Raw genomic sequence first — 72089 nt, forward strand, 5'->3', positions numbered from 1 at the left:
CGTCATGCCACGGTGCCGCTTCCATATACCTCAATTTTTCCATTGCAGGGGGTATGATATGCAAATCTTCCATATTAATAACCCTCGTTGTACCATCGACGATCTCCGTCAGCCATGCTTTCTTCTCCGCCCCTTTGACGTATACGTAACACGCATTTCCAACCATTTTTCTCACAATCTTCGTCACATCCTCGTGAGATTTGTTGCCCGCATTCCATGATATTCCGTGGTGATTGTGTGTCAACCATACATTGATGGCTCTACATTCAAGTGGTGAGCTTGCCAAATCATAGGGCGGCTTGAAAATGATGTAATCCAGACCCGACCCGTTTACATTCATGACTGCGACTTCCATGGGTACAGACTTCATGTTATGACCGATAAAACATTGCACGTCTAGGATCATCGCCATGTTGAGGAGTGGAAATGTTGCACTCGATTATATACTGACGGATCGTATGTGGAAGACTGACTATTCCATCTCCAGCACACCCGCTTTTATCCCCTCGTGGATGAATTTTGTGGAAGTAGAGGGGGATCGTATGGTTAATTTGTGGCACATAACTGCATGAAAATTCGAACTTGTTGAATTCTCCACCAAGGTATTTCATAGATTATTCACGTCAAAATACGTAAGATACGGGCGCCAAGCAAGTCTCGACAGGAATTATTTAGTGTGTGTGTGTGCGTGTGTGTGTGTGCGTGTGTGTGTGTGTGTGTGTGTTTGTGTGCGCGCGCGCGCGTGTGTGTGTGTGTGTGTCAAATTCTATGAAAATAGCCATCTTGCGGCAAACCGCGAAAATGATCAACGGGGCGGCGGGGGGTCACCGCCACGGATTGGGGGCTGGGGGGGGTAGCGTGAGAGAGAGAGAGAGAGAGAGAGAGAGAGAGAGAGAGAGAGAGAGAGAGAGAGAGAGAGAGAGAGAGAGAGAGAGAGAGAGAGAGAGAGAGAGAGAGAGAGAGAGAGAGAGAGAGAGAGAGAGAGAGAGAGAGAGAGAGAGAGAGAGAGAGAGAGAGAGAGAGAGAGAGAGAGAGAGAGAAGAGAGAGAGAGAGAGAGAGAGAGAGAGAGAGAGAGAGAGAGAGAGAGAGAGAGAGCGAGCGTCGTGAGTCGAGGGGGGAGCTAGGGAGGAGCGATCCAGAACTGTCATATATACACTACTTCCAATGACTCGTTTGAAGTAAAATTTGACCGATTTTACTCCGGCTTCCCATTTTCCACCGAAATACGGCGCGCAGGGAGGATTAAACCACCACTGGGTTTCGTGTGATGCAAGGATGTTCGCGATTTCTGAGAACTCCTTTGAGGATGCAGCGAGAAGACGGCGATGTTCTGAGTCTGCGCTGACGAGATTCATTCCACAATCGCTTCTGATCGAGGCGCAAATTCCTCGTCGAGATGTGAAGCGTTTGTACTCCGCGATGAATGCCTCCGTCGTGTAGTCCGAAACTAGCTCGAGATGCACAGCAGAGGTCGTGAAGCAGATGAAGGTAACGATATATCCCTTGCATGATTTCGCTCCTCTTCCGCGGGAGGCTCGAATCGAGAGTGGACCAGCGTATTAAACGCCAGAGAGGCGAAACGGCCTTGATTGCGTGACTCGAGACTGAGGGACTTGGCCCATCTGTTGGCTGCTGAGAGTGGCGCGATGACGCGCACACGGAACGTAACGATGTATGAATATGTGGATCGGTACTTTTCCTCCCAGGATCCAGTACCGCTGTCGAATTGTAGCGAGAGTGAGTCGCGGACCTCCGTGGAGCGTCAACCGATCATGATGATCGATGATCAATGTGGAAAACGATCATTCGCGAGGCAAGAGGAACGGGTACTTTTCGTCATACGAAAGCGATGAGTGATTCAGTCGACCACCAACTCTGACGAATCCGTTCGAATCGATCAACGGCGTGAGTCGCGATAGTGGATGACTTCGAGTGAGACTTGAGCTTGTCTCGATTTGGGGAATTTCTTCCGCGAAATACGCCTGCTGAGTCACCTTGGTCCAATACAATTGAGCGTCATTCAATTCCCGAGTCGAGATTGGTCCAGAATTGATAGAAGACGTGGGTGTTTGTTTGATGATTTCCGCTTCGCGAGGAAATGATGTGCAACACGCTTACACAACGCGGCGACCTTGAGGAGAGTCGATAGTTTTCAGTAGCGATCGACGAGATCCCAGATTTGTAGCAACTTAGCTGTTGCGATATACGTCGACAGCCCTTTTCTTCCCTCAAGATGAATGTCTTCCTCTGGTCGCAGAAATAAGGATGGCCAATTGACTGAAGGCTTCGAGAACCAGGATGGTCCGAAGGTCCAAAGTTCCGAATTTTGGAGTTGTTCCGGAGATGCACCACGAGACGCAAGATCAGCGGGGTTTTCGGAATCTGAGATGTGATATCAACAAGCGCGCGTGAACTCTTGGATTTCCGTTACGCGATGACGAACGAATTCTTTCCACCGCGATGGGTGGCTTTTGATCCACGCGAGCGCAACTGTCGAATCTGTCCACAGATAAACCAGGGTGTTTCCGAGATTTAGAGTCTTTTTCACGTGACACATCAACCAGACGAGAAGATTCGCAGAGCAGAGTTCGAGACGAGGAATTGTCACCTTGTTCAGCGGCGCTACTTTAGTTTTCGCGCACACTAGTAAAACGCGCACTTCGTAAGTGTCGATGTATGTTTGCGAGTAGATCACTGCGCCCCATGCACTTTGAGAGGCGTCCGCGAAACCGTGGATCTCTATCCAGAGAGATGCTGAACGTAACCCGATCCATCGTGGGATGGTGATAGCGGAGATGCCTTGAAGATCTTGCAGAAACTCGATCCATCGCAAGGACAATGAATCTGAGAGCGGCTCGTCCCAGTCGAGACCGAGTGCCTACAATTTCTGCATAAAGATTTTGGCTCTGATCATAATAGGCGAGAGCTATCCGAGAGGATCAAAGAGCTGCGCGGTTTGCGAGAGGACTTTTCGTTTCGTGAAATTGTCCTGAGTTTGATGAGCTTGTGGAGAGAACGCGAACGCGTCAATGTCTCCACGCAAGACTGAGAGCTCGAAAGAATGGACTTTGATCGAGATTCAGATGCATCGCGAACTCTTGATGGTTTTGAGAAATGTCAACAAGAGTTTTGGTGGCTTGAAGTCCACTTTTGAAGTTCAAAGCCGCCCGCTTTGAGCAATTGATTGAGTTCGTTGATTTTCTCGCGATCTTGATCAACGTCCTTTGCTCATGAGAGGATGTCGTTGACGTACGTGTTCTCGAGAATGACGAGGCTCGCAATTGGATACTGCTCACTTCCTTCCTAAACCAGTTGATGAAGAACACGGATCGCGAGATACGGAGCGCTTGCAAGACCATACGTTAACTAAGTCAGCTGATATTCCTCGATCGGTAGCTCCGGTTCTTCCCTCCAGAGGATGTGCTGAAAATCGTGGTCATCCTTGTCGACCAAAATTTGCCGGTACATTTTGACGATGTCTGATGAGAATGCGACTGGATATTGTCACCAGCGTGAGAGAACGTCTGTGAGTTCGGTTTGCACTTTTGGACCAACAAAAAGATTGTCATTGAAAGAGGTTTCTTGAGACCCGTTGAACACGACATGCAACTTTGTTGTGGAACTGCTGTCGCGAACTACACCGTGATGCGGAAGATAAAACACGCCCGAATTGTCTTCATGTGCATTGATAGCGCGACGCATGTGCCCGAGTTCACGATATTCACGAAGAAAGCTCGAGTAAGCCTCTTTGAGTTTCGCGTCGCTACCGAACCGTTTCTCCAAACGAAGCAGGATTTGATGCGCGGGATTCCGCAAGTTGCCGAGCTCTACCGAATTGTCCGTGAGCGGCAGCCGAACTACGTAACGACTGGACGCAGTTCGAGAAACCGTTTCGCGAAAGTGTTGCTCACAACTCTTTTTCGGAAGTTAGTGCCAAAGGTTTCGACACTTTTCCCTGCTTCCAAAACTGCTGCATGAGATCGAGCAGTTCGTGATCGAAGGAGCATTGGAAGCCTTGGACTGCGCCATACGAGGGGCTTGCTGCTTCCGCTGAAACGCAGCCGAAAAGAACCTAGCCGAACTGAGTTTCTTGCGCGATAGGAGTTCCTGGTGCTCCTCTTCGAACTCCTCGAGCAATGATGTTGCTGTAGATGTCAGGTCCGAGAATTACGTCGATCTGACTGGAATGTGCAAAGCTTGGATCCACGAGGTCGAATCCTCGTAGATAAGGCCAGTCTTCGACGAGAAGTCGAAATGAGGGTAGATACGAGGTGAGTCGCGGAAGCACGAGCGCCTCCACCTGACACGAGAACGAGGTGTGAGCACGAGATTGGAGTTGCAGTGTTGCGATGCCTCGAGTCACTGCCGATTGATGAGCTCCGACGCCAATGATCGGTATTGTCATGCAAATATTGCGCAACGATTATATATGTATTTATACGTTTATTAAAACAGAGAATTGAGTGATAATTGATAACAACAAATGGTAAGAGGAAGCGTTAACGTTATATTATATTTAATTAGACGTGCGTTACGCCTGGAAGCAGTATTGAGACTGCTTACACGGCCTCTCGCCGGGCTCGGCGACAGTGCATATGAAGTGCATAATCGCGTAATTTGAGCACTGCTGCCGATAAGAAAGCCAAGCGCATAAGGCGGGCTACGCTGCATGATAAATTTTGCACTTATCTAAATGATCCCCGGCATGTTCCTACGAAAGGATATAAAACTGTGACATTTCATTAGAAATGTTCCAGCTCCATCACATCCCCCGACGAAGACAAAGGCGCGTCTCTGCGGCTTCTGATTTCTCATAGGATTCTTTCGTCACGTTTAGCCTGTGTCTCAATCCTGCGTTTTAATTTTCTTCGTTCTACTACTTCCAAAGCAGAGGGATTCCTTTGGTAACAATATTCGGTGAACGCCGAAATATAGGTGGGTATATTAAATTTCCACAGCAAGAGTAGAATAGACAAGACGGATATCGCTCCAGAAACGGCAGCTATTGATGGGATCCCTATACCTTTGAAGTTAGCCCATGTATTGTTGACACGAAGGGTCGCTTCGTTATTCGCGAGGACACTCTCAAGGTCTAAAATGGCTTGTCCTTGATCCTTGAGGGTATCCGAGTTAATCACGTGATGCAATACAATTTCCCGGCCTGTTACAAATTTGCTTAGCGGGGAAATGGTAACTGCATGTATTTCTGTTAACTGAGAAGTCATATGTTCTACGATTAATTTGACTCGCGTTTTCAAAGTTTGAAGTTCGCAGCTCTGATTCGTGGTTATCAGGGATGGCTTGGTGATTTGAATAATAAAAGTCGGCATTGAAGCGCATGTTATGGTTACCTCAATTGGCTTCGAAGGTAAGATTATTTGCGATCCCTGCGTTCTTATGTAAGCAATATCTGTGACGAGAAAACGACTCAGAGTGCATCCTCGTGGTATGGGATCAGTTATTTTCTCACAAAGTTCAATAGTATCGTTGCGATGTCCCACATCGCGGTAATCACCAATGAAATAATCGGTTATCTGTTTCAGTTGAGAAAATGTGACTTCTCTTATAAAATTCTTACGTACTAATTTCAAAGCATTTGTTGAGTTAAGCGTTACATAAGTGTGATTTATTCTTACGGGTACTGGGGTATTCTGAATTATTACCCAAGGTTCCTTTTCTAAGTAAGGCACTGTGAGCATATAGATAAGTTTGCCTTTATCTGTGGTTATAGTTAAATCACTTATTTTAATAAACTTCTCGTAATTTTCCTCCTTAATAGGTATTAGTGTCTTTTTGTCATTGGCGTCGAAAGCTTGAAGAGCTGTTATAAGCTCCTTTGGAGTAAAAAGGGTGTTATCGATGATACCGTGCCTTCCTAATTGCACGGCAGTCATTACCAGGTCGATTAGTCGTTGCAGTTCCTTAATTTCAAATAAACTTAGAGTTATAGCTTCCATGTATTCCTGATAAGCAAGCGTTTCGTTACCTTTTATTTCTAATGATTCTAATTGTCCCCATACAGTTTCCAAAGACTGTTTAAGTTTGAGCTGATTTGTATTCAAGATATTAATTTGGACTTGATTGATGTGCAAGGACTTGGTTACAACAAGATTTAGAGTGTCCGTTACATTTTTTAGTGAGGCTAGATTCCCATTAATTATTTCCAAATCATCCGCATCAGCAGTTCCATAGATTGATTTTTGAATTGTTCCTAAAAAGTTAAACATTCCTCTTTTCGGTCTGATGTTTGGCGTGAGATAAGATTTCCTTAGGGGATACATTTCATTTGCCAGGCCCGTCAGAAGGACATGTTTTCCAAATACCGCCTCGGCTTCGCGCGAGGCTTCGTAAGTAACATCGCTCGACGCGAGCGCTTTTGGAGTACTTGTTTTGGTTCCGTGGGATTGAGATTTCCTTAATTTAGAGGGGTGGCGCGTCATTTGAAGAATAGGCGCACCCAAGTCTAAAATGACTTCCAAAATATTCTAGTGTGACGAGGCACGGGCAAATTCCAAATCTAAAGCGTCCAGGGCAGACTGGGCGAGGGATCGCTGACCAGGGTTCCAATGGTCCAGATAGGTATCCCGTATCGTCTGGAGGCCTCCGAGTTTGTCGTGAATGTCAAGTAATGGTTTGGTAAACCCACATGCGTCAATGGATTGGAATATCTTCCATCTTTCCTGGTACATGTATACTTTGCCCACTTCCTCCTGGAGTAAAGTCCCATTGATAACTGAGACATCGAAGTAGGCTAGGGACAGACTGCCACACCTATAACAAAAGAAACTAACAAGGGGAGTGTCAAACTTGGGAATCACAGATTTCCATCACTTTGATATATATTGTAGGGCAGGGTCCTCTCAATAAATATATAAAGCGGCAAGACGCCATTCGTTTTTATTATTGAGAAATTTCAACTCAAAGTTCTATATGTAACTTAAGTAGAAGGAACCTTTTTTACCGGTTGCAGCAATAGTTCCGTGGCGTAGCGGTAACGCTCTTGCTTACTGAGCGACTTTATTTTTGATAATATTGACTACTTTGTTATTATAATTATTACAAATCCTATTTTTATAATTTTTTGTATTTTTTCCTAACTTAAAAATAAAAAAATAATTTATAGAAATATTAATTATTGATTATTTATTTTTGTATTAAATAATTTATAAAAAAAAAGTAACTCTAACGGAACTTGAACAGCCGTTCGGTCCCTCAGTAAGCAAGAGCGTTACCGCTACGCCACGGAACTATTGCTGCAACCGGTAAAAAGGTTCCTTCTACTTAAGTTACATATAGAACTTTGAGTTGAAATTTCTCAATAATAAAACGAATGGCGTGTTGCCGCTTTATATATTTATTGAGGGGACCCTGCCCTACAATATATATAAAAGTGATGGAAATCCGTGATTCCCAAGTTTGACACTCCCTTTGTAAGACTCTATTCCGTGGAGATCCAATCGTTACCCTGAACCCGTTTTAGTTTAATTCTAGGTGTTCAGTGCCTGAGCGTCGTTTTGTGCCCGTGTCATTGCGATCTCCGTGCGAGCCGCGCTCGAACGATTCGTCTCCGCAGGGATGCCAAATCTCGCGTAGATGAGGAGGCGAGCGCGCATCACGCATTTTTTGAAACAGTCGAGTTACGTCGTCCGTCTAGTGACGATCGTGAGTGACGCTGTGCGTTCTCTCGTACCACGACCAAAAGACGAGAGGCCCAAATATACTCTCGTATACGTTCGCTCTACGGAGTAAGGTAGATGAGTGCGGCCCGAGTGTCTCTCATTCTACACGGGACCGAGTGCCCATACACGCATACCAAGGGTCTTGCACCCTTCCATCATACAACGAGCCCGAGCGCTCTTGGTGTACTACCAACACCAATCATACTCTCATACACGTTCGCTCCTTGGAGTAAGGCAAATGCAAATCATACGAAATTCGATCGAATCGAATAAAACAAAAATCGCAATACGAAACGCACTCGAGATCGCGGTGGCATGAGCCAAACGGGCTGTAACCGGCATAAACCCATTCATATACACAATCGACACACGCTTTTATACATTTACAAATACACGTTCATACTTCGTGGGTTTTTATGCCGCAAGGCTTTTCCCACAAGAGCCAATAAACATTCATAATTCGATGGCTCAAACGCGAGAGTTTTTTTATCCAAGAAACCTCAACCTCTATCCTTCATACTAATAAATAAGGTTCAATTCAACTACGAGGCAACTTCGCCTATGAAGAGGCTTCGACTATACACTAGGGATTGGATCGTTTTCCCTTGGTCCGGTGTCGTATTCGTAGTACGGTTTGGTATTATTCAGATGGGTCTTCCAATAAGACGCTGTGGAATCATCCGCGGTTTTCTTGTAAGTGATATTTCCTTTTTGTTCGTTGATCTCGACGACGACGAATGGCCCATTCCAAATCCTTTCCAAGGCGTTCTGTCGCGTATGGTTCTTGATCATTACTTCATCTCCCACTTGATATAAAGGAGTTTGTCGTCGTGTTCCTTGGTGCACTTGTTTGTGGTTTTTCTCTCTGGATGTGTTAAGCCAGACCAGAGCTTTCTCGAACCGTTCCTCCAATTTTCGTATCCACAACATTTTCTTACTAATCACGGTTTCCAATCGGTTTTCGCGGAAACCGTCAGGATTGTTGGCTTTGTGACAGAACATGAGGTTGTGAGGCGTTTCACCTGTTGATTGACGAACGGAAGTGTTATAGGCACATGCAATTTCTACTAAAATCTTGTCCCAAGTGTGTATTCTCTCTTCGCAGGCAGTTCGAATATAGTCTTTCAAGACACTATGCATTCGTTCTATAGAGCCGTTCGACTGCGGGTGATATGCAGTTGTGGTGATATGTTTGATATTATAGTGTTCGAGAAAGGAATCGGTCAGCTCGTTACAAAACTCCTTTCCCATGTCCGTCAGGATTACTTTGGGGCACCCGAAGTTACCTATCCGGTACTCTGATAGAGCCTTGATAACTTCTGTCGCGGTTTTGTTCGTAAGTGGGGCACATTTAATGAATTTAGTTATTGAATCCTGCATCGTGAGGATATATTGGTGTTTATTCCAAGATTCGACCAGAGGTCCGACGATATCTATTGAAAATTGATCGTTAGGTTTTTCAGCAAAGGTTTCGAAAAGAATAGCGGGTGATTTCATTTGTATCCTTTCCTTTTTATTCGCTAGGTGCGTGACCCCAGCGCCACCTTACGATACAACTTACGGTGGCTCTTTTTAGATATTTTACATGTACTAAATGCTAAATCGATGTTTAAAAAATTAAACAAAGTTGAAAAAAATATTACTTATGTTAAAAATGTAAAATTTTACACAGAGCGCATATTAAATTATAAGTTTTTACCTGGATCAGCTGAAAAAAGTAAGTAAAATTAACACAATAACTAAAACAAGTCTCATGTGAATAAGGTTAAGCAGTGTTAAAATCTGTCAAGAAGTTTATTGTTAAATTAATATTGAATGAAAAATAAGTATTAATATTAAATATATAACAATCTGAAATTATATAAAAAATAAAAAATATTTCATTTTGACATAATTATATATTTACGAAAATATCTAAAATTTTTATTTTCTTTATTTAATTTTTCAGATAAAAATGGAATTTGTGTTAAAAACCGGCTTTCAATCTATTGCCCACAATATTATTTTCCAACCACAAACTTTAATAAAAGGTAAAAATTTAGTTCTGGCTGAACATGTGAGAGATGTTGAAGAACATCGAAAATTAAATCAAAGTTATTTAATTAAAGCGCGCGTCATTAGACAAGCATCGGTAAATTCAACGCCTTACACAACATCATTGAATGTAATAACACTTACATACTACAATTATCATTGTTTGGATTTTTTTTTAATTTTATTTTTATTGTTTTAATATTTCAGATTAATGAGACACGACTTGTGACAGATGTCAAGTGTGATTGTGTATACAATCAGAGCAAGAAATGTAAACACATCGCAGCATTAATTTATTTCATCAATAGTGAAAAGAGTGCAACAAAAACAAGTAATGAACAAGTATGGGGAAAACCTAGTGCCCGACAGTTTGCAAAAGATAAATATGCTAAAGGTGAACAATTTGGAGAAATGTTTCCCGCAAAAAGAGAAAAATGTTATGAGGCTCCAGAAATAGATATTTCTCAATTGTTAGAAGAATCTCCTTTACAACAGGTGATGGTAGCAAAAGCTAAAAATACAAATATACATACGGTCAAAAGAGTCATGAATTCATTACTGCTACAAGTCGAAATTAATTTAGAAAAGGAAGACTGTGAACAATGTGCAATTAATTTTCTAATTTCTTGTGATGAAAATACGCAATATAAAACAAATTTTAAGTTAGATAAGAAGTTAAAAGATTTTTACGTCGAAAAAATTGAAATGTCGGAAGAAGATATTATAAAACTATGCTGTGAAACTTTGGGACAATCTACTTGCACTGAATGGTATGCTGCTAGACAACTAAGATTGTCTGCTAGTAAAAACGTACACAGTATTAAAGTAAGAAAAATTAAAACTATTGAAAGTCTGGTGTATGAAATATTACATCCAAAAAAAATTGATTGCGCTTCTACTAAGTATGGTTTAAATAATGAATCACTTGCAAGAGAAAATTATGAAAAAGTTAATAACTGTACTGTGAAACGTGTTGGTGTCACAGTTTGCAAATTTCAACCTTGGCTTTGCGCGAGCCTTGATGGAGTAGTTGTACTAGATGGATGTATCTCCAAACTAGTCGAATTTAAATGTCCCATTTTATGTAAGGATAAACCTGTGATAAATATAACTGATAATTTGTGTAATGTTAAATATCCCAATAAACATTGCTGGTAAATAAATCGTAAGAAATTCGTCGAAAAATAACGTTGTATATAGTTGAATAATCGTTTAGCACATACGTTTTTTCTCGTGAAAAATGTCCGCCCTGATATAGGTTTTTTCGACTGCGCTCATCAACGTTTTCTGTTAGTGATTATGATCCGGATATTCCACGGTTGAAGTAAACGTCGAAATTACGGTTTTCGGAAACGTAATGAAACAAGTATGAAAGAACGTAATTTAAATGTTAACGTAGACGTTTAATATATACCTGTTATAGCCACCATTTTTCGTGGTTCAAACACGTTTAATAAGCGTGTTCATTGGAAATTTTTTTTTATAATAATACACGTACTTAATGTGTGTTGATTTAACGTAAAACGATATCCGTAAACAATTATTAAACGTTTAATTGAATACACTTAATCGAATATCACGCGGTTCCGATAAACGTGTAACAACCAACTTGAGAATATGTTTTCGGTATAATTTTTCATGTACATACTATATTAATACACAAGCTGTTAAAAGCTTCTTGTATGGTCAATATGGACTTATCTCAGGGGTTAGATGATACAGCAACGCTCACATTCTTAGCTATTTCAGTAATGGTAACTTGCACCAATTAAATGATATTAATTATTTTACATCCACACCTATGTATTCTTATGAGAAATACAGGACAACTAAATGAGATAAAGCACACACCTTTGCGAAACATGATATATATTTATTATAAGGTACTTTCATCCAAGGCAACAATGACAATAGTTACATTGCTCAAGTATCGAAATATCCGCTTTAACAATGTATCCGAAACATAACAGTAGTTTTTTATATACCAGTTTGTCTGTATCGTTGATGCGGACATTTTATTATGCCAATGATGTAACTGTGTGAATGTTGACTGGGATGTATAAATAAACATACAGTCTTTTACATATACGCATACCTCAATCGTACAGATGTACTCACAAGAGTATAGAAGTATAGCAAATAGTAAAATTAAGTAAACATGAACAAACAAAAACTTATATCCGATACAAGAGGTTTGATAACAAATAAAACATGAAACAAAATAATCATACAATGATTATACCCTAACGAGGAAAATTGTTAACTTTCATCTCGGGACTAGGTAAAAAATCACAATCCTGACAAAGTAAAATAATAAAAAGTATTGGCACATTATTTCAACACAGAACACAGATGCTATAGAGGGCGTCTTCTAGGTACGCAGTACGCAAGTTTTAACCAATATTGGACCGCAGTTGGAGTATTAACTTTCCTGATATCACTGCTAATCCGTGAAACTTGACTGGGATGTAATATATACACAGTCTTTTACAAATACCTACATTGCATAGATATACTCACAAGAGTATAGTAGCTATAGCAATTGAATAGTAAACTTGAGTATATATAAATAAACAAAAACTCGTATCCGATACAAGTAGTTTGATAACAAATGAAACATGAAACAAAATAATCATACAATGATTATACCTCAATAAGGAAAATCGTTATCTTTCATCTACTCCGGACTTGAGTATAGAAGTACAACATACAATCAACAGTACAGTAGTATTAGTAAATCTAAATACACAAAAACTTGTATAGGATACGAGTGGTTTGACAACGAATATAACACAAAACAACATAATTATACAATGGTTACACCTCAATGAGGAAAATCGTTAGCTTTCATCTCGGGACTAGGTAAAAAATCACAATCCTGACAAAGTAAAATAATAAAAAGTATTGGCACATTATTTCAAAAAAGAACACAGACGCTATAGAAAGCGTTGTCTAGGTACGCAGTACGCATAAGTTTTAATTATTATTCGACCGCAGCTGGAGCATTCACTTCCTCGATATCACTGCTAATCCGTCAAAGTTGACAGGGATGTAATATACACACAGTCTTTTACAAATACGTATACTTACATTGCATAGATATACTCACAAGAGTATAGTAGCTATAGCAAATAGTGAACTTACATAAATATAAACAAACAAAAACTTGTATCCGATACGAGTACTTTGATAACAAATAAAACATGAAACAAAATAATCATACAATGATTGTACCTCAATGAGGAAAATCGTTATCTTTCATCTACTCCGGACTTGAGTATAGAAGTACAACATACAGTAAACTTAAGTAAATCTAAACAAACAAAAACTTGTATCGGATACGAGTGGTTTGAGAACGAATGAAACATAAAACAAACTAATTATACAGTGGATACACCTCAATGAGGAAAATCGTTAGCTTTCTCTTGGGACTTGAAAAAAAATCACAATCCTGGCAGAGTGAGTTAGAAAAAGTATTGACACATTATTTCGAAAGAGAACACAGATACTATTGAAGGCGTCTTTTAGGTACGTGGGAGTATCGCGATCGAGCGAGTTTCAACCAATCTTTAACTGCAGCTGCAATATTCGCTTCCTTGATATCGCTTACTAATTCCTTACCATGGAAAGTAGCTTTAACAGCATCTGAAAAAAGGCAAAGTCACCAAAATGTGACATGAAAACTTTAACTGCAATGAATTTCAACAATACATAAATAAATATTATTAATGTATATCATTTACACTGTACGTACACTTGGTTTGTATATCAATGAAAGTTTTTGTTCTATATTTATTTGAGAGTACCCTATAAGTAAAGTCGAAATTTTTATGGAAATCAAATTATTTTTGAATTACCGTAAATAACTTGCATCACCAGTGTCTTTTCGAAAGCAATTTTATCTCTACCAGCCCAATTGAACTGCATGGCTAATTCGTTTGTTAGTAATGACTTGAGAACAGCCAATACGCATTGACGGCCACTTGTGCCTCCAATAGAGGATAGTTTTTGTGTCTACAAAGAAATTCAGTAGTTACCCATCTCAATCAAGAAGTATCTCGATATTCTGATATGACTTTTTATATGCTGAGACAGATTGCACATCAGATGTATTCTAGATTCTGGAATAATGAGCTCACTCAGACTAAATATTTGAAATAATATCCCCATTCATACTAAATTTTCATAACCGTGCATTCCATAAGCACTACTCGCCAGGTATATTCGATGCTCATTCGATTTGAGAAGTTCTTCGAGGTTCGCAAATTCTTCCATTGGTTCAATTGGAAGCGTTGGAAATACCTCTGGCCTTGTACGCTGTCCACGTTAGTTGCTTGCTGCCTCGATATGATTTTCCTCAGCATGAGTTGATTCTGGTCTACACAAGATTTTATACGTTCCAAATATTGTAGAGCTTTCTCGTCAATGGGCCTCAGTGGATTTCGGGATGCAACTACAGTTGCAGCTTCAGCTACCAAATTCGAGGTTGAGGCTAAAGTTTGTGACGTTGATAGGTCATATTCAGTTATCGACCTTGTCAAACTGTGGGCTGAAGGGCGAGCTGTCTCATTTACAGAAACGATAACAGGTGATGCATTGGATATGTTGAAATTCTGTCGTGGGTTCGAAGTGGGATGGTGTGTTGGTGGAGAATTTTCATCAACTGTTGATGTATCATCTGCAGTATCTGAAGACGTCTCACGTTGACGCTTTACCTTCTTTTTTTGTTCTTCTTGGATTTCTTTGTATGTTTACGCTTTTTGGATATATTTTCACGTACGACAGCTTCATCATTGCCCTCTTCATCTTCATCATTGCTCTGCGACTCTCTTTCATAACAATGCCCTGTGAATTTCTAATTAATGGTGTAAACTGTGCCATCTTCCTCGGATGTACCGTGTTCTATGATGTGCGTCATCGTCTTTTGTAGTGCGTCGAAGCTTTCTGTTCAGGAAATATCAGTTATGAAATACATTGGTATATATATTATTAATTAAGAAATATCATCTTAACAACACACCGCAGTGAAGAACAGTAACACCAAATGTGATACAAAAGACATGATACGAAATCGATAATTGATGGTCAATTAGAGATGAGCACGACACAAAATTGAAATGAATATCATGTTGCTCGTTTTATGTGCCTTATAAGTCATGCAACATATTGAACAAAATTAATTTAACAGCCTAAGACATGTAATTGTGTTTCATATATTCATTTTGAAAACAAATATCATGCAATTTTTGATGAATGACTCACTATATACATATATATACACGAACATAAATTATGTACTTATCAGTATTATATTAATATCACTGTGAATATGAATGAATGAATAATATCAAATCAAAGAAGTAAGGAATATGGCATCAAGGATCAGTACTAGTGAATAAGTGTAAGCAATCACCTCCAGTATGCAGAACGTTGTGAACAGGATACTTGGGCCATGTTTTCTGATATATTGCCTTTGATTTGACTAATTTCAGGAAATGCTCCTCATTCTTCGTGCGTGGCCAGTAGCAGATGGTATTATTATCCACCAGCCACAAAACTGGCACTAATGCACATTCTCGCTTCTCGCCAACCACGAATTCAACAATGGCATACATCGTTTTACTGCCCTGAATACAAGTGTTGAAAGTATAAAATTTTATGTTTGGTGTTATAATCAGCTATGATTTGTAAGTGATGAGATCCACGACCTTTCATATTAACTGATTGTTAAATTTGATTAATGTATTAGAAATGATGAATTTTTGTAGAACACGGGCTAAATCAGAAAAAGCTAACTTTTGGATTATCATTGCTTATATTCTTTCGTGTAATATCGGGATAACAGTAAAGCCATCTTTAAATGGGAAACAAATGCATTTGTAGGATATCTCACTTACAGAAAAAGACTTTGCACGATTAAAGCTTCTGACAAAAAAAATTCCCAGTTTCGAGATTTTATAGGTTTTTTGTAAAAATCCCGCTTATATTTGAAAGGAGTACCCACTATTCTGTAGTCTCCATGAATATTAACAATCGATTTTACAACGAGTATTTCTTTACCACAGACCACTATACCGGGACAATCTCTTGAAACTATACATATAACGCGCATGCGCCAAATAATTTAATCTCATTGGTCGGTGAAATCGCGCCGCGGTGATGTTTTCATCTGCTGAGCAAGGCGCCAACGTACACAAAATGAAACAAAAGCTGTAATTCTCTCGCGCGTAAAGCTGTGGATTGAGGTTATGCTGCTGTTTATTTTTACGTAGCGTGAATTGTCTAAGAAGAATAGTATCGTTCAGCAATACCGTGGTTGATTTCGGAAGATATTCAACCGACGCAATAAAGAATTTAACGAAAAAGCAAATATCAAATGATACAGAAATTGGGTGTTATTTATTGAAAGAAGAAATCTGACATTCAACGTGAAATGTCATTAACAAGTGGGAATCTGGACAGCCAGAGGTAGGTAAGTAAAAACAATGTTTATTGTGAACAGATTCTTTATTTACATAAAATTAAAAATAAATGAATGGTTGAGACCCAGTAGAAGGTATTTCCAGAGTAGATTCGTTACGGTGTAGTGCTCCAGAAGTCAGTAATTAGTGCCGATGAACATGAAATAAATAAAAGAGATGAGTAACAAGGAATAAAGAAATTATTCATCTTAAACACGAAGCTTAGGAGGACAAAGAGTAGCAATTAACAGAAAACGTACCCGACGCAATACTCACAAAAAACCTCGCCGACATCATTGATTAGTTGACAAAGTTTTTGCAGCTCCGTTGTACAACAATCAATGTTCCGTTAACAAAGAGGGTTCACCAGATATCCAAGAATAAAAAGAGAAAAAAAACAACAGTTAATATTACAGTGTAAATCATGCTATTAATGAAAAATTAGGAAACAAAACAATAACTTACAAGACAATCGTCCGATAACACTGGGAGACCAATCTCCACTCTTCTGATCACCCCTCGTCTGGCCATTGGTGGCCTTTCAAAAAGTGCTGCCGTTTCTTTTGCCTTCAAAAATACCGAAAGATCCTGTTTGATAATAATAGCTTCTAATATTTTCAGGTACGAAATAATTCATTGTCAAAGCGGGACTAAATTTGTCAGGCATGGAAGCATGTAAGTAAATTTCCAATTACGTGATCTTTGACAATGACAATATTTTAACATGGATTCAATGATAAAATTGGTTTTTTTTTCAGCAGGCTCGAAGTTTAAACTTCAATTAACACGAGGAAAATTATGCCTTACCTGATGGTCAAAACGTTTAGGTGGCAAGGATCCTGGTTTCTCGAGCGGTGCAATCATTAGAACCATCGAACCTGGTTGTTTCGTCAGACATCAGGTGCCAGAGTGAATTTTATCAGGCCATCGCCACCTTCTTAACATCAGTTGAGGCAAAATTGAAGAGCGGGATATACTACAGATCATAATGGCTGAATATCCCATCATTTTACTTTGATCGAGCCAATAGCGATAAGTTTGTTACTTAACCGTTGCTGCCAATTCATTCCACCGAGGAATCATTCTGTGCACCATTGTAATTTAAGCATTATTATTGATCAGCATTGTTTTTCAAACTTTATACCATTTGATTTGGTATCTTATTTTGAAGCTCACTTTTACTCTCTTTGGCATTGAATTCAGATAAATAGTTTTTCAAGTCCTCAATTAGATTGTAGGGTTGAATTTTGCTAGGCATACTGAATCAATCTAAATCTAGAACTGTTAAATAAGTTCAGTTAAAAATGTCTTCAAATTTAATCTTAGTTGACGGTGTCATCTGGCTAGCTAGTTGCACGATAACTTGAAACCAAATTCAATTTTACACTCTTTATAGCGTCCTACGCTAAGACTGAAAGCTTGTGAATCTCCATGTACCGCAATTATTTCTGCATTTCATGTTAGCATTATCTGGAGCAAAAAAAATCCCATTTTGAGATTGAAAATGGAACCTGAAACACAGAGTTATTCAATAGCACGAATTGAAAACCAAGAATTTTATAATGGTTTCTGCAACAAAGGGACTCTTTCCAAATATCCTTGTTAGAAGGTGATGTTCGGAGGACTACAAACAAGATATTGTATCGGATTACATTATTTGGAAAAAAATCTTCATAAACTTCGTTAAAAATTAGATATTCATTTATTTTGATGGAACAAGGGACACAATCTTTACATTACTTTAAAATTGACATTACTCTAAAACATGATTGTCCTTGAAGCTAATTGTGACATTGAGGCGCATTTTGAGAAACTTGATTTTCAACTTGTGTCACAGGATGTGATTTACGTTCCTGAGTTCTACGCTTTCGATTAAATTTTCTTTGTTTCGAACCGCACTTACATGAAATACAGAAATCATTTTAATAAATCTAATATTACTTGAATTTTCAATTTGAGTATTAGGTTCCCTTCATTTATTTAATTGAACATCATTGAAAATTTGCGAAATAAATTCTGATAATCATTCAGAAATTTTAAATAGTAGTAGCAATAATTTGTTAATCGGAAAAAATGCATTGACTATCGACTATTCGTAAATTTTGTTGAACTGTTTTCAAGAAAAAAAAGATTCACAGTTCCGTTACAGATAGTGAGATATTTAAATTTCTTGAATGTTCGGTTTAATGTCTCATTTTCGAAAGTGATAAAATTCAATATTACCGCCTGAAATCACAAAAGAGTGAGAAAGTTGCTTAGTTGCTTGAAAGTGGCGATGATCTTTGTACGTCTGACAAATTGAATGGGCAGATAACAGTGTATATCAGAGATGTAATTATTTTAGTCGTATCACCTGTTGATAGATAAAAATTCCACTGTTATTTCTAATGTACGAAATAATAAAAATGATTAAATAAAGTGTTCGCACCTACCTGCTGCGTTTCTTCCAAGCACCCAACATTTAAACAGATTTCTCATTTTAGTCGAATAAAGCCAATTTTCAAAGAGCATTAGCATCAACTTTCCGAGTCACTACCTCGACTGTTTGAGATTCTAACCTCAAAAATTCGTATGAACTACAACGCCGCCAGAAACGGTGTTTGACAGCTGAAACGCGGAGTGGCCAACCTGCCCGAGCAGCCGATAAAACTCGCGCATGCGCATTATATGTATAGTTTCAAGAGATTGTCCCGGTTTTATCCGGCTGTTTTATTGATATTTTGAATCTGCTAGTTTGCAATGACTGACATTCCTGCGAGTTGATTGGAGATTTGAATTTGGCAACATATTTTTTTTGGGATCTAGTCTTACGTACGCAATTCAGTTCTGCGAGTCGATTACCTAATTGCTGCAGTGGATACCGTTTTGACCGAATAAGACGCTTCAAATGGCCTAAATAATTTTCATATACAAAGCAACTGTATTCCTCTAGTGGGCCAAACCGTTTAACATCATCTATTACGTGCAGCAGAGAATGAACATTGTATACGACAAAGTGAGGTCCGTATAACTTTGCACCCTGAGCGACAAATTTTTTCAGTAACGCTTTCGCGATTTTACCGAACTTTGAAAACAACTTTACATTTGACAGTATGTATACAGCGACAGACAACGACAGAAAATGCTTATACTTTTTTGAGCTTAGCACGTCTCGCACAAGAACCGGTCCGGAATATAACACGAAAAAGCGAAATTCTGTTGCTTTCCATCTTTTCAATTCTTTCAATTCTCGGGGCTTCCGAGGAAACTCCGCAGGAACATATCGAGCCAACTTTTTTATCAAACGTTCAAGAATCGATATAACTTGCTTGGATAATTTACTATCACGTGAACCCTCGACCCAATATTTGAGAATCAGTCTTTTTACAACTCCCAAATAGAATAAGTGCATGGGATCTAAAACAAATTGCGTCACTAGCCCTAGGTATAAACGTAAGAGAGGTGAGCGTCCTTTTATATGACGATTGTGTTTACGCGGCGAAAAAAAGTGACGATCTTTTCGCCTCCGAAATTTCTTACCAACAGGATAAGAGAGCTTATTGCCAATACGAATAGCACATATCTTACATCTCTCACAAGCAGTCTTACCGGAATGACCTAAGCACATTTTCAACATAGATTTTGCAGGAGCATCGCACGCAAAAAGACGAACTTGCAAGACGTATTTTTTACCATTAAATTCAAATCCATTTTCGGTTAAATGTAATGTCTCTTGAATAAAATTTTCCAAATACAAAGATAACGGCATAGGTTTACCCATCCCATAAAAAACGGCAATTACAAACGGACTATCGTCGATCAAATTGACACTACGTCCCAAAATCGGCCAGAAAGACGTTCCGCTACCTTTGAAAACAGGAATACCATCGATATTAAAATCGACTTGCAATACATTTACAGGCTGTATTTCATTTTTAAGACCTCCTTCAAGTTTGCTCTTCAAACCATTCTCTAATCCGAAATAACACATTTCACCGTTTTCAAGATGTAACGTACTGGTGCAAGCTGGTGTTTGAAGGAGAGTTCTCGCAGTTATTGGTAAAACAGAGTGCATTGGTTTTAATAACACAAGCAATTGATCTATTGCGGTATGCGTAATGTTATTCATACATGCCCAGGTTCGTAAATTTTTAACAAAATCGCATTCATTATTACAACGTGATTCGTCACTTTCACAGCTCGAAACATTTTCAGAACTAAGTAATGATAATCCAACACTTTCATTGTCACTAAAATAGCTATCTGACTCTACACTACTGTGATCATGATCCACGGTTTTTCTATTATCGTTATTTTCAACAACGCGAACAACATTATAATCATGACAAATAGCTGCACCTTCAGCTTCTTCGGTATACATAGCATTCCTATCCAAAAGGGTTTCATGAGATTCCGATGTTAAAATGTGTTTTTTCGCGATGTCATTGTTCGTGAGATCAAGAAACGCTCTATTTATATTTTCGGCTTTTTTCCGACGCAACTGTCTTTTGCTTAAGACTTTCAAATCAAGAGGCATATTATTATATAATGATCTGTACCTACATACACCAAACTAAATTTTTACGTTAAAATGTACCAGTCAGTCTCGTATTACATCCACTTATATTTGTGCGCCCCTGTGAACAATAGAAAGAAAAGAACGTTAATAATCAGCCTTCAGAAAATTCACCATACTTTTAGGCTGACAATGAACTCATTGTACAATCACATATATCTACAATCTACATATAATATCCCAATAATTCAACCAAAGTTCTATATATATACATTCAATAACCGGTTACACGATGGTGGTAAAGTCGTGTGAATAAATTAAATTCAATTTTACATCGAAAAGATGTTTGCACAATGACGAATTCAACGGCATTAAAACGTTTATGAAACCCTCAACAGTGTTCATTTATCCGGTAATTAATCCTCCGTCTGTACACTGGGTCTTTGAGGAAACTGTAGAAATTATGATCCTAAATTTCTCATGCATTTTTGGGAATATTACAATTTTGATGAACAAAAATTTTCAATCCCGACAACTTTTAGATAATGTATAGTAGACATACTTTGAGAGGTAACCCCAAATTTGTTCTGATTTTGCAAAATCCTGAAACATATGGAAAATCTGGCTGTTCCATAAAAGACCCCGTGCACAGACGGAAAGTGGGAAAAATAAGTTAATCGTAGGGTTAATTGCGTAATCCCGATAAAGATAAACCTCCCTAATCAGGGCAATTTCATTCTTTTGGTATGTCAATTTTTTTCAAGAAAACTTTCTAACATCTGAATATGAAAATTATTTGACATTTCACTAGAGATGTGAAACACTATCTCTGAAATTTTTTGGGAGAATTTCAAGAAACGTAAAGCACTGAAAGAGTTTGAGGTCAGCGAATCGAACTTGAAAGCATTACAGTTTTGTAAAAAAAAAAGCGGCTACCACACCATATCACGTTCATTGCCGAGTATTTACGTATAATATACGCAAATTTGATTAATGTAGAACCCAATAAACACATGTACGTTGAATAGATGTTTAAGAAACGTGACCGCTGTGGAACTGAAGTGGATGTCGATAAATTATTCGTGTCCCACACATCACTTAAATAAACGTATCTGTATATACGTAGAAAACACGTGAATATATGCCGGTGAATTCCGCATTGGACGCGGAATAGGCGTATAATTCACGGGAATTGTACGAATTTCATGAACTACAAGAATCCCGTATAACAGGCGGATATCGTACCTGGAAATACATAGTATTTAACACCTGTATTCTAGGTAGAATAATCTTTATGTGCCATTTCAACGTTCTCTCAACGTGTCTTGACAGGTCTATTATACATATATCATTTCAACCACTGTGTGTTTATTGGGAAAAGATGCAGCCACTAAATGATCGTTCATTCGTACATGATACGTATGTGTTAGCGATCTATTTCACTGGATAACCTTATAAAAGAAAAACGATGCCTGCACAAGTAAGAGTGAAGCTAACAATAAATATCTGTGGCTTCTATTTGCGATCAGTATATATTCCATACCATACACATGCTTCTTATAGCATTATCTACAAGCAATTCTATTGTGCCTACATCCTTTCGGCGACGTTGAAAAGCAAGTACGACGCAATCACAAAGTATTTGTTTCTTCTTTTTATTGTCAGGTTATTTACGCCTGCATTGTCATTTTCGTCTGTATTGAATCATCGTGATAAATTTTTCCAAATAGAAAATACATTTGTACTTACCAGCTTATGAAGGCTCACACAAACACGGACGCGCACTGACCTCGGAAGTTGGTCAAATTAGACTGATTCACTGATCGCGTGAGCTGAGAGCCTTCGCGAACGGTGGTGGGGGGGGGGGGGGGGGGCATTCTGGCGCGTCGTCCTCGGCTCTCAGCGTGCAGGAACCGTACGAGTTACAACACGCTGACCTAGCGAGCCAATCAGAGGCAGAAGAAGAGGCGCGAGTATTTCACGCTAGGACATTCTCGATTCTTCGCGACCGCTTGTCGTTTGACACATGCGCTCATTATACGTATATGTAACATCCATGGTACACGAGCTTCATCTACGGCCACTCGCTTTCCTAGCATGGGTTATTCCAATATATACATTATGGTATAGGAAAACGTATGTTTTACAATTAATAAAGACGCCGCGAAGGGATGCACTTATATGCTCAACTACGTAATTTCTTGGTGACCTTTGTAAAAAAATCTGTTCATCGATTTTTCAACTTTTTTTCCTATGTTGGGGAATTAACAATAACACAAGGAAAAGAATTTGAAAAAATGGAGGTAACATATTGTTCTACTTTACAATATTACGTAGAATAAAATTATCACTTCTAGTGTTATGTCACCTGAATTTTTTCATATTTTTGATGATACTTACTAGTTTATCGAATGAAAAAAAAGATTGGAAATCGAATGACCAGTTGTTTACAAAATTTAAGGTAATCAGAAAAACGTGCTGAGGAGGATAACAAAACGTTGAATTTTAGTCACTGCTAACATGAGAAAAACTTGAATATAATGATTATAGTTCCAAATTCAAACATCGCAATATGTAAGTAAATGATGTAAAAGTTGATTCCTGCCCTCACTATGTTGAAAAGTGTAGTGTTCTTGGATATGAAGGTCAGAAAGGTACGAAACAAATCTTGTTTACGTTTCGGCCCGAGTAGGTATATAATTCTGTGTATCGATATGACAAGTCTATGTACGACGTAATTTTCACGTATTACATGTGATCAGTAGATCAAAAGTGTATTGACTTAATTATTAAACAATTAATGAGAACATATTGGCAAGGTATGGTAACTATACGAAACGTTAAACTTGTGTTACTGGTGAAGGAATAAAATATGTATATTAGCTGTTCATGAGACTAGAAATATAATGGATTTTACCACACGTTTATACTACGGATCTCGCTTACCACAATAAAACGTTGATGATGGAACGCAGAAATTTTGTATTTTAATACCTACAAATATACCGATTTTTAACGAATTTAAATTGACAATTGAGCTAGTAAACAAAACGTTGATTATTAGTCTAGACACCGTTGTTTAAATGTTGTAGAAAAGCAGTGAATGAAACGTTAAACTTGTGTTACCGGTGAAGGAATAAAACATGTATATTAACTGTTCATAAGACTAGAAATATAAACGGTTTTACCACACGTTTATACTACGGATCTCGCTTACCACAATAAAACGTTGATGATGGAACGCAGAAATTTTGTATTTTAATACCTACAAATATACCGATTTTTAACGAATTTAAATTGACAATTGAGCTAGTAAACAAAACGTTGATTATTAGTCTAGAAACCGTTGTTTAAATGTTGTAGAAAAGCAGTGAATGAAACGTTAAACTTGTGTTACCGGTGAAGGAATAAAACATGTATATTAACTGTTCATAAGACTAGAAATATAAACGGTTTTACCACACGTTTATACTACGAATCTCGCTTATCACAACAAAACGTTGACGATGAAACGTAGAAAATTTGTATTTTAATATCTATAAATATACCGGTTTTTAACGAATTTAAATTAGCAATTGAACTAGTAAACAAAACGTTGATTATTAGTCTAGAAACCGTTGTTTAAATGTACGTGTAATGAAAATCGTATAATATTTGTGGAGAGACAACGATTAATATTTTACTGAAAAATTACCGTATATCGAACACGGTAATATTTTCTACCTATACCATAATTATACGACCTTAACGTTTCTTCAACCACATTTTAACCGGCTCATGTTTACTGGGATTTAGAACTCATTGATGGTGCCTGGGAACTGAAGAAGTCTGATAGTTACTACACTCAAATTCAAATACAATTGTATGTGAGTGGGATAAATATTTGTGATCTTTTTATATATTCACCAATACCAGGTGGTTGTTGTTTAGTTGAAGTGCTTCGTGATGAAGATTTTTTAAAGAAAGTTATTTCACAAAGTGAAATATTTTATTTTCGAGATTATTTACCAGCTCTTTGTGCGGCAATGACTAAAGAACCAAGCACAGAGAATGATGAAAACATTGATACATCAAATACTGATAGTTGTGCTGAAAATGAAATTTACGTTGACAATAACAATAACAGTGAGGAAACCTCACCAGTGCGAATTTTTACAGAAAAAAAAAATTAATCCATCAGAATAATTATATTAAAATAAATCAGATGTTTTATTTTGTATTATTAAAAGTTTATTATATCATTACATTACATTATTTTAATATTACATAAAAAAAGCTTTATTACGTGTTGCCAAAAGTTGAAATATGATTTATTAATGTATATTTTATGCCTAAGAATATGTATTTAATATATAATTCAGTTGTAATGTTAGTACATGATCCAAAAAATTTAATAAATTAACCAGTTCATAAAAAAATATCAATTATTTTGAACCATTAATTACATTCTTCATTTTTTTTTTTGGAAATTATTGGTGGTTGTAAATTTACCAAAACACAGCATACATGTATGATGTCATCTACACAATGAAATAGATTTTCAGGAAATTTATTTAATACTTGATAAAGTCTTAATCGTTGCATTATGCGTTCAATATGAATTCGTACTTTTGCTATGCTGTACGTTTCTTGAGTTTGTTGTGTTGTAAATTCAGATTTTTTCTCTAAAAAAGGTGGCATAACCATTTTTAATTTTTTTCCACTTGCATCGATAAATGTTTTAATTTCTGGAAAACCTTTGTCAGCCAAAACGACGTCACCATCTTCTAGAAGATCTAATAAACCTGATTCAATTGTCATTTGAGAGTCAGATTTACGACCACCAGCTACTTTTGATTTCAAGGAAATAAATCCTCCTGGAGTGATACCTATGAGAACCTTCGCAGTAAAATTTTTTTTATAATGCGAATAACAATAAACCCGATGATCAACATTAGCAGGAATTTCAATATTGAATTCAGTACAATCGATGATTACTCGAGTATCACTGTAATCATGATGAAAACACTCAGGCATCGTTGCTTGAACAACATCAATATCCGGCCAAAATACTAAATTAGCTGTCGTACTAGCTAATTGCTCCAAAATGTCGAAAAAAATTCTTGAAATCGTTGTTCTATGCACGTTAAATAATACGCCAAGAGCCGAAAAAGTGAGTCCTGTTTTTAATTTCATTAAAAATATGAACAGTCTATCTTTGTAACCAATCGTCGATTTTTTAGGAGGTTTTGTTCTGTCTAATAAAAAATTAAAATTATTAAATGTTACACCAGCAAGATCTATGAGTTGCTCGTTTTTTTTAACTGATGAAAATCCTTCAAACATATTGGTTACTTGAGTTTCATGATCAGCAAACGTTCTATGTGGTGTACCGCACTCCTTGTTAACATATTTTTTATTATTTGTAATTATTTTTGACGTCGACGCTTCCAGAATCTCTGTTTGTGTCTCAGCATCACATTTGTTATTAGTGATATACCGATTACAAATGAATGTTTTTGATGAAACATTGGAGGTAAAATATATATTCGCTTCACATGCCTGCTCCACCGTTTGATTCATGAATGTATTATTTTGATCACCTTCAGCTATTTCAGGCGGTTCTACAAAATTCATCACCGGATGTATCTCAGCCGTTGACGATAATGACTTTTTCATTATTCTTCTCTCCATGAAGCGTTTGTGTCTAGATGAATTAATTACGATAACAGAAATAAAAATTAAATTAACTATAATAGGTATTGCTAAATTTTTAACTATACCGATTAATGCGACTTAATTTTTTAGTCGATTATTTCGATTAATCTAAATATATTAATCGAAACTAAATTCTTTTACGTACCTATTCAAAACGGCAGATTCGTTGACTTTACGTCGTCTATAAGCTGATGGAAAAATAGTTGGAGCGAAGTTGGGACTTGATTCAATATCTGATTTTTCACCGCTAATGAAGTGTTCACTGCATATAACATCCATAGGTTTTGGAGACCATAACGATCCATCAATACTTTACAAAAAAAAAATTAAACTATTACATACTCAGATTTCTTATATGATATACACATGTACATGATATTATTCTATAATATATGGTTATAGGTTATAGTAATACTTACTTTTGCCTTTTAACAGCAGCGATCCATTTTTTTCGCTGATTTAATTTCCAATTGGCAACCGGAAACTTATAAAATTTACAATTGCTATTTCGACTTGTATTTTTGCAATCGACTACACAACAACTTTGATGACCCATTTTATTTACTTTATTTAATTTAGTTGACACACGTGTTATTTTAATAGCCTTAAGTAAAAAAGAGCCACCCATAGTTCTATATTGTCCGCAGCGAGCGCTGACATCAGTTCTGTGTCCCCCACTATGCCTTACGCACCCAGCGAATACATCTGACACGTGGGGCATGCCTGGATAGAGGAATTGATATCATTTTCCATACGTGACCATACGGCCGTTTCTTTTACTCGGTCAATTGTTTTTGCTAGGCCGAAGTGTCCATTGATGTCGTTGTGAGCGCTGGCCATGATTTCTTTCTGTTGCTGTTTGTTAGGCACATCCTTTCCTGTCAAGCCAAATGATATGTCTGCACCTGAGTCCTGACGTATCCTCTTGAGATCTTCGATGATCGAATTGGTTTTTTCTTTGATGGTTTTCTTAGGGTCAATCCAGAAGTATATCTTTTCGTACCTTTTTGGATGAATGTAGTTTCTGAGTTTCCCACGTCTATCAGTCTGATTCTTTAGTATAATCAGGGTGTTGTCAGAGGCATCCTTTTCTTCTAGGGTAATCTTCACCCATTTGCCGTCCTCCCCTTTTCGATTTCGGTTGGGAACGAGTTTGATGTGAGATTTTGTTCTGCCTGTTGTGAGTGACAATCTCTCGATGTCAATGTGGCGTGCGGCAATATGGTGGACCCACTTGGGATTCCTATCAATGGGTGTGATTTCGTATAGTCCCTTTTCCAATTTGGTGAGTTTGCCGAAGATCTCTTCCTTTGTGCGAAAGACTCTAGATAACTCATCCGCTACTACGTTACTTTTTCCCGAAACATGTTCTATCAGGAATGAGTATTCCTCCAATCTTAGTCTCCAACGCAGCAGGCGTTGACTGGGGTCTACGCAATTTTTTAGCCATACGAGTGCACGATGATCGGTGCGGATGATGAAGGGTTTATCTGGTGTATTGAGCAAATATACTCTTAGTCTCCTGACGGCCCATACAACAGCAAGCATCTCCTTCTCTGTCGTGCTGTAATTCCTTTCCGCATCATTCAGGGTTCGAGATAAGAAATATATGGGGTGGCCGTCTTGAGATAGTACCGCTCCAATTCCATCGTTTGACGCGTCGGTGGTTACGACGTATTGTTTAGCTGGGTCTGATCTTACAAGTATCGGTGGTGTGACCAACTTGTCTTTCAGGGTTTCGAAGGCTTCTTGGCAGGCTGCTGACCAATCCCATGGGGTGTCCTTTCTTGTTAACCTTGTTAATGGTTTCGCTAACATTGAATAGTTTTGTATGAACTTTCGGTAATACCCCGTCAAACCAAGGAAGGATCGAATCGTCTTAACGTTGACTGGAACGTGTAATTGTTGTATCGCTCTGGTCTTTTCCGGATCTGGTTTGCTCCCTTCGTCAGTGATGACATATCCGAGGTATCTCACTTCAGTTTTCATGAAGGCGCACTTCTCTGGCTGGAGTTTCAGGTTACATTGTTTTAAACGCTGAAATACGGTTCTTAAATTTCGATGGTGTTCTTCCTCCGTTTCACCAAAAATTATTACGTCATCAATGTAGACGCAACAGATCTTCTGAATCAATCTTCTCAGCGCATCGTTCATCATGCGTTGAAAGGTCGCAGGAGCGTTCTGTAATCCGAAAGGCATTCGTTGGTATTCGAAATGCCCGTCGGGGGTTGAGAAGGCAGTATATTTCTTGGAGTCAGCAGCCATGTTGATCTGGTGGAAACCTGCGGCCATGTCGACAGTAGTAAAGAACTTGGCCCTTCCCATGTGATCGAGTAAATCCTCGATTATTGGTATCGGATAAGAATCCTGAACGGTAAGTTCATTAATCTTCCTGTAATCGATCACAATTCTATACTTGGGCTTTCCGTCGGGGCCCGGTTTTTTGGGTACAACCCAAACTGGCGAGTTGTATAGCGACTCGGATTCCGTTATTATTCCTTGTTTCAACATTTTCTCTACTCCCTCTTTTACAACCTGCTGGTGCAGCTGTGGAGCACGGAAACTTTTCACATTTACAATGCGTTGAGGATCCGACAACTCGATGCGATGTTCAGTCATTGAAGTTCCATTGACCATGTCTTCCTCCTGTAAGGCAAAGATATTGCTGAAATCCTGAAGAATACTCCAAATTTCTTTCTGGTGCTCCTCCGGTAGGTGTTTCAAGTCGACAGTATGTTGGAGTGCCTGCTCTCTTTCATCACGTGGTTGTTGCCATACACCCGGGGTTGACATACTCTTTACTCGGTGGACTTGGACGTTCTCCAGTCCGAGCTCGATATCTTCGTCTTCAGCGGTGGTGATGATTCCATAAGCCGTACCATGATTGTTCGTGTGTACAATCTGCACCGGGATATTTTCCATAGGCATTTCGTCTTTATAGACCATGCGTAACATGAGATCGAGATTCTTTTCGTCGGTATCGATGGCAATTTTGTTCACCGAATTTGGTTTAAATCGAATCTTTCGGTCGCTACTAAGGTGGTGTATCTTATTCTTCAGGGTGAGCGTCGAGGCATTCAACTGGAAATCTCGCCTCCTCATAACCGGGTTTCCCATGATTCCATCTTCTTCGTCAGGCAGATAATCGTCTGGTATAATGACGAATTCGTCCTTTAGCCCCATATGAGTTAGTACAGCAATTTCGTTCGCGGAATTTAGCGCTTTGCCAGTCCTAATGGAAATTTTGCGTTTGATAATTGGACAAATTTGTTTATCCGATGGATAAATGACCTTCCGTTTTATGAGGTTTATTGATGCACCTGTATCGACCATAAGGGCTACTCCTTGCTTTGTTTCTCCTCATTTTATTACAGCACACTGTAGTAACCCCTGTGAAACTAAACATACACGGGCTCCTGTTGGCACTCGTCCTCTAGTTCGTCCTCCTGTCCCTCTATTCCTTTTCCTCTGACTGGAATTCCTCTGACGTGCAATTGACTTGGTCGTTGGGCGGTTTGTCTTTGAGGCTGGCGTTTTGAAAATTTACGTCTCGCTTATTGCCGTTAGTATTACGGCGTTGGTCGTTCTGTGGTCGGCGCGTAGCGTAGCAGTTCCGGTTGTAGTGTCCTCTGGTTCCGCAATTATGACATACTGCTTGTTGTTCATGAGCGGTCCGATGTGTGTTACAGGTGTGGCATTCACATCTCTGGATCTTGTTCCGCTTCATCGTGGTGGTGGACAGACGCTGGTGGTCGAGGAGTTGACCTTGGCGAGTTCGTCGAGGTTCTTTGTTGTACCTGGAATCTTCGCGTATCTGATGCGCTGCCTGGCCCGTAAATTTGGGACTTGTTTCAAAACGTGGGTTTCGAGGCTGTGTCGTTACTGTTCATCAGCTGTTGTTAATGCATTCGGAAATTCAATTTCTCGCCTTCGGCTTCTTTCGCCGCCTTCTGGGCTTCTAGTAACTTAGAGTACTGGCGGTTTTTGACTTGATGGAATATCCTCGGATTGAGTCCGTACAGATAGTACTGGCACACTCTATTTTCGAGGTCTTGAAGATTAGGATCGATGTTCGCTCGTAGTTGTTGATTCGAGAAGGCAGCTACGAGATCTTGGTAGATCTGATTGAATTTGAGATTGAAGGCGTCCACAGTGTCGCCCTTTTAGCCTGTTCTGCCAAGCTCCATTTCCAATGTGGTGGCACTTTTCTCGACAATGACGGCTGATCTTATGACTTCGAGTAAAGTTGGGATTGTACGAGGTCTCCTCTGGTTGATGGTCTTCTGAAGAGCTCCTCCTGTCTTCAAGCTGATTACCATGCTCAAAAACGGGAAACGTCGGGTTGGCATAACTACCATATCGGCGGCTTTTACTTGCATGATCCAAGCGTGTACGTCTTCGCCTGCTTTTCCTTCCAGTCTGCAATCAATCATCTTGATGGCTTGAAACGCGGGTAGGAAATCTTGGATCGCGTAGGGCTCGTCCGCTGGGCGATTTGGTTCTCCGGGGTATCTTCCGGCAGCATCGGGGCGTAGGCCGACATCATTCAAGTAAGCTTCCGTTCGTGCATACGGGCCTGGGTCTCTTGGATTCCGAGGGGGAAGCACGTCTCGGGGTGGCGCAGTTGGCGGTAGTTGAATTCTTGTTTGGTTTCTTCGCGCGAGTTCCTCAATGTTTCTCATTATCTCTTGCTGTTAGCGTAAAGCTTCGGGATCACTCAGCAACTGGGACATACTGAACGTCACAGTGTCCGGACGACGATGTGGTAAAGTAGCAGACATTTCCAAGGCTCTTCGAAGTTCATCCTCTTCTTGCTGTTCTAGACGACGACGCGGGACGTTGTTACGGGTATTGCTACCAGTACCTCGTGGGATTTCGTAATCCGTCGGACCAATAGGCCACTGTGGACTAGGCCTTGGTGTAAGGCGTACGTTCGGCATCCGTGATAAACGTCGGCTTTCCTCGAGAACGCGTTGCAGTGTCGAATCCGTATCCGACAAGATATCATGGTTTACGTTGGCTCGCGCGGTGGAGAATCGGTAGTTTTCTAATGAGCGATTTTGGTGAAGGATCGGTATTGGCATCGCATTTATACCTTGATGGTCCGAGTCTGAATTGGCTGGGGAGCCCACCTCATTGATGCGCGGTGTCGGTGGCAGCAATCGGTTTTGAGCGAGCCCGTATAATGCCGAGTAACGTGGTGGGTTTGTTACGGTTGAGGGAGCTATCTGAGTAGGACCTTTCACCTCTGATTCAACGAGACGCGCGGTATCTAGTTGAATTCGCGGTATCGCTCCGGTATGGTTTCCGGGCGGTCTCAAAATATTAGAAACATTCGGATCATCGCTAGTTGTTAAGCGATAATAGTTATTGATTGCTTCTCGATTGGTATTACTATTTGTAAGAGCTTCCTCTTGACGGTTTTCTTCGGTTAATTGATTATTCGGTTGTTGCATTTCCTGAAACATTTGGTGGGTGACGCTTTCAAGCGTGTCTTCGGGACGCGGAACTGTTTCAGAGTTTTGATTTATTTCTACATTATTGCGACAAATGAAGTCGTGTTCACGGCGTTCTTGATTTCTCAATTGAATAAAACGGGTAACCTCTTCTATAGACAAATCTTCGCGGCGAGCAAGTTGACGCGCAGTTCACCTCTCTCCGTTTAATTGCTCTAGACCAAGACGGTATCTGCCCATTGCAGTTAAATCATTACGTTCGGTGGCTTCTTGTAGCCTACTCACAAGCTGAGTCATTTGGTTCGTCAAATCCCAAAATCTCTCTTCAAACCGGGATTCAGAAGTGACGGATTGTCCATCTTCTGCAGTCTCAACAATAGTGGGAGGTACTGCCGTTCTCCGGTCATTGTTTTCGTTCACGTCCATTGTGAATTTATTTTTAAATTCACCTTGAGTCAAGCTTTGACTTTATTTATTTGAATGATTCAAGTTTGACCATCAAATTCTTAGTTTCGATCACGATTTGTCCTTCGATACGTTTATGGTGACTCGAGTAAGTAACAAAATGCTTGTTCTTACGCTAGGAGTAGCCAAATTGAGGTGTGAAGCATCACACTCGAAGATCGTGGTAGCCGTCGGTACGAGGCTTCGATGTCTTGGAGTCTCTGACAGGCACCGGGCGCAAGAATATAAGAGCGGTTCGAGTCTGAGTGTCCTTATTCTCACTTCACTTCGCTTAGATGGTTTAAACGCGAAGTTTATTGTATCTAAGGAGTGCAGAATTTTATACTTGCTTCCCCAGTAAACATGAGCCGGTTAAAATGTGGTTGAAGAAACGTTAAGGTCGTATAATTATGGTATAGGTAGAAAATATTACCGTGTTCGATATACGGTAATTTTTCAGTAAAATATTAATCGTTGTCTCTCCACAAATATTATACGATTTTCATTACACGTGCATTTAAACAACGGTTTCTAGACTAATAATCAACGTTTTGTTTACTAGTTCAATTGCTAATTTAAATTCGTTAAAAACCGGTATATTTATAGATATTAAAATACAAATTTTCTACGTTTCATCGTCAACGTTTTGTTGTGGTAAGCGAGATTCGTAGTATAAACGTGTGGTAAAACCGTTTATATTTCTAGTCTTATGAACAGTTAATGTTTTATTCCTTCACCGGTAACACAAGTTTAACGTTTCATTCACTGCTTTTCTACAACATTTAAACAACGGTTTCTAGACTAATAATCAACGTTTTGTTTACTAGCTCAATTGTCAATTTAAATTCGTTAAAAATCGGTATATTTGTAGGTATTAAAATACGAAATTTCTGCGTTCCATCATTAACGTTTTATTGTGGTAAGCGAGATCCGTAGTATAAACGTGTGGTAAAATCCATTATATTTCTAGTCTCATGAACAGCTAATATACATATTTTATTCCTTCACCAGTAACACAAGTTTAACGTTTCGTATAGTTACCATACCTTGCCAATATGTTCTCATTAATTGTTTAATAATTAAGTCAATACACTTTTGATCTACTGATCACATGTAATACGTGAAAATTACGTCGTACATAGACTTGTCATATCGATACACAGAATTATATACCTACTCGGGCTGAAACGTAAACAAGATTTGTTTCCTACCTTTCTGACCTTCATATCCAAGAATACTACCCTTTTCAACATAGTAAGGGCAGGAATCAACTTTTACATCATTTACTTACATATTGCGATGTTTGAATTTGGAACTATAATCATTATATTCAAGTTTTTCTCGTGTTAGCAGTGACTAAAATTCAACGTTTTGTTATCCTCCTCAGCACGTTTTTCTGATTACCTTAAATTTTGTAAACACCTGGTCATTCGATTTCCAATCTTTGTTTTCATTCGATAAACTAGTAAGTATCATCAAAAATATGAAAAAATTCAGGTGACATAACACTAGAAGTGATAATTTTATTCTACGTAATATTGTAAAGTAGAACAATATGTTACCTCCATTTTTTCAAATTCTTTTCCTTGTGTTATTGTTAATTCCCCAACATAGGAAAAAAAGTTGAAAAATCGATGAACAGATTTTTTTACAAAGGTCGCCAAGAAATTACGTAGTTGAGCATATAAGTGCATCCCTTCGCGGCGTCTTTATTAATTGTAAAACATACGCTTTCCTATACCATAATGTATATATTGGAATAACCCATGCTAGTAAAGCGAGTGGCCGTAGATGAAGCTCGTGTACCATGGATGTTACATATACGTATAATGAGCGCATGTGTCAAACGACAAGCGGTCGCGAAGAATCGAGAATGTCCTAGCGTGAAATACTCGCGCCTCTTCTTCTGCCTCTGATTGGCTCGCTAGGTCAGCGTGTTGTAACTCGTACGGTTCCTGCACGCTGAGAGCCGAGGACGACGCGCCAGAATGCCCCCCCCCCACCACCGTTCGCGAAGGCTCTCAGCTCACGCGATCAGTGAATCAGTCTAATTTGACCAACTTCCGAGGTCAGTGCACGTCCGTGTTTATGTGAGCCTTCATAAGCTGGTAAGTACAAATGTATTTCCTATTTGGAAAAATTTATCACGATGATTTAATACAGACGAAAATGACAATACAGGCGTAAATAACCTGACAATAAAAAGAAGAATAAAAAGAAATACTTTGTGATTGCGTCGTACTTGCTTTTGAACGTCGCCGAAAGGATGTAGGCACAATAGAATTGCTTGTAGATAATGCTATAAGAAGCATGTGTATGGTATGGAATATATACTGATTGCAAATAGAAGCCGCAGATATTTATTGTTAGCTTCACTCTTACTTGTGAAGGCATCGTTTTTCTTTTATAAGGTTATCCAGTGAAATAGATCGCTAACACATACGTATCATGTACGAATGAACGATCATTTAGTGGCTGCACCTTTTCCCAATAAACACACAGTGGTTGAAATGATATATAATAGACCTGTCAAGACACGTTGAGAGAACGTTGAAATGGCACATAAAAATTATTCTACCTAGAATACAGGTGTTAAATACTATGTATTTTCAGGTATTTGACGGATTAGCAGTGATATCGAGGAAGTGAATGCTCCAGCTGCGGTCGAATAATAATTAAAACTTATGCGTACTGCGTACCTAGACAACGCTTTCTATAGCGTCTGTGTTCTTTTTTGAAATAATGTGCCAATACTTTTTATTATTTTACTTTGTCAGGATTGTGATTTTTTACCTAGTCCCGAGATGAAAGTTAACAATTTTCCTCGTTAGGGTATAATCATTGTATGATTATTTTGTTTCATGTTTTATTTGTTATCAAACCTCTTGTATCGGATATAAGTTTTTGTTTGTTCATGTTTACTCAATTTTACTATTTGCTATACTTCTATACTCTTGTGAGTACATCTGTACAATTGAGGTATGCGTATATGTAAAAGACTGTATGTTTATTTATACATCCCAGTCAACAATCACACAGTTACATCGTTGGCATAATAAAATGTCCGCATCAACGATACAGACAAACTGGTATATAAAAAACTACTGTTATGTTTCGGATACATTGTTAAAGCGGATATTTCGATACGTGTGCAATGTAACTATTGTCATTGTTGCCTTGGATGAAAGTACCTTATAATAAATATATATCATGTTTCGCAAAGGTGTGTGCTTTATCTCATTTAGTTGTCCTGTATTTCTCATAAGAATACATAGGTGTGGATGTAAAATAATTAATATCATTTAATTGGTGCAAGTTACCATTACTGAAATAGCTAAGAATGTGAGCGTTGCTGTATCATCTAACCCCTGAGATAAGTCCATATTGACCATACAAGAAGCTTTTAACAGCTTGTGTATTAATATAGTATGTACATGAAAAATTATACCGAAAACATATTCTCAAGTTGGTTGTTACACGTTTATCGGAACCGCGTGATATTCGATTAAGTGTATTCAGTTAAACGTATAATAATTGTTTACGGATATCGTTTTTACGTTAAATCAACACACATTAAGTACGTGTATTATTATAAAAAAAATTTTCCAATGAACACGCTTATTAAACGTGTTTGAACCACGAAAAATGGTGGCTGTAACAGGTATATATTAAACGTCTACGTTGACATTTAAATTGCGTTCTTTCATACTTGTTTCATTACGTTTCTGAAAACCGTAATTTCGACGTTTACTTCAACCGTGGAATATCCGGATCATAATCACTAACAGAAAACGTTGATGAGCGCAGTCGAAAAAACCTATATCAGGGCGGACATTTTTCACGAGAAAAAACGTATGTGCTGAACGATTATTCAACTATATACAACGTTACTTTTCGACGAATTTCTTACGATTTATTTACCAGCAATGTTTATTGGGTCCTTTCCGATAAATACACAAGTTCACTATGGGAATTGTCCAGTGTAGAATCAAGCGGTCTACACGCAGTCCTTGATTGTCTACGTAAGGCGGCCTTTCACTCTATCCCTTGCTAGGTACAATTCGTAATAATTACTTATAAACGCGTAGCCGAAGGTTCATGCGTGAATTTATTGGGCTTATGCACTCACTTCCAAAGTTCGTCACTATGATCCGGCCGTTTGATACGCGCGCCGCGTTCGTTGGTTTGAACCGGGTCCTGGCAGGGTCGCCAAATTTGTCATGCAAATATTGCGCAACGATTATATATGTATTCATGTTTATTCAAACAGAGAATTGAATGATAATTGATAACAACAAATGGTAAGAGGAAGCGTTAACGTTATATTATATTTAATTAGACGTGCGTTACGCCTGGAAGCAGTATTGAGACTGCTCACACGGCCTCTCGCCGGGCTCGGCGACAGTGCATATGAAGTGCATAATCGCGTAATTTGAGCACTGCTGCCGATAAGAAAGCCAAGCGCATAAGGCGGGCCACGCTGCATAATAAATTTTGTACTCATCTAAATGATTCCCGGCATGTTCCTACGAGAGGATATAAAATTGTTATATTTCATTAGAAATGTTCCAGCTCCATCACAGTATCGTTGCTTTATGCCGACGTATTCGCAATTGTTGCGCTAGCGACTCCGTGACGAATGAACTTTCGGATCCCTAATCGAGTAGAGCGCGAGCGATGATTCTTTCTCCAGTCTCCGGATTCGAGGCGACCAATTGCACTGTGGCGAGAAGAATTGGATAGCGCTCAATCATTGTAGGCTGGCGCTATTCGAGATTCGTACGTTCTGCACTGCAGGTTGCGCTACGACAGCCTGTCCTTGAGATGTGCCGCTGTTGGCAGCTGTCGAGATTGAGGAAGAGTTTCGATGCAGCAAGGAATGATGTCGACCGTTGCACATGCGACACGTTTTGTTAGATCGACAGTCCTTCTGCTGATCTGGACCGAGACAATTGAAGCAAAGCTTTTTTGCAGAAACCACTTCCCTTCTTTGATCGAGAGATTTGTCGCGAAAGGTCGAACAAAACGCGATGTAGTGGTTACCTTTGCAACAAGCACACGACTGTCCCTTTGATTGCGCCGTATGTGAACTTATTGTCTGAGGATTTGACCTTCCTTGCGATGAGTGCGGTTTCGACGTCGCGATTTGATTGTGAGCTTGAGCTTGCTTCACGGCTTCGATGGTGTGAATGCGACCGATGAGAAACGCCTTGAGCTCCGCAAACGAGGGGGGCTCGAGTTTCTCGCTAGCACTTTTTTCCCACTCTTTGAGAGATGCTGAGTCGAGCTTGCAAATCGTCATGTGCACGATGATGTGGTCCCCTAATTTCTCGGGCCTATCGAGAAGTTCGAGCGCGCCAAGAGCTTCACAAGTGTTGCTGTACAAGCTCTTCAGTTCCGATGATGATTTTCTTGTGACACGAGGAATTGCGAAAAGTGTTGCGAGATGAGAATCAGTCAGAAGTCGTTTATTTACGTATCGTGAGACGAGAGCTTCCCAGGCTCGAGGGAAGTTTTCAGCGGTAAGAGCGATGTTTCTAATGAGTTTTGACGGTTCACCAGTCACACTGGTTTTGAGGTAGTGCAGTTTTTCCACTTCCGAGAGTTGCGAATTTTCGCGAACCATTGACGAGAAGAGGTCGTGAAACGGCTTCCATTCTGAGTAGCTGCCCGCGAAAGTGGGCAGGTCGATACGTGGTAACCGTTTCAACGATCCTCCTGCAGGTGCGTCTTGAGGAGCTGCAGCGGCTTGCGCGGTTGCTGTGGGCGCAGGCTTTAGTGATTCGTGAAGATCAAGCATTACTCCTTCGCCACTCAAGAAATGCTCTTCGCACAGTCCGTAATAATCTTTCGCGAAGTACGAAAGCTTTTTGCTCGCGTCGACTTGATCACCTTTTGCTGCGGACTTGATCTCGCTGATCTTTTCGTGATTGTCTTGGAACTTATTCCAACTTGAATTTGAAGCATTAAGCCGCGACTTCACCTGCTCGTAAGTGATTTTTGTCTCGCCGAACTTGCGCAGGTTGTCGACGGCACGAGAGATGCGCCAAATGTAGTCGTTTTGACGTTCGATATGTTCTTCGATCGACATGTTGATGTACGAAAGCATTTAATAAACTCACGCGACGAACTGAGTTTTCACGAAAGAGACACAAACACACTGATGGTAGTGCGACGCGATTCACACTTCGAGAGACCGCTCAGATCTTAGTCACGGTCACTACAGAGGAAATCGCCAGTTAGGGTGGTCCTTATTTAGGGGTCGGACGCATTTTTTTCAGACGCCCCCCAAATCAGCTCCAAATAATTAAAAAAAATATCCTTTTTTTCAGATTTTTATCTAGCCTCTAGCCTCTGCTCCCCGGGGGGTGAATTTCCCCATTTGAAATACACGTGTTTCGGCCATATTCTCAGGATATATTTTATTCTAAGAGTAATAATTTCTTAAAAAATCTGTCACTGCGAGATTTTAGTGTTCATTGGTCCTACTATATGAAAAAAAATTCACAATATCATACAGCGCAATTTAGACAAATTGTACACCCTTTAACCCTATGAAGCATAGTGGTCACCCACGTTACCACCTCGATTTTCTTAAATTTTTCTAATTTTTTCACTTCTTAACGTATTCAGATCCGGTTTTTTGCATTTTTCAGTTACTTTAGTCAGAAAAGAACATAAAAATACAATCTAATCGGCAAAATTGTTGATAATATAAGTTTTATAAATAAACAAACTAAAAAAAAATCACGTTTTCTTGGACAAATTCATTCTTGAAGAATCTATCCAAGGGAATGACTTGAAATTTGGTGAGAGTGGGTTTTTGGGGTCACTGATTACGTATCCGATGTCAGATTTTTCAAATTCAATATTTAAATTTCAGTGTCCACCATCTTGAATTTTTGCGTTTTGCAGATTTGATAGCGGATTCGTAATCAGTGACCCCAAAAACCCCCCGAGTGAGAATTTTTATGATTATATGACCATTTGAAAACTGTATATTTCAAAGGTTGATTCTGACTTTTTTTTCAATTCATCAAAATATGGTATCTATATGTGAAAATAATGAATGTTTCGTAATTTTTCTCCTCCTTAGGTCACACAGGATTGTAAGGTAGGATATTGCATACAAATTTTCAGTTGTGGGAGCATGAAAATTTTTTTTATGCTCCTTTTTTTCATCGAGCGTGCTCGTCGTCTTCGCCAACCAATCACCATTTTCTTCCGAGAATTCATCCTCCAATCATGATTTTTCCATCCCTCCGTAAGCGCGTCTACATTTCATCCATCTTTTTCAATCTATCCTTGTTTGAAATTCGCGCTCAACTGACTGTGGCAGCACCTGCCGAGTCATACTCGCGGGGTGGGGCACAGATTTGTTGCTCGCGGCCCTGATCAACCAATGACGGTGAATTCAAGAATGAGGACCCAACTTCCGCGAAACGGCCCTGGCCTTCATTGCGCCATCCTTTACTGTTCGCTAGTTAACACGCTGTACAACGTGCGCAAGAACGCTCAAGCATAAAATTGTAGTAACTCTTCTCGAATTCACTCGAACCAAAACTTTTTGTCAAGTCGGATATCTTATCGCTCAATCGTGCGTTGCACTCAACTGTGAACTCTCGGACGTAACTCATTGACAATCAGTGAATCTCGATTCACGACCACGTGGTCGGCGAAATTCTCACGCGACTCGCGACACACGTGGTGAATCGTAGTGCACTCGTTTCATCTTTCTCGAATCAGTAAATTTTCTCATTCAACCATTGAAAACTCACAAACCATGAATTGGGATTATTCATTTAGATCAGAGTTGCAAAAAATGCATTACTTTTTATAATGCATTACATTTTCATGACTCATTACCGTAGTAATGAGTAATGAATTTAATTTCCGTTACTTAATACTTTATTTTCAATGAGAAATGTTCAAATTTTCCAACACATTTTTTTTAATGAGTAATGTGTTTTACCTTACATTACTCATTTTATTTTATAATGAGTATTTTGAACTTGTCCATAACAATTTCATCTATTAACGAGTAATGTATTTATTTCCTAAATGAACTTTGACAATTAACTTTAAGTTTCATAATAGAGATATTATAAAAAAATGTAATAAATTTAGAGCAAATTGAAAGCAAATTCTTATTTCATATATAAATTTTAAAGAATCTTTTAGATTATATAAAAAAAATCGGTTGCTTATTTAGCTCGTTTCAAATTCATCTGAAATTCATGATGAATTTAAAATGAATTTAAAAGCAGTAATTTTCTAAGAATACTTATTTGATAATTGACTTTTATTGATAAAATAGCAATACTTAAAAAAATTGTTATAAATTTGTCCTGAATCAAAGGAAAGTATCTCTCTGATAAGTATTTTGGTCGGTGAAATTCCAGATGAATTTATGCTGAATTCCAGATGAAATTCATATTTGTGTCAAAATATCAATTTCATCGCGAATTCTTCCGGAAGTAAAACTTTTTTTGTACAGTTGGATCAAATTTCTAACCGAACTCAATACAGACAGAATATCTGTCAAAACGTACCAATTTATTAGAAATATCTATCGAGCTCTTGACAATTTCTACATGACACATGCTCGCCATCACATGAAATTTCTGCGTTTTCACACTTTGATTTTATTACACCGTTCCATAACTCTTTTCCAAAAGTGGGATCCACCTTATTATAAACTATGAAAAATTGGTAAATTGATATTTTTTCTTTGTTTCATTTTTTTTCACAGTGCATTTATAATAAATTTATGACAATAGTCAAAAAGGAAGTTTTCGAAACTTTTAGTATAAAAAATGCCGTCAAGCGAAACTCTTTAATAAATTGTTCCGCCATAGGTCTAACAATTTTCAATATTTTTATTCATATTCTTAAAAATACTCAAAGGTTTCAAATTATATTTCCAGATAATTATTTTAATTGAAAAATTGACATTTTCCAATATTTCGTTTTGATTATCAAAATGAACTATTTGATCCTTTATTTCTAAAATTAAAAACTATTCTTTTTTTTTTTTTATCTTGAATTTATACGCTGTAAAAACATCATCCAAAAGAGAAAAATGTATGAGTTTATATTTTTTGATCTTGTGTAAGCGGCTCCATTTTAATTAAATGATCCTGAATTCAATGGAATTCACAATTAATTATCATAATATGTAAATTTCATAATTGTTGAACAAATAATAATCATTTCGATCAATTGAAAAGTATGAGAAGCTCATAATATTACGCTTCAACTTATTTTTATAGGTTTAATGTGCACACATTAAATTTGTAATGGGTAATGTATGGTCCCTCAATACTCATTTTTATTTTTTTTTTAATGTGAAATGTATTTTTCTATATTACTCAATAATTATGTAATGCGTAATGAATGAATCCGTCATTATCATTAGAAAAAGTAATAAATATGGCATTACTTTTTACATTGAGATTTTTGCAACTCTGATTTAGATAGTGGCTGTGATTTCGATATCGTGCTTTACGAGTGCTCGATGTTTCTTTTTCAGTTCGATTCAATTCATTCGTCGCGATCATGTCTGTGCGATCGAATTTGCGACAAAACATTTATCTAATCGGTAATCTAGATACGCAGATTTACGGAAAGAAATTACCATCGAAGCAGCAAGTACTTAGAGTTTTGTTTTTCCACATCAGAGAAGTAAAACTGAGTGTTCGAAAGAGTGCAAAATTAGTCGTGAACGAAGTGAAAATTTTCTGGGAATAAGCTCGCTTACCCACTCAACAAGAGTGTCGGTGCGTAGAAAAGGTAGTGGCCTTGCACCAGAAATGGGCTATGTTGCAAAAAGAGGTAGGAAAACCATCGAACTGCGAAAGGGAACAAGCGTTCTGTGATGACATTAAGAAATTATTTGATATTGCTCACGGTGATATTCTTGAAACAGTTGATGATATAAGAAGGGAGTTCCTAGAAAACCAAAGACGAGAGAATCGGATCGGCTACATCAACCACATCGAGGGCATATTCGAAAGAATGGAACAAGAAGAAGAACGACAGAATCAAATAATGACTCAGAGACAAGAAAGGAGCCAAATTGATTAAAATATTTTACGTAAGATATCCATCATTAGATTATTGACATATCTTTGAAATTCACACAAACATTGTGTAGCTGGTGACAAGATAAAGACGCTTTGCAGATAATTTCAGATTCTTGTGATTTTTAGTTAAACTTTGTAGAGATTAGATATTTAACTTAAAGAATACTGATTTCTATCGACTAAGTGATGGGTTTGAATTTGAAATGACCATTTATTATTTATTATTTATACATTATTGTTAATTATATAATAACTTTGATGGTTTGTTGTAGATGATTTAGCCGAATTAGCTTTGAGTGACTAAGACCCCTCCCAGAGTCTCAGTCAAAAAAGTATTGGTACTTATTGAAGTATTTCTCTGGAATACGATCGTGAAGATGAGGCTGGACCATCAGCACCAAAGAAATCGCGAGGCACTGTAAACATTTTTACCAATAAAATCGTTGCGGCTCTCGATAGATGCAAAATGAGCGACAGAGATGCTGTTTACTTAGTCGCTGCTATAGCAGAGGGCTTACACGCCGATTTAGAGTCTTTAGCTATCAACCGATCATCGATTCGTACGTATCGACGAAAAGTCAGAGAGGCTAGAGCTTCCAACATCAAGAATGTTTTCGAAAATGTTCAGTTCAATGCTCTCGTTGTACATTGGGATGAGAAGATTTTACGCGATTTGGTCAAACATGAAATGGTTGACAGACTTCCTGTTGTGGTGACGAATGGTGAGGTTATGAAGCTGAGGTGTTCCTGCGTTAGAAAACAGCAAAGGTATCACTCAAGCGAAAGGAATTGATGACGTTCTTGAAGATTGGGGTCTTCTAGAATCAGTCAAAGCTCTGTGCTGCGACACAACAGCGTCCAATTTAGGGTATAAAAATGGTTCTGTGATTCATTTGGAACGTTTGTTGCAAACGAATATTCTGTATCTGCCCTGCAGACATCATATATTCGAATTGATATTGCGCAGTGTATTCGAGAAAAAATTGCACATAACAACAGGACCACCGTTCCACTCTTCAAGAATTTTCGAGAAGCTGGCGATAAAATTGATAAAACAAGATTCGAGAGTGGATTGGAAGATCCACAAGTAAAAAGAGTACTTACACCCGAGCATATCAAGATAATAAGTTCATTCGTATACAAATCATTGGCGGAAATTCAACAACGAGATGATTACAAGCAGCTTTTGGAATTAACTCTGATTTTTCTTGGTGAAGTCCCATCGGATAAAGTTACATTTCGCTATCCTGGAGCCTTCCATCATGCGAGGTGGATGTCGAAAGCAGTTTATCGCTTAAAAATATTCCTGTTCCGCAGTCAATATGGAATGAGTGGAAAAGAAAAGGTAGCCGTTCGGGACACATGCATTTTCATTGAAATGTTGTATATCAAACATGGTTCATCGTACCACTTGCAGCGGCAGCACCGAATCACGACTTGCAATTTTTAAAACATCTCTACGAATATAAATCTATTGATAAACAAGTTTCAAATGTCACGCTTCAGAAATTCAGAACCCATTTATGGTATTTGAGTCCTGAAACAGTTGCGATGTCGTTTTTCGATGTGAACGTATCGTTGGATATCAAATGCAAGATGGTTGCTGCTTTGAACCCGTACGATGAGATCGACGAAGTTTTCTCGAAACGAATCCAGATCAATCATGCTAATATTGAAGCTTATTGCGACAAAGAAATCGATCACTTTGTTACGCCTCAAACAAGAAACTTTTTCGCAAGGTTTGAAATTGATGAGAAGTTTTTGGAGACTGATCCAGCTCTTTGGTACGAAAATGCAGCATATCAGAATAGTTTAAATATTGTGAAGAACTTAAAAGTTGTGAACGATGTCGCAGAAAGAGGCGTTCGGTTGTTCACAGAGTACAACGAAATTCTCACTAGAGATGAAGAACAAAAACAATTCATTATGCAGCTCGTAAGTGAACATCAAAGGATGTTCGCAGATGAAAAAAAAGAAACGGTTATGAAACCTATGTAATCCAGTTCTATCCATTTTTTTATAAGACCTGTTTTTCATATCTTCAATAAATATGTTTCTACCAAAATTCACTAAACTTTTCAACTATATCGCGTTTTATTTCTCCAACTCTTGCCATTTTATCTGCAAAAATACGAAAAACCGTTCAGAGAAGGCTCATGTTATGCCCTATAGGGTAAGAATCTCGACTTATATTAACTTTAGATGATCCCAAATACCTTTTATTTCTATAAAAAGTGAATATTTTAGGTTCGTATTACGATGTTGTAGAAAAATAGAAGCATACAAAAATTAGCAAGGTTCAATTACTGAAAATTGGTATGGAATGTCCTACCTTACAATCCTGTGTGACCTGAGGAGGAGAAAAATTACGAAACATTCATTATTTTCACATACAGATACCACATTTTGTTGAATTGAAAAAAAAGTCAGATTAAACCTTTGAAACATACAGTTTTCAAATGTTCATATAATCGTAAAAATTCTCACTCGGGAGGTTTTTGGGGTCACTGATTACGAATCCGCTACCAAATCTGCAAAACGCAAGAATTCAAGATGGTGGACACTGAAAATTAAATATTGAATTTGAAAAATCTGACATCGGATTCGTAATCAGTGACCCCAAAAACCCACTCTTACCAAATTTTAAGTTATTCCCTTGGATAGATTCTTCAAGAATGAATTTGTCCAAAAAAAACGTAATTTTTTTTTAGTTTGTTTATTTATAAAACTTATATTATAAACAATTATGCCGACTAGATTGTACTTTTATGTTCTTTTCCGACTAAAGTAACTAAAAAATGCAAAAAACCGGATCTGAATACGTTAAGAAGTAAAAAAATTAGGAAAATTCAAGACAATCGAGGTGGTAACGTGGGTTACCACTATGCTTCATAGGGTTACGGGGTGTGCAATTTGTCTAAATTGCTCTGTATGATATTGTAAATTTTTTTCATATAGTAGGACCAATGAACACTAAAATCTCGCAGTTACAGATTTTTTAAGAAATTATTACTCTTAGAATAAAATATATCCTGAGAATATGGCCGAAACACGTGTATTTCAAATGGGGAAATTCACCCCCCGGGGAGGAGGGTTTAGAGGCTAGATAAAAATCTGAAAAAAGAGGATATTTTTTTTAATTATTTGGAGCCGATTTGGGGGGCGTCTGATTAAAAATGCGTCCGACCCCTAAATAAGGACCACCCTACACCGCACGTTTGAATTTAACGGACGCGAATGATTTTTGTTAATAGTTTTCACCGATAACGAAATTGTTCACTTTGATAACGTGGACTTTCACAACTTGATGCACACGCGATTGTTCCGTTTCACTCATTAGCTAATTCGTTTTCCCAAAAGTCGCAACGATTCGAAAGATTCGACTCGATTTGCAAATGATCCGATTCGATTCACGACTGATCCGGCTCGAAGGACCAAAAAATGTTTAGAGAGAAGTCAAAAAATATATGGATCATCGACGTCGGATCTGCGAATTAGTGTTGATTGACTATAGCGAGGAAGCGGAATGATTATGATAATTGATTACTAATTAGAGATTACTTTATTTGAGGAAGATGCAGATACGATGCGATCTGTATCGCAAGAGAAGAGAACGCTGACTGACAATTTACAGACGAGATTACACATTGATGATACACATACATGATTTTGAGACAGTAGACAATACATGAGATACAGCTGATTTGTTTTGAGTCGCGATACGGGCAAGCGGCGAGATTTGACGCAGAGACGGCAAGTAAACATTGCACGCGAGTGTGTGTCCATGCGAGAGTTCGATTTTGAGGGTCGCGAGACACACATTTAAATCAACGCACTGACGAGAAGCTCATCAATTCGGGAGTAAATTTTAGTTTTCACTCGGGAAAGCAAGCGAAACACTTCCTAGAATAGAACACCGCGGAAAAAGGGGTCGTTTGAGGGTTTCGTAACATTGCGTTTCACAACATTCTGTAGTAAGCTTCGCTGAATAGATTCAGCTTACAAGAAAAAAAAATAAACAATAGCATCGGGGGACGCCGAACAGACGCGAAGCTTCTACGCATTTTTCGGGTGTCTTTCGGTGGAAGTACCTATAAATTATGTTTGATATTAAAGGTAACGTGAAGAATATACAATTAAAATATTTTTCGGGTATCCGAATGTTGTCGAATATTGAAGTTAACGGTGACTGGAAATTTTTCTCAGTTTACTCCCCGGTGGCCGAGCGTCCGTAAAGAAGCATAAATTTGTAACGTTAAGTCTTTTCTGCCCCTCGTCGAGCGCTAATTTGTAACGCTAAATGTTGTTACTTTCGGATGAGGACTTACCGTTGACACTTTGGCGCGATTCTCTACTTAACCGCAATATTAAACTACAACAAAATAATTAAGTTGGGCGCCAGACGCGTAGCGTCGATTCTCAAAGAATAATATAAATCAATAAAATTAACACAAGACCGTGCAAAAGGGATAAATAGAGAACCCGTTGTATGGCTGGCTAGGCACAGGTACGATCGCGTACATCCCGGTAGAGTGGCGGAGTTCAAGGCAGCTAGCAGTAATTCCAGAATTGAAGAAAATGACAAAAATAAAGAATAGACTCCAGTTAAAAGGAAAATGAATAAGTCAATCGATCATGTATTGTCGAAAAGGTTACATAGGTGAGACAGGCAAATGAAATGGTATCGATAGCGGTAGTTAATAAAATAAATAGTCGTTGTTCATAAAAAAATATCGGTAGAATAGCAGTAAACGGTAGCTTTAACACGAGAGACGGTAGTTAACAGAGAAAAATAGACGTAGGCCGAGAGATGCGATATAATGCAAGAGTTGACTTATAACTACACGTCACTGGGCGACGTGATCTTACCCAAGTTGCAAATGACACTACGAAAATTATTATTCTGTTAATTAGAACGAGAGAATTTTACTGCGATCGGTAGAAAACAACGAAACGGTAGTTCGGTAGAGGTACGACAAATTTACCATAAATCATAACCAAGATGAGAGATTGACAGTTAGTAACAATTTACTAAGTTGGCAAACGATCGACTCGGTAGCCTTCGGTAGAGTTATTCATACGGTAGATTCGATAACTTATAATCATTACATAATTGAGGAATTAACTAGTGAATTCCTAAACATAACTTTTGAGAGAATACCAAAATACAAAGTTATGAGAGTGAGAGAATTTCGGAGAATTTACAAAATAGAGAACGATACTAAAATACACCGCAATACAAAAGAATAGTTTACAGAACTTAATTTAACAAAATACGGGGAAATAAATAACAGGCAAAAATAATATAAAATGGTCAATAGTAGCAAAGAAAAATGCGGTAATATCTAAGGGTGATTCTACGCTCGCTTGTACTCCATAGAACTCGATATACGATACAATAGGCACAAAAATAAATAAAAATATAATAAGCAATAACGGAAATAAAATATAAAGCACACTACTATTACAAAGAGAGTATGGAATAAAATATGAAGCCAATAGGGCTATTAATACGATAGAGACTACAGAAGCAAGATAATAGAGATTTACAAATAATCAGAAAAGTCATAAATACAAGAGATAATTATTTGGCAGTTACGAGGTCGCTCAGATACGAGAATAATGAATTACTAAAATCATGCAGTCACACGGAAGTCGTGGACCATGATTCACACAAAATGGCATCACACGATGCAATCAAGAAACAATAAATATAATATTAATGACCGGAATCATGCAGCCACACGGCGGCTTACAGCAACTTTAACCGTGGACCATGATTCACGCAAAATCGATAAATATTACGAGAAAGAATAGAAATTGTGAGCAACTTCGTAACAGTACAATTCAAAGGCAAAAGCCTTACCTTAACGGTCGATCTCAGGCACACAAAAAAGCATAAATTGCAAAAATTCTCACTCGGGAGGTTTTTGGGGTCACTGATTACGAATCCGCTACCAAATCTGCAAAACGCAAGAATTCAAGATGGTGGACACTGAAAATTAAATATTGAATTTGAAAAATCTGACATCGGATTCGTAATCAGTGACCCCAAAAACCCACTCTTACCAAATTTTAAGTTATTCCCTTGGATAGATTCTTCAAGAATGAATTTGTCCAAAAAAAACGTGATTTTTTTTTAGTTTGTTTATTTATAAAACTTATATTATAAACAATTATGCCGATTAGATTGTACTTTTATGTTCTTTTCCGACTAAAGTAACTAAAAAATGCAAAAAACCGGATCTGAATACGTTAAGAAGTAAAAAAATTAGGAAAATTCAAGACAATCGAGGTGGTAACGTGGGTTACCACTATGCTTCATAGGGTTACGGGGTGTGCAATTTGTCTAAATTGCTCTGTATGATATTGTGAATTTTTTTCATATAGTAGGACCAATGAACACTAAAATCTCGCAGTTACAGAGAAGCATTGCTTCAACGAAAATAAATGGCACGATCGCGAGTGATTCCCCAGGTAGACCGCAATGAATAAAATAAGCCTGATGTATGTATACGAAAAGTTCTTGACCACAATTTTTAGGAAAATAGAAAATTTTAGGAAATAGTTTAGAGCAGAATGGTTTATCCAATTAAAAACTATTCCACGAAGAAATTTTTTGTTCTGATCGACATTCTTCACGTGGTATAATTTTATAGCTTAAACACTAGAGCGATAGATTTCCTGAATACCCCATACAATTAACATACTCGTTACGGTCCGTAGTTGTTCCACTCTAAATATTTACAGTTAATCAGTGATAATAAATTGAAAACACTTACCTTGTAAGAAAACAACCACGTTTGCTGCACAGTGACCAGTCTTATTTATTTCCATTTTCTCTAGGTCAATTAGGAATTGGAACAATACGGCATACTAATTAGTAGTATTCACCGTGGCAAGGATTAGCGACTGAGCGCGAGAGCGTGAAGATCTCGAGAAGCGCGAGCTGCGCAGACGCGTGGGCCCTTTTTTGTTTCAGCGGCGAAGGGGAAATCTTCAAGAGACATCCGTTTGTTCTAGGATGTCGTCGGATAGTGCCGGATTCTTACCGGTTAAAAACCCTCTGCCGCTTATCACCCAGGACGGAGTGGAACCGCTTTCGCATTACTTCACTTCGTCCCTGTGTCCAGCCGTCTCGCTTCTGGCCCTTCCCCCCACCCGTTGGCGTGACGTTGGCCATCTCAGCCAGACTGTCCCGCCTCCGTGGTTCTCCTAAGCATCCTCCGTCGTCGTGTCCTTCGTGTCTTTGTACGCTGCGCGATGCGGGGCGTGGTTGCACCGTGTACACGTTTTTTTCGTCTGTTTCCGTACTCGCGCTTGCACTATTACTAGTCACATTTCCGTTATTTAGGGGTGTCTTTGCACTAAGTGTCCTGTACACCCCTCTTCACATGTCTGCATTGTCACACTGTCACTCCCTGCTTGTCACCGTCCGCTCCCTCAGTCTTCTATGCTCGTGCGGCGGTCTCGCACAGCATTCTGCTGGGGGTCCTGGCGTTTGTCTCGCCCCCTCCACCAGTGGCGTGGAGCTCGCACGGGCCCTCCAGACAGCTGACGCAGCCCCTCGTTTGTAGCCTGGTCAGTGTCCCAACGGCGCATGTCACCCCTTCGGCAATGGTTGTCCGGTAGTGCGGGAACAGCCTGTCGTGCTCCGCTCTTCCCACGCACTCGCATGGTGGTGTTACGTGCCAGCCGGTATCCACGGCGGCGCCCTCCCTGCGCCCTACCTGACCAGCGTGCAGTTATCATAAGAGAGCCTTACGTGCTCTTACCGATAGTCGTAGATTAATACTAACATACATAGCTACCATCATAACGTCCAAATCCTTATATCGATAGTTCTCACACGCTAGATTAACCGTTATTTTATCAGTCATATTCATAACATACATGGTATGTACATTTTTTCCCATTTAACCATTATACCTTTCAACATTAGCTTTCACATAAAACCTTTGATTTACGATCTCAACCGTAATAACTCAAAGTAATAAACACCTGCAGTAATTAAGATAATCAAGTAGACTAAACACCGGAAACATGGGAAGAGAAATCACGGATAATTCACAAATAAAGAAACCCCTATTCCCAGAATCCAGGATAGCGCCCTTATTTTAACGATAACAAGACCAATCAGCGATTCGCCGCTTGCTTCTCTAAACCAATTACCTCGCGCTAATCCACCACCGAGATCTCATGCACGAATCAGAAATCCTACCCTCAATTATTTCATCATCTTCGACCAATCATCCGAGACCCGCGAGAAACCGCGACTCCTTTTGAACTCCTCCTACTTTTCCTCTAATTCAAACCTTTCGAGAAAATAGAATCATCAGAAGAACTTCAGACATCATAGAGAACAGATCAGATCTCTACCTAAATCCTAGAATAAAATCAATATAAGCCATTCAGAACCTTCGAGACTTGTAACAGTTTGTCACTGTGATTGTGATTAACACCAATCTGTACCACGATTGTAAACCTACCATCGAGAACTGGAAGAAGACCGTTAATAAATGTGTAATTAACCCAAGTGTTGTCATAAACAATTATTTCAATCACGCATAGTGATGGTTGGCACGAGCCCTACCTAACGAACTTTCAGAATTGTAGGCGAGTTGAACGAGAAGATCTGAGGAGCTGATCAGCGGATTCCCGAGATTTGCATACACCAACTACGTAAGTCAGGAGAACGATTTAAATCACGCGACGAATCAGAATCGACTCGGAACGTTCCTCTCGGAACGTAACAGTGGAACTGAAGCACACTCCGTCGGCCACTGCGCCGTCGCGTCCGGGGGGCTGAATGTTCAGCGAGCTCGTCGAGTTCACCAGGCGCTGTTGCCTTCCGTAGCGTCGCTTCAGATACAGTATGGCTCTGTTACCACCGAGGTAGTTAACGTCACCAAACGTCATGCGCACCGTCGCTCCGCTGTTCCAACGAAGATGGAGTCCTATAGAAGCGTACGGCCTGCAGGCTATTTGAAGCAAGAAAAGTTTTGGTGCTCGGACGAGCTATCACCCCAACAGCTAGGCGTCGCTAGTGGCACCTTTGCTTATGTGGCTCACGTACAGCACTCTATACTAATGCGTACAGTGTCGGTGTGTTGGCTCCGACCGGCGAGTTGGGGTAATCGTGCTAACTCTCGCTTTTGTTTGGAGCCATGGTGCGTTCTCTCTCGCGCCCAATCGATAATGAACCCAGAGTGGGGGGCCGATGTGATGTCTGTCATACTTTCGCCGATTAAAGCATTTATTATTTTTATTTTATGTAATAACAAGTACATTCTCGAGAGCTGTGAGACTCTTATATCCGAGACAGCCGATTCATGCACATGCCTTGTATATAAGGAGATGATCTATAGGATATCTATATCTATTTTTCACCGATTCGGGTAACGTTTGACCCCTGAGTTCATTCTTCCGAGTTCATTGATGATTTTCTATATGTTTGTTCTATCGTTCAAGAGCTCTCTGATTTTTTTTCAGATTTTCTAAGACACGCAAATTATTTTGAGAAATTTTATAAAGTCAAAACTATCACCCAAATTTAAAAATCTGAAAAAATTTTCAAAAATGCTCTGTTAGGTATCAAAATTTTTAAGCCTGGACCCAAAGTGATATTTCGTCCGCTTCTATTTTTTAGTAGGGCTTACAAAAAGAAAGAAATTGAAAAAAAAATTTAACACAAAAAGTGAAATGGAAGCAGAAATCAATCGACTGTGGCCTATCATTTAAACGTTTTTGCATGTAACACAGGATTTTTTTGAATTGTTTTTAATTTTTCTTGAGCGATTTTTTATTTCGAAAATCATGTTTCTAAAGCGAGGCATGGGCAGAGGTGTAAGGTCTATCGTAAATATATATATCACCCTGACTCGTTTCGATTTGATCGATGATTTTGATTTTTTTAATTTTTATCTGTTGAAAGCAATGGGAATTTTGTTTTTGACGTCTTGGTAGACGGATTTTTTGATGATTTTCTTAATAGTCAAAATTATCGCTCCAATTTATAATTTCACAATGATTTCAAAAAACCAAGCTGTTAATAATGAAAATTTCAATCCCCTTTAGAAAGTGGGAGAACATTTTTATCTCCATATTATCACGTTTACAGGTTTCGGAAAATGTATTTATGTTTCGGCAAAGTATCGAATAGTTGTTGAACATACTGGTATTTTGGAAACTTAAGGAAGTAACGCAGTAAATAGACTTGATGGACAGAAAAATACCAAACTTGGCAGAATGTTCGATTATAATGTAAAAAGAACTTATAAAAATTTTTACGATCCGAGGTGGGTTTTTACGCGAGATATTTGTGATTCTTTTTATATCTTTACAAGCCACTTCAACATGGCCTCTTATGAGAAATGACGGAGTTAGTTGCACATTATTCCTTATATCTCCGTAATTGATTGATAGATCAGAATGACATGTAAACAGCAGAGAGATAAAATACTGAGAATCATTTATCCGGCTTAAAAATATTCAAAGGTGACTTATGATAGGAATAATAAAAACAATAAAAAGTACTAATAGCGAATTTTCGGACCCTCGCTAAAAATATTGCAACGTCGCATATTCGAGGTTATGAGCGCGCATTTTGAAATTTCAACGTATGTGACAGCTCGTGCAGGCTATTACATTTTTTATAATTCTTCGTTTTTTGTTCACACGACATATTTTACCTTTCCAATAAAATCTTGACTTCTGTTCTTTAGGCATATCGAACTGGCGCTTAAAAGAAATTCACTGATACTGCTAATGAGCTGTCGACGGCATATTTGACACACATATACACACGCACACAATCAATGAAAAGCGACGTTGCCAGATTAAGGGAGCTTTCCCGTGTGACAGCCCGAAAAATCGCTGTTTTTCGCGATTTTTTTTTTTTAAGAAAAAATAATCTAATCGGTCTGGTTTTTTTTTGTATAATAATTGGGTATTGAAGAATACAAAACAATTTTTCAAAGATCGATTTATTTATTAATTAACATCTATAAAAATGATGAAACAATTGTTGCAGAAAATGCACTTGGATGTGGTGTCCACGTTGGGGGTCACAATTTTGATCTGAAACAAAAAACACAAAAAGATTATTGATCGGTATATAATTGGCTTTCGTGCTATGGAGGCTTTTTTCTTTTTTTTTTTTTTTTTTTGCAAAAATGGCGCCGGTTTGAACAAAATGTATCGATTTTAGCATTTTTTTTGACAGTTTTTTTTTCAAAAAAATAGGAAGATGTCAAAAAAAAAAAAAAAGCTTCCATAGCACGATAAACAATGACGTTAAGAATATTGTGTAAAAAATTCAACTCGATAGCTTTAAAACTCTGCCCTCCAAGTTGAACACCGTTTTGAAAAATGCTGTTTCGAGAAAAACGCGTTCAAAGTTTCAAGTGAGGAAATTTTAGGTAAATCGTTTACTTACGGTCAATCAGCGATGCCAGGTCCATACAATATCCCTTCTGCTTCTTCGAAAAGATCGTGCTCAATGGATTGTTCAGTCCGACGAGCTGTCTTCGCCTCTTTGCTACCAGGGACGCCCGGCGGTTTACTTGGATGATGCGCGCATTCTTGTACTTAGCGGCGAAATCTGCGGCGTTCGGCCCTATCGTGCATCCCATCGTCTTCAAAATTTTTAAAATTGGGTCGTAACCTTCATTGAAGGTGCACACAGCACACTGCGTAGCGATTTCTACTATCTGCTTGCCGCAGAATACTTGCTTTGGGGCTAGTTGCCACACGCAGTGATTGATTGATTTTCAAGAATTTAGCACGCCATCCGCTTTTTTTTTGAAAATTGAGTGCGACAAAAAAATAAGTCGCGCGATTAATTTACGGCTAATTAACGGCAAATTATGCAATAGTCCGAATTCACATTTTCGATAATTGGCGAGCCAAGTTCATGTACGTGCAGGTAGGAACGAGACAATCGAAATAACAGTCGCACGGGCAGACGGCCGACGCGGCAGCTGTAGCGCTCCGTTGCCTTCTTCCAAAAAATGCTGTACAGTAACCGAAATAATCTGAATTTCGGCATGAAAATTTCAGGGAATATTCGGAAGAGTGTATACTATTCGATAAAGCAAAAAAAAAAAAAATCTATTTTTTGAAAATTTCACACTGGAAAGCTCCCTTGAGTACTACTTAGGTCAAACCACGGGCAAATGTTTTTATGACTAGGTGGGTAGTTGCGTTACTTCCTTAACTAATTTCAAGTCATTACGAAATTGCAAACCAATGATTAATTAGCCCCTAACCTTTCATTACACTAACGTTACTATAACTTCAGTCTTATAAATTTGTATAATATTTTTTTTCGGGAGTTTTTTTTTTTTTTTTTACTATAATTGTGAAGGTGGCGTCACACGACGCTTGGTACGGCGAATTTGGCTTTTCGCTCGTTGAGACTCGTTCTAGTGCAAGCATCCAAGTTTCGCACGCACTCATAACGCCAATTTGTAGGAATTTCAGTCGTGTGTGTACATTTCAATTTTCTTCACCTGCATCCACCCTAAATGAATGACTATATACATATCTCATCATATAATGAGTTTATAAAAAGTAAGTCCAATCCGAGGGCGAAATAACTTCAGATTTGAGTGACACAATAATTTTTTCAGTTGAATTAATTCAAATTAATTAATGTAATTCAATTTAATTTTTTTTTTATTTCCAATTAATTTGTTTAATTCAAGTTAATTCATTTTAATTCATGAATTTCAATTTTTTTTTTTTCCTCTGTTACGTCCGTGAGTAGAGTTTACTCCTGAGCGATACGAGTAAACTGATGGACTTCGCTTTTACGTTCCAGGTCAACCGGAAATCAGGATGAGGATTGAATAAACTTGAGTATGTCTGATATATCGATTACATGTTTATTGCGTAGAAGTTGAGATACCGATAGAAATGAATTGTGCTGTGCGAAAGATATATGTATAAGAAGTCCAGATGTGGAGTTGTCGAGAGTTGGAATAGGAGTGTCTTTAGAGACTTGAAACGTACGGGTGCAGAAAAGGTGTGAAGATGCTAAAGGTAGGGAATAGAATTTGATGGGTAAGCGCGATAGTGAATAGCGTGAGATTACGTAGAGATAAGAGGACAGGACGTAACACCTCAGATAATTCTTAATATAATAATTCACTCTAATTCACTTTAAGTAAGGTGAAAAAAAAATTCTATTTAATTTTTTTTTTTTAAGAGAACTCTTGATGATTCACTCTAATTCTCTTCGAGTGAGGTGAAATATATGTATTTTTTTTTTTAAATCTTCAATTAAAATTAATTTTTGTTTAATTTGTTACGGGGTAGAATGCGTAGGCTCCGATGAGCGGTAATCGGTGCTCACTTCACGCCCAGCCAAGGTGTTATTTGGCTATTATAGGGTCCGTTCACCTCGACTATGCACTCGCGTGCTACTACTCCCAATGCAGGAAATGAATGGAATAGGAAGGGATCGGTTTTAAGGGAATGTAAACGATTTGAAGTATATGATTGTTTATTGTTATCAAGTAGTTAACGCAAAGTAGTCGGTCGAGGGAAAAAGGTGTGGTTTTGGTTTAGAGGGATGGGTGTCTTGCTTGAGCGCTAGCATGGATCTGACGAGTTTAGCGGGATGTAGGAGGCAAGCTAGCCGCGAGTTACAGAAGAATCTGCTGACTCGCCGCCGATAAGAGTGGACTACAGAACGTAAGGTAACTAAGAGTGTGGGAAAGGAATATGAAGTCTGGAGGACGTAACACGCCACCCCTTGGGGAAGAACATTCGGTGAGGTTACGGAATAAGATGTTCGGAAGGAAGTGGAATGCTATAAAACGTACTGACTCACTTACAGAATATTACAAAGAAGAGTCATGAAATATACCGCCTAGATGTTAGTGCGCATTTAAGTGAGTTAGTATACATTTAAACAAAGTTTTTCTGAATGACATCTTATAAATGTGGTGGCATATATGATAGATATTGTGTATATTATAAACGAAACTTATGCCAGATGCTGATGATTATATTATGGCTGCACATTATGACGGGCAGAATAAGGCAATGAAGGAATATGAGTGGAAATAGCGGAAGGGCTTAGCGCTAGACTTTGAGTGGTTCCAAGCTATCGTTAAGGCATCGCTCGGGGAGCAATTTACGCAGCTTAGATATGCCTAGTTCCATCATTTCAATTTTCGATTGGGTCCGGAGCAGCGACGAACAGCGAGGAGGCAGGTCATCGGGAAATGGTATTATTTATAGGTGCGGGTGGTGGATGGCATGGCGCGTAGGAATTTGGGGTTTTGTAGGACGCGGGTGAGGGATATGTCGTATCCTTCCCAATTTGTAGCAAGAGTACAGCCTTGAGATTTTGCTAAATAACGTGATTTTGTAGTAGAAGAAAGCTACTGAGAGGGACGCGAGACCGATGCCGCTATAACCAAGGCTGGTAGTGAGGCGGTGCACGTTATCTCGGGTGCTTAGGTCAGCTGAGAGTTCCAGTATGTAATTCAGGGAAACGCTGGTGACGGCAAGATCGTGGGGGTTAATATGCGATGGTTCGACAAGGGAAGGGATGGCAACAAGGGATAAGTCGGTGGAAATAATAAAATCAAGACTAAGGAATACTTGGCTTAGATCCAAAGTAACTTTGGGGACATGAAAGAGGATCTCGGTAGATTGTGAGCGTTTCGAAGTTTTGAGAGTGACTTCAGAAGTACTAGCCCTACACAGGTCGTTTAGGGTAATAATGCCTGAACCGGAAAGTGTGACACGAGAGGTCTGGTCATTTGGGCAGAGTATGAAGTCTCAGGAGTGGAAGATGAGAAAATCCAAGAATTAGATGTCGATGACCTCGCAGAGTTTGTGAGTCCACGGTCGGAAAAGCGGTTGTGTCAAATTACATATGAATTTTCCCAGGGATAAAATGCATTTACTAAATTTGGATTCTGAGATTTCAAAGTACGACGCTCGGTTAGGTGCTATAGCTATGTAGTCGCTGCCAGTTTGAATGTAAGCGAATTTGTTATCTGCAGAGTCGTATGTCTGTCTAACGGGAACGGGAAGCAGTCGGCACAGGTCAAAAGCGTCGGAGTTGAGCAACGGGATAGATATCACATAAAGGAGTCTGGGTTCGTAATACGCTATGTCGATTTTAGAGATTCGAATGAATTCTTCAGCGTAATTTGGGTCCATTGGAATAGGAAACTCTATTTATGGTCTGAGTGACTGGATGTGTTAAGGCTGGAAATAATTTGTTCTGGTCATATAATTTTAGGGTGGACGATACCTTTTTGAGCGAAGAGGATAGCGTCTACTCAGCTGGACAGGTCAAGTTCGTATTCGTTCAAGTGTCGGTCCAGGTCAATTGGTCGGTTAAGTAAAGTCGTTCTGAAGGTATTGTTGGCGATTAAGGCTTTTGAAATAGCTGCATCAGTCGAGAGAGCCCTGAGTGATTGATGTTGTTCGCGGTCGTGGCTTATCATGCTGTTGATTTCTTTCCTGTAGACGCCCAACGTTGACTGTACGATATTTGTCTGTTTGTTAAGCAGAGATGCTAAGTGTCTACTGTCATTGTACAAGTTGTCAATTTGTTGGTTAAAATATTCTCCGTCTTTTACGTCTAGGGTGCCGAATCAGGATTTTGACACGCTACCAATGAAATTAATCGCGCCTCGAGTTCCGCGATGGTGGGCTAATATAGCAAGTTTGGAGTGAGTGGATTCGCCTGTGCGATGGCCAACTAAATATTCTATTCGGTTTTGGTATAGTTTCATGGTTTTTATTCTGTCAGCCAACATTTGAATATGGTCGCCGGTGTAACAGTAGTTTTTGGCGACAGAGCATTTTCTTTCTATTATGGTTGAGAATTCTGATGTTTGGTCAAGTCGGTCGAATAAATATTGGAGGTCTCTGTAGTTCAGCAGAGTCCATTCTTTGTTATATGTACGTAGGTCTTGCAATTGTTCGAAAGAAAATTCCCGTGTTCTGATTCAGTTGCTTAATCACGACGTTAGTCGAATCGTCTGTCTTGCTGTCGAGAGCACTGCACCTGCAACAATATGCAAAAGTATGAGACGTAATGTAACGCGATCGCAGGCAATTTTATAACTTATGGCTGTTGATTTTTTTTTTTTAAATTTTATTTGCTCTCTTATTGTGCCAATTTCAATTTATTGAAATGGACGATTTTAGTTTTTCGGGGGGTAATCCAAATTTCAGCGTTGATATTGTCAATTATACGCTTAATCCCATACACTTCTTTATAGTGGTCGTAGAATTTGAATCGGGTTTCATTTAGTAGATAGACCTTTCGACCTGCTTCGAAATTTTGACTGTTGGCATTACGGTCGTAATACGTCTTGGATCGATGCTTTGCTTGTTGTAGGTTGGACGCGGCGTGTTTTCGTATGCTGGATAGATTAGCGATTAAATCTAGAAGGAAGAAATCGTAGAAACGGGTATACGCGCTGGCAGGGTTCGCGTCTGTTGAGAGTCTGGCTTGAGAGCCAAAAATTAGTTGATGGGGGGTGAAGTTAGTACCTTCATGCTTCGCGGTGTTGTAACAAAAAATTGCAAAGCGGATTTGATCGTCCCAGTCGTTACCAGCATCCGTGTAGTGTTTGATGTGCTTAGTGAGAACAAGATGATTGCGTTGTAGCGATCCGTTAGACTGTGGGCGGTAAGCTGTGGTTCGTATTTGCTTAATTCTGAAGAGTTCAAAAAGTTGTTTGATGACTGTGCTCAAAAAATTCTGTCCTTGGTCTGTAAGTATTGCTCGAGAAGCACCGCAACCTGCAATGTATTCTTTTGCGAATGCTGCGCCGACAGTTTTGGCGGTGGCATCAGGTTAAGGGATGGCATACAGGAATTTTGTTAAAAGCATTGTATTGTCAAGAGATATTTGTTGTTCGATTTAGTAAGGGGTAGAGGTCCAACAATATCTGATGCAACTTTGTCGAATGCATCGGCAGGCGTGTCCGTTATCATCATTGGCAATGTGGGTTTTACTCTGACCAATTTTTTTCTTTAACAACCCTCGCAAGTTCGTATGGAATCTTGGATTTGTTCTTTCATAGCGGGACGAAAATACTTTTGTCTAATGTGGTTATATATTTGAGTGAAATTTTGATGACCACCGATTAACGATTCGTGGCGTTCTCTGATTATTGCTTTTCGTAAACTTTCGTCTGGGATGACAGTCGTGCTTGCACAAAGCATGATTTGAATTTCTAAGTTTGCGAAAATATAGGATAGAAGTTTCCGGATAACGCGAGGATCGGAAGCGTCTGAACTGTCATCGATTATTGGGAGCGCAAGGGACTTTACGGTTGAATCGGCTGAAGCCATTTTCAGTTTGGACAATAGCTTGAAGATATCGTATGAGTTGCTTTTATTTGAACCTGTTGTTTTCAATACTAGGGTAAAAATACGTCGACTATTGTGCTTAGATTCAATGATATCAAATTTTCGCGGACGAGGCCTCATTACTATTTTTGGGTCAACGATATTCTCGTCGGCAAATTGGGCTGGTATACCTTTGATCCAAGCGCAGTAGTTGGTTTTGAGCAACAAAAGTCCATCATTTGTATCTTTGACATTGTCTGATATTGGTATGTCGTCTAAGTTGTCAATAAAGTATGCGAAACCGTGAGGGTCATTTATTCGATCATCGTGAGTGTTGAAAGCACTGTCATGGTCATGGTCAGTAATTTCCGTATGCGAGTCGAATTGTTGAGTGCACGTTTAGTATTCAGTGTCTGTGAGAAAGTTGGAACTGTCGTCGTTATCAGAGGTGGGCGGAAGAGGCGAGGAGGAAGGGAAACAAGAGTGTGAGGAAGGGTTCGTCAGCCTGGAAGTAGCGGAAAGGTATCTCCTAGCGCGACGCGGGGGCCCGACAGGGGGGGAGGGGGCATGATGACGTCAGTGGATGGGGGCAGAGATGGAATCGGACGAGATTTTTTTCGAGTCAATCGGATAGGTATTTTTGAAATAGTGGGCCATACAAAATGGCACACAGTCCTCCAGAACCATAGTGTACTCCGTGATCGCAAAAATTGTACTCCGAGGGCTGAGGGCGCGTGATTATAGAGCCCTATTTTTCGTTACTGGAACTGGACGAGTAACTGAAATTTGTTCAAATTCCGGCAGGAGATTGCGTTTTCATGCGTCACTTTTTAACAATCGTCGCACTGGTCAACAGTAATTTTGTTGCCCTTGATATTTAAGTGGTCTTAATAAGATTTGATCTCGACGACCTTGGGAGTAAGCGTAGTTTTTCTAAATTAGCCATTGTTATTTATTTTACTGACAATTCCATATATATGACTCAGCAGAGCAATGTTTAAATGAAAACTTGGATTTTCATTTTATATCTTGTAACGTGGCATTTCGGATGCGCGTTCCAAACGGCTCCCCGAACCCTAGATGGGACTCGAAATTAGGGATCCCGTGGATCAGACCGCTAATCCTTTCGAAAAAGAGTGCCAGGACAAAGATCACGCATCCAATTCTCTGAGGGTGGCAAATTTTCGTTCTGGCGAAGACGATTTTTCAGGATTTCTGTTATTTTTCTTTGTTTCAAGTAAATGCGGCATTATACACGAGATCGGCGGCAAATTCGAAAAGCATTATAAAACCACAGTCGCGACAGGTCGTGACAAAAGGAGGGCCTCACGCGAGGCTACGGAGAGAGCGTCAACGTAGAGCTCTGCCGCGAGGAAACTCAAGGCGGAAGAGACTCCCGCTGGTGGCCGGCGAGCCGTAGCCTCCCCTCACCATGCTGACGTCAGGCAACCTTGCGAAGTCGGCACCATGCCACTGTCGAACTACGTGATACCGGCGACTGGACCACCAATCAGCACCCCGCAGCAGCGGGAGCCAACGATAGCGATAAGTTAGGCTATAAGAATTTCGTAACGTGAACACGAATTAGAGCGGAAGAATTTTGACGACGGATAACGCCTATGTTCGAGGCATGTTCGAATTACGGCTCCGATTAGCGGAGCTCGTCACTTGAGTCTTGGCGACAGATCGCAAGAGTCAAGTTCCGAAAAAGAGAGAAAGAAAAAATTTTAGTAGTGTGTGTCATGGCTGAAACTGAGGTTTGAGACTTTTTGGTGTGGTTGCAAAGCGGTAAGCGCTATTAATTCTTTGCGAACGCATTTCGAGTGCAATTTAGAGCGGCGCACCGGTAAACGGTTGGCCAATCCGTTGTTGAGTTAGATCTCCTTATTGATGGCCGTAGCCTGAGTTTTCGCGATAACGCGTAAAGTCAATTTGGTTCCTGTAGAGTCTCGCGTAGAGTCACGGTTTTGAGTTGAGTCAATTTCGGTTTGAAGTTGAATATAGCCAAATTCCGCTGCACAGGGTCTCGTCGAGTCTGCGTATGTAAAAAGTGTCACCTCTTGTGTAGGTCGCGTATCATCGTGCGTAGACGCTCAGATTAGCCGGACGGTTTGCAAACTTTTCGGGAATGGAGACTACGACTTAAGCTCGGATGCGTAATGATACGTTATAATTGGGAACGAATAAGAAGCTTTCTAGATTTATTAATTGGTCGCGGTTAGCGCGTCGAGCCAAATTATGGTTTTAGTTCATGAATTATTGTTTATTAGTAAGGTGGTGATGAGCGCACGTAGGCCTAAAGAATTTTCTAGATTTATTAACGATCGCGATTAGCGCGTCAATTATGATTTCGGTTTAGTTTTTGTCTAGCGGTTTATTGTTAAGTTGGCGATTAGCGCTGTAGTTAGTAGAGGACAAACGCGGTTAGCGCGTCGAGTCCCATTTTGTTTTAGTTTTGAGTTATTGTTATCGTCAAAGCAGTGACTAGCGCACGTAGGCATTAGAAGCCGTCTAGATTTCGTCATTTTTTTTTCATCTTCTCTTCTGTTATATTATTTTTTTTTGTTAAATCTAAGCCTTTGAGTATGAATCGCGAATAGCGAATTATGAATTAGTATTGTTATTGTTTGGCATTTTGAATCGCGAAGAGGGACTGTTGAATTATTATTTCCCGGTCTGTATTTTGAGTCGCAATGAGCGACGTTTGACCTATTATGTTTTTTTCATTTTGTTTTGTTTGTATCATCTTTGGCAGAAAATATATATTAGTTTGAGTCTATCATTGCTTAGCAAAATAACGTATTGGCATTGCGTATTTCGCCTCTCTTTCTACCCAAGAATTACCCCTTCCCTCTCCGCGGTACTAAGCTACCGAGCATATTGCCGAGGTATAGCGCATTAACGATTTCGAGGCGTGTTAATCACGCCAGGCGCCCAACAAAACTTCGCGATATTGTTTTTAGATTCAGGGTACATCGTGGACGCCAAATTATTGTGCACGCGGTAAGTTCTCGGTCATTTTATCCGATTGACCGAGGAGCAGGAAAAAGCCACGTCACAATCTACAATTTATCGAAAAAAATATCGATGGCTTTAGTTATACTGAATTTATTCAGACAAAAGTGAAATGGATATAGAAATTAAAATACTTTTTTGAAACTTCTCTTAGTTTCAGTTTTCGCTAGCTTTTATTTTATAATATTTTTAGGAACTATGCCTTTGTAGAGTCCTGCAGCAGTAATCTGCTATCATGTGAATATCTCGCCGACCCTGATACCTTTCCTCCATCATTCGCAAAACCTGGTGAAAGGGTTAAGATCTGACTTCCGTCTTTGATTGGAAAAACTTACAAAACGAACCCTCCCTTTTTAAATACCAAATTAATATGAAAAAAGAGCCAATTTTATACAATTATGATGTCATTAGTGAATTCTACGTCGTCAAGCATCAAAATTCACAACAAATATTTAAATAACGAATTTGTTTTAATTGTTTTTTTTTAGCTATGTTACTACTTGACATGATTAGATTCTTTTAAACCCCCAATGTATCCACATGCGCCAAAGCACGGACAAGAAAGCCAATCTGTCGAAAATTGTGATGTAGACGATTAATTGTTATTATTATATGTCTGGTCTGGCAGTGCATTAACTATGAAAGCGTTCAGAAAAACAAGTTGTGTAGGATAGGGTTTCATGTGGGCATGTAACTTATCGCATGATATGAAAATTAGGTAATGCATCATAACGTAAAATGTCACATGATTATGTGAGCAAATGACGTTCTATTTTGTAATAAGATTATGCATGATGCACTAGGCGAACAAGTGATCATTTAATCCATTTGCTCAGCCTCCAAAGAATCACAGGGCGCTGCGATGTCGACGCCCCGACGAGGACGTGGCGTCAGAGCCACCGCCCTAGTCGCCCGTCGAATCGAGTAGAACCCCCGTAAGTTAATATTATTTACTGTCATATTTGCAGTATGTACGTGTTGTGGGAGAGGTCAGGATAACTGATTACACTTTAGACCGTTTCTAACAACGCTAAAGTATATCTTTATTAGATGTCACATCACAATCTTACACGTTCGCCAGTCAGGCATCGACTACCGCCCGCGGGTCCTCGCTCTGACGCCTCTGCATGAGGTGTCGCTACCGTCGCGGAGGTGTGGGGTATAGATACTCTGTCTCTCTCTAAGCGCTAGAGTGGGAGTAGCGGCGAAGTAGGAGAAAGCCAAGAAGGCGAGAGGGGAACATGGTGACTCTCGCGCGGCATTCACGTGTCGACGCTTAAGCTTTACACATCTCTTGTACTCTTTATATCTTTAATAAATTCCGTTGTTACTATTAATCAAAGTGTTAATTATTTGAGTACACCTTCTCATTGAACACAGCAGGAGTGGGCCTGCTATCAACTAAGTGGACAACTTCACGAACTTCAAACCCCACAGAGCAGCCTGCGGCGATCCCGCAACAGTACGTAAGTTTGTCGTAAATGAATAGTTGAATCCGTTTGCAATTGTACACAGTTCAGTTTAATCAGGATGCGTGTTGATACGTTTACTGGTTACTGCTTCTTTCATAGCGTTACCGGAAGAAAAGCTTTACGGTTGTGTACATTTATATTTTTTGACTAACGCACTATTGTACAGGGTAGAGAAAAAATATGTAAATACCCATATCATCGTTAGGGGTAGTCGACAGATAATTACCCAGGTCAGGTCTTACGTAATTTTCAATAAGAGATGCGATACTGACCTTGAATTTGACCTGGAGTCAAAAACTCAAAATCATTTGAAGGACGAATTATTTAAAAAAAATATAAGCGCCAATTTTTGACAAGTCATTTTTGTTGTTTGTCACCGTTATTGATTCTGCCACCGTCCTGTACGTGGCGCTGACCGTCGCCCGATCATCCTGTCCCGTTCTATTCAGTGCAGAGCCATCGGAACCAGTCGGGAGACTGTCTGCGCCACGTATAGGACTGTAGTAAAGATATCTTCAGCTTGACCTTCTAATGACCGTGAACTTTTACTTGAAGGTCAAGTTTCAGAACACGATCAGATCCGCTCGACGGAGCCTGAAAACTTGTGGCTCATATAATTTTCACGAAAATAGATATTCTTAAAATTAACCTATTATTGTTTTCTAGAGCTATTTCGACCCTTAGGAGTCGCTAAACGTGCAATTATTCACTCTATCTGATTTCGGAGCGAAAATAATGGGCATCTACTTTAATAGAAAGGGTCCCTTACAATGACCTTGAGATCGTACCTTCAAGTGAAATCCAGGGCAACATAGAGTTCTTTGTGGAAAATTATGAAAGAACTGACGTGAGATATTTTTCATTTATAACATCCCTCCCCCCTAGTGTGAGACATGTATTGTTTTCACGACTAAACAGGAAAAATATTTTTGGAGAGAGGAAGAAAGAAAAGAAAAAAAAATGTGTATTTTGGGAAAAAGAATTGAAATTAACCAATTTTTGAATTTTTGTAAAAAAATCTGGAGTATGCAATGAACAAAATTTAAAGAATTCAAAAGGAAAAAAAACAACAAAAAAATTCTATTCCTATTTAAGTTCGATTTTTTGTTTTTCTTCGAAGTGGATAGTGAGTTTGTTTTCCGTCCATCGGTTTCTTTTTCGGCGTCGACAGTGTTTTCGGCTCACTTGCTGATCCAGTCTTAATCTTGATGAGTTGGTTCACATGGCGTCTGTGAAACAGTCCAATGTTTTCTTCTCGTACCTCATATGACAGGGGGCCAGTTTTTTTTATAATGGCTGCTCGTGCCCATTTCGGTTCCGTTTTGCTCTGATATATTCTCATGCGAACCGTTTCGTTGATCCTAAATTTTCTCGTACCAGCCCGAGTCTCCGTCGACGTCGGAATTTTTCCTTCTTTATGTAGTTCCATGATATCCAGAGGAATGTGCAGTTTTCGGTTCATCATTATCTCGACTGTTGTGAGGCCTGTTGTTGCTGAAGGGGTCGTATGTTGTTTCAACAAAAATCTGCTTACCTTTTCTTCCCAGTTTCCGTTGACGAGATGACGTTTGGTTGTTTGCACAGCGCGTTCAGCTTGTCCGTTTGCTGCCGGGTGATAAGGAGCAACGAAAACCTGCTTGATTCCATTTTTTTTTTTTTTTTGTAAATTCCGCAATTTTGGCTCATTTAAACAAGGTGTCATTTTCCGAGACGATCGTTTTTGGTGTGCCGAAGGTGGCAAAAAGTCTTGTTAGTTCGATAATTACTCTTTTTGACGTTGTCGAGGAAACTTTGGAAACTTCGATCCATTTCAATGTTGCATCGACTACGATCAAGAAAACTTATCCTCGGAATGGTCCAGCCAAGTCAATATGTAGCCGAGTCCACGGATTTTGCGGAACTTCCCAATTTTTTATCTGTGCTCAAGGCGGGTTGTTCTTGATTTCTTAGCAATTGTCGCAATTGCTGATCATTACTTCGATATCCTCGTCGATCCCGGGCCACCATGCGTACGATCGGGCAAATGCTTTAGTTGCCACAACGCCGCAGTAATTCAAATGCAAGTATTTCGGGGTTTCGCGTTGCAGTTTCTTCGGTACAACCACCCTTTTACCTCGCACGATGCAGCCTTCCTCGATTGCCTGTTCGTTTCTTTTCAATCAGAAGTTCCTCATCGACGATGAAATGTTTTTTGGCCATCCTTCCTTAATATAGGTTTTCATCTCTTTTAGCATCTCGTCTTTTTCTGTTTCTTCTTTGATGTCTTTGACTAAGATCGGATTCCTAGAGGTACCTCCTAGCATAAGAACGGTCACTGTTTCTTCGTCTTCTGTAGCTTCTTCTGGAAGGGGAAATCTGGATAACATATCAGCGTTTCCGTGCTTTTTTCCAGGTCGGTGAATCAGTTCGTACTCATAGGCTGACATAGTTATCTTATATTGTTCGAGTTTAGGTGAGAGTTTTTGTGTTATTTTATTGTTCTTCTTGAAGATGCCTAAAAGTGGCTTGTGATCCGTAATCAGTTTGAATTTTCTTCCTGCCAGATATTGATGGAAGTGTTCGGTGGCTTTGGTCAGCGCTAGCGCCTCACGTTCAATTTGTGAGTAATTTCGTAAGGGTCTTCGAACTGTATTCAATTACCTTCTCCGATTTGTCGGGCATTTCGTGAGCAGGAACTGCACCGATTCCGATTAGCGAAGCATCTGCTGAGACAACAAGTGGGAGTTTGTCGTCGTAGTGTGTTAAAACTTCCGATCCCATCAATCTTCTTTTGAGTTCTTCAAAGGCTCTTTGCTCTGCATCTCCCCAAGTCCACTTGTTTCCTTCATTCAGTCATCGGTGCAATGACTCTGCAATTTTTGCGCGGTTTTTTATAAACCTCTCATAAAAGTTTATTCCTCCTAGGAAAACTTGAAGTTCCTTTTTGTCTTTTGGTGCGGGAATTCGTTGGATTGCTTTTAATTCATCCTCCATTGGGCTGATTCCTTTTGCCGAAATAGTGTGTCCTAGAAATTCCATGGCTTTTACACCGAAAATAGATTTTTCCATGTTGATTTTAAGGTTTGCCTCGTGCAACCACTTCTAAACTTTTTTTGCACGTGCATCGTGTCCTTCTCTTACTCGTCCTTGGATTTTAATGTTGTCTATACTAATATATATATATTATATTAGTATACTATTTGTATATGATAATATATTATCTATATATTAGTATACATATTAGTATGCATTTTGTAGATCGAATTGTGAAAAAAATTTTCCACCGTAAGGCGTCGAGAAAGCTTCAGACACAGTGGGAATGGGGTATTCTGAATCTTTGATTTTTGGGTTTACCGTGTCTTTGTAGTCTCCCGCTACTTAAACTTTCCCATTTGCTTTTTTAACGAAGTGTGCAGGAGTGGCCGAGTCTGACTGCATCACAGGAATAAGCATTCCTTGGTTTTGCATACTTTTTAACGCTTCGTTTGTTGCTTCCTGTAACGCGTATGGGACACGCCTTGCTTTCATAAATTTCGGTTGTGCTCCTTCTTTTAATTGGATGCTTATGGGAGTCCCATTGTGTCCTTCTAGTTTTGAAGATGTTGTGAGCGGAGACTGGCTAATCATTTTTGTATAATCAGCCCATTATTTTTATTCCAAGATCATCAAACCAGTCTCTTCCGAGAAGGTTTGGTACGATCGTTTCTTTTAAGAGTCACTGGTGAATTCGCTTCGTGTTTTCCGTATGTTACTGAGACTCTCGTCGAGCCCAGAACGCTCAATCGTTTTTTCCCATACGCGAAAAGTTTGACCTCTTTTTCTGACCACTTGGGTGCAGTCTGCGGCCAAATTTTTTTGTACGTTTCTCGATTTATCAGAGATACGTGTGCGCCGTTGTCAATCTCGAACGAACAAGGCACTGAGTTTAACTCGACCGTGACCTCGTATTTATTATTATCTTCGCCCAAGCTTACTCGGTGCACAATCGCGTTAGTATAGCTATCGCTGCCTTCGTCGCACAAGCCCATCTCTTCCGACGAGTCGTTCTCCATTCGGTGTGTACGAGATGGTTTGGTCTTCGAGCTACTCGAAACCCCTTGTTTACTTTTACAGACTCTACTGAGGTGCCCGGTTTTCGAACACGTACCGCATTAAATACTAAATTTTCTTGGGAACTTGGACAGAATTGATCAGATTCAACTTATCAAAATTTGCAACGTTTCGTTGGTTTCATTTATTTTCCAACTTCATCAGGCAAGCTGTAACAGATGTACATAAACTTTAAAATTAAGTTGCATAAAACAATAGACATGATACATGTAAGTTACAAATTCAGAAATAATAAACTAAACAAAATTACAAAATATTTACTTTTGAGGTTAAATCATCGTTAAAATCCTCTGGTCCATAACATCAAGTCAAAAATATGTTTAAATAAGACTAGACAGATGTACACATTTTTTTTAATAAAATTATAAATTCATTGTGCCAATAAATCAATTTAAATAAAATAAAATGGACAAATATAATGATGGACAAATACACATGTCAAACGTAGTGACTCTTAAATCACAGACTGTACTGCTCTCACACAGTGTGATAGTACGTGTGGAGGTCGCATTATCTGTATTGTCAACATGACTCTGTTGTCCATGACTAGTGCTATTCATATTGTGCGCGAAAGTTCAACCTCTGAGTAAAATAAAAATAATTACTATGACTTCACTAAATCCTTAACATCATTTATCAGGTCACTGTAAATTGTACTGAGGTTTTGCGTGTCGGATCTAAAATTGACACAATTCATCGCCTTAATAAAAATCATTTCACTTAGGTTTCTCTTCATGTAATTTTTCTCCAGATCTAAAATCTCAACATCCTTGAACTGAAAGTTATGACCATCCTCAACAAAGTGATGTTCGGCTAATGCTGTTTTGTTGTTTTTTATGGACTTCTCAGGTCTGCAGTCAAGTTTGTGTTGTCTCACTCTGGCTTTTAATTTTTGCCTGGTCTGTCCAACATACCATTTTCCACACGACCACGGAATCCTGTATACCAGGCCAGATCTATCTTCTTTCTCCACTTTGTCTTTTAGCCGGGAAAATAGATCCTTAACCTTGAATACATTATAGAATACCAACTTGCAGTTGGTGTGCCTAAATAAAGATCCCAGTCTTGGTGACAAGCCTTTTATGTAGGGAAATCTGCTAAACGACCAATTCCTGTTGACATTGTTGCTCCTGATGTTGTTTCTAATCCTCTCGGACACAATTTTCTCACACTTGCTGATGATCTTGTTTGGATAATTGTTAGATGACAGTAATCTTCTAACCATGCGAATACTTTCCTTGGTCTTGTTCACATGACTCAAGCGCATGGCTCTGTTCAAAAACCCTTTTGCAACCCCCAATTTCTGGTTCAATGGATGATTGGAATTAAAATTCAAAATTCTTCCTGAGCTGTACGGTTTCTTGAACCAAGAAGTTATAAGATCACCATCTTCTGATCTTTCTATTAGTATGTCCAAAAAAGGCAACTTCCCGTTATTCTCAACTTCCAAGGTAAACTGGATGTCCTTGTCAACACTATTAAACACATCTAAGATGCTGTCTACTTTATCCTTTGGAATCACTGCGAAGAGATCATCAACATACGACTTAATAATCGGAATTTCAAAGTCAAGGTGAGTCAACGCCATTGAAACAACATAATCTACTGCAATGATGGCAATTGAAGGACTTGCTGGACTCCCCATAGCACATCCTTCCTTCTGAAGGTAAAAATTGCCATCAAACACGAAATATCCCGAGTCGTAACAAAAATCAATAAGCTCTAGTAGAGTAGTCTGGTCTAATTGCACAAATTTCTGGATTTCATCCCACCGCTCAATGATGATTTTCCTTATTAAACTGTTATGAGCATTAGTAAAAAGAGATACTACGTCCAGTGATATTAAAACATGGTCTTCGTTTACCTTTTTCAGTTTGATTTGGTCTAAAAAATGAAATGAATCTGTCACATTATATTTCAGACTCATTACGAACGGTAGCAGACTCTTATGAACAAAATTGGCCGCATTTTTCGTTTTTGGAAAAACAAACTTCAGGAGTGTGATTTTTGTATCCACACATGTAGCGCCCCTTTCCTCGGCTACTTTTATCTCCAAAGTTTTTCTTTTGATTCGCAATTTTATTTACCGCATTTGCCTCTCTTTTTCGGAGTAATTTTTGCTGATTTGCAGTCGATTCTACGTTTCGAGCAATGTCTAACGCTTTACTTAACGTGAGTCCGTCTGGATTTGCGTCCTCGTCTAATTCCTCGTGCCTTCGGCACAAATATCTTTGTAATTCCTCGTCTCTGATACCCGCTACAAATAGGTCGCGAAGCATTATTTCTAATGATAATTTTTCTGTAGGACCCCTAAATTTGCATTCTTGGGCCAGTTTTCTGAGTTCGCGACCAAAATCGTGTAGCGATTCTTCTTTTAATTGGTCGCGTTTGTGAAACTGAAAACTGTGTAGTAAATTCATTGTTGAAGATATAAATTTGATAGACTGGTGAAGTCGAAAAATTAACGACGGAGCCAGAAATCAAACCTGGTATCTAGAGATGCTTGACCGGAGCCTTACTCCACTAGACCACCTAGCCGCCTTGACTCTGTTGTCGTTGATGCCTCTCATCACCAGTTTAGTTCAAATTTATTTTCTTGTGCTTTGTATGTGTGAATAGAAAGTTTTCGTCTCTTAAGCACCCGATGTAAGAATGTATGTAAGGAATGTTTACATGTTGGAATCTTACGCTTCTGATGGGAAGCACGTGGGAAGCACCTGGCTCCGTCGTTAATTTTTCGAATTCACCAGTCTATCAAATTTATATCTTCAACAATGAATTGTCTCGTAACTAATGATAATGCATATCCGCATTCCAATTATTAGACGGTCTTTGACCGTCTTACGTGCTTTCCATCAGAAGCGTAAGATTCCAACATGTAAACATTCCTTACATACATTCTTACATCGGGTGCTTAAGAGACGAAAACTTTCTATTCACTGTGTAGTAAAACATTCGATGATTTACCGAAATGTTCCTTGCATTTCTTTACGATCTCGTCGTATGACACCTGTTTCGGTTTTTTCGGAAGGCAAAAAGATTTTATTATAGGATATGTTTTTACCCCCACGGCAGTAAGAAGAGTAGATCGTTTTTTACCTTCCTTAGTGATGCTGTTGGCATCAAGATAAAACTCGAATTGGTTGGCGTAGTCTTCCCATAGCTGTATTTCTGGATCGAAGTCCACCAATTTGCCTATCTCTCGTGCCATGTCTTTTTCCACTCGCACTTCCGAGCTCGAACCGTCGACACACTCACGGTTCTTCTCGTCCGATTTTTTTATGAATTCACGCACTAAAAGTCTCAGAGCGTATATATTCGCGTTTTCAGGAACCTGTATACTAAGTCTCTCACATATTGTCAGTAATACAGATGTAGTATTATTTATTATCCATCCGGTTTTCTTTTCGTTTACTAGAATTTCTATTTGCGGCTAGTCTAACGGAGCACTCATTCGGAGCACGCGTAGATTTATTATCCTCGTCGCCAATGTTATGTATGAAATAAGACGGGACTCAGCGTTATTCCATTATCAATCGTTTATTTCGGAGCGGTGTTTACATCGTCGCTCCCGAGACGAGACTGCCTTTCATCGAGCTCGGGCAAGACCCACAGGTCTTCGTAGTTTTTAAGAATATAGATATATAGCAGATGTCAAAACGGTTTTTTCGCTCTCGAACGGAGGTTTTTCATACCGGATGTACCCGTCCCATTTTTTGTAAATTATCGTACTTCCGTAAATAGTTCGTAGTGTTGCCACGCACACCCCATATCAATATTACGTGGCACATTCACTCGCGTCGACGTCAAAAACGGTTTTTTCGCTC

At 39.1% G+C, this 72089-nt stretch overlaps 3 protein-coding genes across 3 annotated transcripts; all 3 read right to left on the bottom strand.

Moving 5' to 3' along the window:
• Positions 1-24699: 24699 nt before the first annotated feature.
• Positions 24700-26945, bottom strand: LOC124185534. The gene is made up of 5 exons (XM_046576407.1): positions 26787-26945; positions 26513-26677; positions 25648-26356; positions 25279-25548; positions 24700-24759 (listed from the first exon to the last, which is right to left on the bottom strand). Exons 1-5 carry the CDS (start codon positions 26921-26923, stop codon positions 24700-24702), a joined length of 1341 nt encoding a protein of 446 aa, XP_046432363.1. The 5' UTR covers positions 26924-26945.
• Positions 26946-37017: 10072 nt separating this feature from the next.
• LOC124185535 lies at positions 37018-38358 on the bottom strand. The gene has a single exon (XM_046576409.1). The coding sequence runs from the start codon at positions 38356-38358 to the stop codon at positions 37018-37020; it is 1341 nt and encodes a 446-aa protein (XP_046432365.1).
• Positions 38359-68866: 30508 nt separating this feature from the next.
• Positions 68867-71473, bottom strand: LOC124185536. The gene is made up of 2 exons (XM_046576410.1): positions 71362-71473; positions 68867-70146 (listed from the first exon to the last, which is right to left on the bottom strand). Exons 1-2 carry the CDS (start codon positions 71471-71473, stop codon positions 68867-68869), a joined length of 1392 nt encoding a protein of 463 aa, XP_046432366.1.
• Positions 71474-72089: the final 616 nt, after the last annotated feature.

The sequence above is a fragment of the Neodiprion fabricii genome, chromosome 6 (genome assembly GCF_021155785.1).
Source record: "Neodiprion fabricii isolate iyNeoFabr1 chromosome 6, iyNeoFabr1.1, whole genome shotgun sequence".
In the NCBI taxonomy this organism is placed as follows: Eukaryota; Metazoa; Arthropoda; class Insecta; order Hymenoptera; family Diprionidae; genus Neodiprion; species Neodiprion fabricii.

What these genes read in the sequence shown, in the direction of transcription:
- LOC124185534 (XM_046576407.1), bottom strand. Translation starts at nt 26,923, where the DNA reads ATGGGTCATCAAAGTTGTTGTGTAGTCGATTGCAAAAATACAAGTCGA. An exon ending in GCTGCTGTTAAAAGGCAAAA is followed by an intron (nt 26,678 to 26,786) that starts GTAAGTATTACT and finishes TTTTTTGTAAAG; the next exon opens with TATTGATGGATCGTTATGGT. An exon ending in GAATCTGCCGTTTTGAATAG is followed by an intron (nt 26,357 to 26,512) that starts GTACGTAAAAGA and finishes TAATTCATCTAG; the next exon opens with ACACAAACGCTTCATGGAGA.
- LOC124185535 (XM_046576409.1), bottom strand. Translation starts at nt 38,358, where the DNA reads ATGTCGATCGAAGAACATATCGAACGTCAAAACGACTACATTTGGCGC.
- LOC124185536 (XM_046576410.1), bottom strand. Translation starts at nt 71,473, where the DNA reads ATGGCACGAGAGATAGGCAAATTGGTGGACTTCGATCCAGAAATACAG. An exon ending in CAACAGCATCACTAAGGAAG is followed by an intron (nt 70,147 to 71,361) that starts GTAAAAAACGAT and finishes TTCATTTTTTAG; the next exon opens with ACCAAATCAAACTGAAAAAG.